Source organism: Perognathus longimembris, chromosome 18 (genome assembly GCF_023159225.1).
Source record: "Perognathus longimembris pacificus isolate PPM17 chromosome 18, ASM2315922v1, whole genome shotgun sequence".
Lineage (NCBI taxonomy): Eukaryota > Metazoa > Chordata > Mammalia > Rodentia > Heteromyidae > Perognathus > Perognathus longimembris.
Window position 1 is genome coordinate 35,089,415 of NC_063178.1, and position 72,089 is coordinate 35,161,503.

Consider the following 72,089-nt stretch of genomic DNA (forward strand, 5'->3'; position numbering starts at 1 on the left):
CTTAACCCACAAGACTTCTCAAGGAAGTTCCAGATGGCTTCTCAACGAAACCCCAGGATGTATGTGTGACCTCTTGTCCTGGCCTCAGATTCAGGAAGTAGTGCTGCATTCAGCCTTCTACTGAGTCTCCCCCAATCAAAGTAATTCCTGTCCACATTGGTCTTTGGGAAACAGATGGGTGAGGGAGGCCTGGGGAACGTTGTGGCGAAGAAACAGTTCTGAGCATTCATCCCCTGAGGGCAAAGGCACTCATCTCTGGGGAAATTTCCCAGGGGCAAAGGCCCAGTGCTATGCAGATGTTGGGGCCTCCAGATGTAATGACCTCAGGGCTGAGAAAATCCATGGAGGCATGGTCAACAGAGATGGGGTTTCATTTGTCCATCTGGTAACTACCTTGTCCTGAGCTAAGCTTAAAACTGAGAGCATCAAGGACCTCACAGTACGGTGAGATTTATAAAGGCAAAGAAAACCACACACAGGTGGCAGCTTTGCAACTGCCAGACATCAAGATCCTGGAGCCATTAGGGGTGTGGTGCTCTATGCCTGCTGGTCATCAATGGTGATGTGCTTAGTAAAAGAAACTAGTGGCTTTAACTGAATGCACAGTAGTAATAGGAACTTGAGAATTTTGACTGAAGAGTCACGATCATAAACACTGACAGGTCTGTCTTTGAAATGAGAGCTTATGCAGAAGTCTGCAGAATCAAATACTTTAAAGGTTGACTTGAGAACCTGAGTGACTAAATATAAGTTTTAGTGTTAAAATTATAATAGCTTCTAAACTCTGGTGAGGACTCCATGCTAGTGGGCTGCATCCCCACCTGTTAGACTAATTTTTTTGTAGTTTGACATTTAAAAATATAGGGAGCCCTTGGTCCCCTCTGTACCTAGGTAGCAACCATGGTAATGGACAGTAAAAAATGATCATAGTAATAGACTATAGAAATAACCATAATAGTAGTAGAAATGCCATGGTAACTGTTGGGTTGTTTTACTTATGATTGCGTACTAGATTGTTTTAGCCCACTTATGCTTGCTTAGTGGTAATTGGAAAACATGGCAGCATTTGTAAAAATAAAGTTGGTACTATGTCAGCCTAATCACAAAATTCTGCTTCTGTAAATAGCTTGCTTAACCCATTTGTTACTTGCTCTACTCTCTGCATTAATCCCTTCCATCAGTGCTTCGTGACCACCTGTTGTCAGTTCGTGATATGGAGGCCAGTTCCCATTATCAAAGCCATAAAAGGTTAACTGATAGGGTAGATAGCCAGTAGAAATAGCACAAGACTTGCTTGCTAAATGCCATCCAATCGAGTATCTTTCAAGTTGGAAATACCCTGTCCCTGTTGTAATCACAATAAAAACCCTGCCTATCTGAGGGTTGGAGGCTGTGATTACACAGGGCTTATAAATGCAAAACACAAAGTTACAACAATGAGGTGTTCAAGCAAGCAAGATTAGGACACAGGTACAAATCTGATAGGGCTTGAGGCATTTTAGGGGTGGTTAGAGTTGAGCATTCCCAGCAGTTAGAGTTCTTGACCGACTGGGCCCTAGTAGGATTGTCCTGGGTCTGCTCACAGGGCCTGCTTATCTCAGGTTCATGTGGTAAAGTGGGGTTCACGTAGTAAAGTGGGGTTCACATGGTAAAGTAGGACCTGACTTCAAAGTCTGGCACTTCACTGTCAGTTCGCAGGGAGTGAATCTGCTCTGCCTCTCCCCCCTGTTTGTTAAATCATGGGTCTCTGTGGTTCACTCAGCTTCTAGGTAAGACTTGGGTGTCCTCTGTAGATGGGGACCGTGAACAGCCTAGGGAACTGTAGATCCTCTCCTCTGCTTTGGGGCAGCTGCCTCTAATGCCTGGCTTTGAATAGGCTGTGGACTCAGCAGGACGGGATGCCTCTGGCCTGGTTTACCTGGATGAGAGTCTCTTGCATGGGGGAGGTTCTTCCCTCCTGGGTGAGGCGGCCTCCTGGGTAGAGCTGGCTATGGGATTTAGCTGGGAATTGGGTTTCCTCTGTGTTGGGACCGTTGATCTGTCTCAGGAACTGTTTGTTCTCCCCTCTGGTTGTTCTGTGCCACCAGTAGCTGCTCGCCACTTTCACTTTTAATTTAGACATTCCGGTGGGTAGGGCAGGGCACCTCTGTCTGAGCCACAGCCCAGGATGTCCCACCCGCCTGGGAAGGGGTCCTTCTCCTGGGTGGAGCTGGCTCTCACTGATTGGTCCTTCTTGCCCTTTTCAAAGATGGCCACTTTGTCCTCACTTTCCCCAGGCCTGCTTTAGTTCCAGACTGGTCTGACCCTATGCCAGTGTCAAAGATGGCGCTTTGCACTGGCTGTGGGGGAAGGGCTACCTTCCAGAAGCTGCTCTGTGGGCATGAGTGAGAATGTCTTTCATGGGGTACTCATGCTTTCTCTGCGATTTCAGCCCGTCCCTGCTCAGCCTGCGATCCACATCTGTCTGCCACCTTCTGGAGGATTTCTCTTTGGTCACCACTGTGTGCTGTACGTGCACGGAATGTGGGGTGCTGTGCTGGTGCCAGCATTGGCATGGCAGTGGGATGCCACCTGGAACTCAAATCTGTGCTTTCAGGCCAGCAAAGTCAATTTTTCCTTCCAGGCCAGAATCCCTGTACTGTTAGAACTTACTTTGTCTGTCTTTCTCTGGGGTGGGAAAACTTTGATGTTGGAGGGAGCTCAGCTAGGGCTCTGCTGCTCCTCCGCCATCTTCCTAAGTCTTGGCCAAATATAAATATTGTAAGTCTTTCAACTCTTTACTGCTTAATAGCAAGTTAAGAACTTCAGTATTGTATTATGCAGCCATTTAGAAGAATGAAGCTATGTCATTGCAGAAAATGGTTAGAACTCAGGATGCTTTTGTTAAGGGAAGTAAGCCAGTCACTGAGCATTGAGACAGTCACTGTTTAGAAGAACAATGTTCCAGAAGCAATGGGGCAAACTTGTTTTAGGATGATTCCAGCTATCTTTGATGAAACTTAGGAATTTCAACTCTCTATAGTTTTTGAATATATCAGGGGTCCAACTAGTTAGGTGAGAACTGAAGGTACAGGTGTATCTGGAATCTGAGACCTTAGGGATGGTTGTAGAAGCACTATCTTTAAACTTTAAGCCTGCTCACAGCGTGAAGTGGGTAATATTATTGTTAGGTACAATTCTCACCAACTATGACAGAATGTACCTTTACCATGACAGTATCACAGAAGCTCCTCTAAACTCTGAAAGTTATTTAATGTTCCTAGAACATGTTCATTCTATTCTTAGAATTCATGGGTTTTAAAGGACCATGATTGATCCTTCCTTATTCTATGTGATCACATTATTGAAATAATGTCTCTATGCTGAAGAAAGTATTTGGAATGAGACTCATTTCCATAGAAGCACAGCATTCCCATGTGGAAGTGGAAGAGGGGCTTTCATTGGGCTCTCCTAACAAAACTAGATAAGTGTGATGTCTGAGTGGCAGATTGGGTGCCATTTTGCTTGTCTTTAATTCGTTTTCCCTGTGATATAGGAGTTGATTTGGGTGGTTAGTGATGATGGAATTCTACAGAGAAAAGCCTGTATTTCCAATAATCATTTTTATGTGGCAATGAGTTGTTTCCACAAATCTGATCTAGTGTTCACCAATCATTTTAGTGAATAACTTAAGTCTCTCTACTCTGGTGTTGAGAGATAGAGTTGGTAATATTTGAGCTCTATCTTTTTCCTTTGTATAAGTAGGATTTGTATGTCCAACCAGTGAGAATGCTGCCACTTGAAAACTGAAGAGTCCCTTTGAACTTTCAAATCTCTTCCTTAGAGAAGAACTGGGAACTATGAAGATTAACTAGTGATGGCCTCTCAGAGCCTTGGCTTGAAGCTTAGGATACTTGGATTAAGAAGGGAGTGGCAAATAAGTATTAGGAAGGAATAAATCATGGTTGTTGCTGTGTGGAAGCTCAATCTTTGAACGGCAGAGGGCTTTGCCCTCTTCTTCTTTTCTTTTGTCTTTCTCCTAATGGATCAATTATTCAAAATTAAAAGCCTACCCTTTGTTCTGAGTGTTTCTGTAGCACTGGTGGGGTCTTCCTTGATGAAAAACGAGGAGGAAAATGCACACCTGCACAGTTTTCCTGGGCATATTCTGAAGGACACATGGTAATGACTTTGAGGCTCACTGATCGCCAGGGCTGTGGCTCTGGCACAGGATGGACTGACCAAAGAGGAGATAAACAGAGCTGCCTTGGGACATGGGCTTGAACTGCATCATTTTTTCTTCACAACTCTGTGCTTTTGGTTACAGCCTGGGGTGCTGGATGCTGCCTGTCATCTGCTGAGTCACGGTAAATTTCTCTGGCTTGTGTCTGTGCATCTCCCAGACTTGTTGTGATTTTGGTGGTTAGAATCAGTGAACAGATGCTTTGTTAAACTGTATATAGTTGAAAATTGTCAAAGTAACAAAGGTGAGGAATACAATTTAAAGGGATCTGGGAACGGCATGGAAGAGCTTTGTCTCAACTCCACATTTCCTCCTAGACGAGGTCTCCATGATAAATTAAGAATCTTCAGCCCCAGAATAAATCATAAATATATTCAGTTTTTCCAACTAAAGTACCAATTTGTTAGAGTTTGTTTACACAAAATGGAAGCAATCAAACATTGTCTGAAGTACTTGAATGGGAAATTTTGCATTAGCAGATCCCTTGTAATGAACAACTTACATATCTTGTACACTGTCTAACAGTAAGATTAAAGTTGTTTCAAATGAAAAAACGTAACATTGATTGAATGGAAAGCATGCAAGATGTGTAAAACATGTAGAAGCTTTCCTATGTGTGTGACTTAACTCTGTTCTGTGTAATTCTCTGTCTGACAAGTCATGCAAATGGAAGGCAGCTGAAGAGAACCCTTTGAAAAGTAAACCAGGGAGTCTAGCCTGAATTTTATACATTCTGAGTCATTGACAAGTGCATGTGAAGCAATGCCAGCAATCCCAGAAGAGGAAGAAATGGTAAAAGAGTAGGGAGTGGGGACAAATGTGCGCATGGTCTTGCATTGTAAACTCTAGGTCATTTGTGATTGTGTCTCTGGTAACTCTGGAAGGAAGCACATAAAGTGGAGGTGTGAATTTCTATGTCAGGAAAGAGGACCTCAGATCAACACCATTGTCACCCCAGTTGTTTTCTGTTCTTTATCAGCTGAGATGTGCCTTGTGCTTGGAGCCTAGCTGCTTTAGGACATTTTCTGGAAAGATCTAAGATAGTAGCTTGGGCGGAGGTCAGAGGGAAGTGTCTGGGTTAGGACAACTGGCATGATGCCTTCCATAGCTGTGCTGAAAACAAGGGAGTCTAGGAAATGTGGGCAAGTACCCATCTATGCCCACATTCTCCAGAAAAATTCCAGTGCTTCTAGGATGAGCTTTGGTCAGGCAAAGCAAGGGATCTTTCCCCCTAGTTTATGGCTAACTAGACGCCATAGCTGAAGACGGAGGTCTGGCTCTTGGCACGACCTCCCCTTCTTCAACCCTGAGAGTTACTAATGAAGCCTCCCACAAGACAGGAGATCTTTAATGTTCAGGACTGAATCAGAAGAGTTAAATAGTACTCTGCTTACTGTAGAATCTCACCCTTTTCCAGGTCGTCTTAGATGCATAAGATAATATAAAAGGAGTGATTTCAAAGCTGTTCTGCTTCTTGTCCCATGAGCATTCAGGGATTCTTCTTTTGTTGTCCTCAATTAGTTTTCTACCATGATTTCTATTAGCAAAGCAAGGGGATCTTCTCTGAATTTCTCTGTCCTCTGGGCTGTTGAACATGTCCGAAGAAGTCACAGATTATTTTGTAACTAGCTGGGAGTTGTGTATGAGGATGGATTGAAATCTGTTCTCCCAGAATCTCAGAAAACTCACTGATGGCCATAGCATCTTGGAGGTGGACAGATAAGGTAAGGAATGCAGAATTCATAGAAGTGAAATCTATTTTCCCCAGAAGCTTCGCAGTTCCAACACTAAGAGGACAGTATGGGTTATTTCCATATGGGTAACCTCCCATCTGTGGGAAGACCCACGGGTCTCAAGTGCAAACAGCAGATTTTAAAATCACTCCCATCACCATCATAAGGACATGCTGGGCCACCCATGTTTCTGAAGGCTAAAGTGTGAACTAGAATGTTCCACTGAGTAGAAGCAGCCTCTTGTCTCACTATCTTCTGGAAATTCCTTTAGATATGCCCATATGGATGTTTTCTGCAGGGACCAAGGCTCAGGTACTCGTGCCCTTTTTGCTGTATGCATGTTTATCTAATTTGAGGAAGTAAAGAATGGTGAGACATAGGACAAAGAGCGAACCAATGCAACAAGATTTTTTTTTGGAAATGAACTTTACAACTTGTGGGGAAGGTACTCAGGGGCAAAGGAAAGTGGGAATAAATGAGGGGCATAACAGTGTTTGACGAGAAATATACTCATTACCTTCAGTAACTCTTATCCCTCTGTATATCATGTTTTCAATAAAATAAAATGTTAAAAAGAGATTTAAAAAAGAGAAGTCCAAGGAATGACTTTCTATATATGAGAAGAAAAATTTTAAGCCATCAAGAATAATCACCTAGTAGGAAATACTTTCAAATTCACGCCAAACTATAATTGCATTTCAAATGTATTATGATGTATTATCATCATAATTCTAAGTTTCTCTATCAAGAATTATCAAGAATCCTTATGCAAGAAATACAAGCACCAGAATTACAAACACAAGGATCCTGACTTGTTATCTTTGCTTTAAAAAAATACATCCATATTGCAAAATAGCATAGAAATCCAATTCATTCCAAGACAGAGTTTTTCCAACAGTTTGAACCAAGCCCTAAGTTGCCTGTACTCTTCCAACAGCCCCATTGTAGAAGGGTCTTCCTGGTCCATTGACATGAATAAAAACATCATTATCCACTTGACTTGGACTAAAGAGACTTCTCTGTCTACTGTTATTATAATTTAAAATATTGTATTTTCATTTGGCTTGTCAAATTTTGAAGTTCAGAATGCAACTTCCCCCAAATAGATCACTTTTGCACAAGTGTACTTTGAGTTGAATTGAAATAAAATCACGTTTTAGAGAAGCTGTCTGGGCTGGGAGAGTGAATTAATGGCAGAATTAGTGCCTATTAATCCCAAAGCCCTGTACTCTTCAACCCTGAAGAGAGGGAACAGCTGTAGGAGAGGGAGAACAGGAGGGGAAGGAAAGTGGTGAAGGCATAGAGAGAAAGAGGAGAGGAGGAGACAAACCAAAAGTCAGAGCAAGGAATTAGCTCAGGGGTAGAGCACTTTCAAAGAATTCCTGAGGTTCAGGGTTCAATTCCTCAGTTAGGGGTAAAGCTAGGTTAGGGCAAGTAGGACAGGGTAGAGGTAGAATGGAATAGGATGAAGTGGGATAGGGCAGAGTATGAAGGAGCCAGGGAGCCGTGAAAGTGGCCACTACTAGACTTCCCTGGGTCCTGGCCTCCTGTTTCAAGAAAAGTCATTGGGTTGTGGTGAGAATTGGCACAGACAATAGATAAAGACCTTTGTTTGTTCTGTATGTAGATGGTGATGACGACGATGATGATAGTGGTGATGATGATGTTGATGGTGATAATTGTGATATTGATGGTGATGATGAGGCCGGTACAGGTGGATATACGAATGCTATTGGTGATATTGTTATTCTACTGGAGATATTGGAGATGGTTATGATGGTGGATTGATACAGAGTGATCTAGGGATTCATAGCTGGTCCTATGTGTGTCAATACCCTGCTTTAGTGGGCCCAGATCCCCTCCTCTGCATTGCATATTGTTTCTTTAAAGGGTTCCTATGGAGCAAGAAGAAGGACAGTGCAATTTGCAGAGACAGAACCAAGGTCGCCAGGTGTTGGTGGACTCAGGAATTGGCAATCATAGGGGATATGACAGGACCTCATACTGGGGCCGAATGGACATGATTTCTATGTAACAGATGCTGATTTCTGTCATCTCAGTGAAGCTAAAACTGCAGGCAGAATAGAACCTCAGTCCAGGTGCCAGTCACCAAGGGGAGATAGGCTACAGGAGGTAGGATACAGTTAGGAATGAGGATATCTGTGCTTGATGTAGATCTTGCAGTGAGGAGGGGTTGAGATGGTGGCTGTGGGGGTCATTTTTCCTTGCAATGGAGGGATAGGATATGAGGAGAGATGATGATAACTATGTCACAGATTTATATTGGGAAAAGAGAGGTCAAGAGCAAATCAACACTAGGCAAAGTGACCCAAAGGTCAGGTGAAAAGGAAAGGAAGGAGCTATTTTCCCTTGCACACCTAACAGGCAGAAAGTGAATATTTCTTATAGAAATGAACTGTGGTCTGCATTTTGAAGGCACATTTGATCAAATCTCAAGCACTACAGCTTTAAGTACTGAGAATCCCCATCCCCATGTGAGGTGGAGTAGTGGAACAAGTTCTGTTGAATTTAATGAGATGACATTTGCTATTTGATGTTGAATTATCCTGAATACCTGTTACTCAGAATATAGTCTATGTGTTTTTGACCTTGGTCCTGGGTTACTTGTTTGTGTGTTTCTTTGTGCCAGTTCTGACACCTAGCCATTGTGCTCAATGCCAACACACTATGACATGAACCACAAGTCTACATTTGGCTCTTTTGCATGTTGACTAGGGATGGGAGGCTGAAGGACATTCCTGCCCTGACTGGTTTTGAATTGTGATCCTCATATCTCAGACTTTCAGTATTGCTAGTATTCTAGAGATGAAAAATACTCTCATTCTTTGGTGCTGAGAAACAAGATCCTCTTACTCGTGCTTTTCCAAACTGTTTACTTTTGATGAATTGATACAGTAAATTACAGGTAGTAAGTGATTCTTTCACACCTTAGAAGTTTGATTTCAAGCATTGATGAAAACATGATCAAGTTCCAGGTCTTTCCAGGCTGAACTGACTCCAGATTCCTTATAGTGTGTGCACGAGACACATGAACCCCAAAAGCACTCAAAAACTCCTAGGGCTCCAGAGCTATGGTTCAAATGAAAAGCTCAGGCCCAGACACTCTCTCTGGTCCACTCAAAATGAATGTGCATTATGTGTACCCTGGAGAATACACCTATGTCCTATCTTTCATTTCTGATGCTGAAAAGAGGTGCCAGACTACACGGGCAAATCAGAAAGTCCAAGAAGTTCCTCCTCTGTGACTACCCAAGAACCACCAGGCTCCAGATTACAGAATTGGTACTTCCGTTCAGGTCAGTAATCTGCACCAATTTGGATATTCTGCATTGTCTGCATTTCTGTCAATGACACTGCCAACCCAGACACGCTCTGCAAATCTCTCAGGGTCAATATCCTCTGGTCTTCATAGCTGTCCAGAGGAGCAGGATAGAGCCCTCGTCTCAAGTGGCGCATCCTAGCCATATGGCTCAGGAGAGATTGTTAGGGCTGACCTTAAAACCAGAGTAACTAAATATAAGTTTTAGTGTTAAAATTATAACAGCTTCTAAACCCTGGTGAGGACTCCATGATAGAGGGCTGCACCCTCACCCATGAGACTAGTTTCTTGTAGTTTGACATTTAAAAATATAGGGAGCCCTAGTTCCCCCTCTGTACCTGGGTAGAAACCATGGTAAGGCACAGTAAAAAAAATGATCATAGTCATAGACTACAGAAATAACCATGATAGTCGTAGAAATGCCATGGTAACTGTCGGGTTGGTTTACTTATGATTGAGTACTGGATTATTTTAGCCCCCTCAAGCTTGCTTTGTGGTAATGGGAAAACATGGTAGCAATTGTTAAAATAGAGTTGGTACTAGGTCAGGCTGACCACAAAATTCTGCTTCTGTAAATGGCTTGCTTAACCCATTTGTGACTTGCTCTAGCCACTGCATTAATCCCCTGCCTCAGTGCTACCTGACCACCTGTTGTCAGTTCCTGATATCAAGGCCAGTCCCTGTTATCAAAGCCAAAATAGATAGCAGAAACTGTAGATAGCCAATAGAAATAGGACAACACTTGCTTGCTAAAGGCCATCCAATCAAGTATCTGCCAAGTTGGAAATACTTTGCCCCTGTTGTAATCACAATAAAAACTCTGCCTATCTGAGGGTCAGGACCCTCAATCCAGGTCCTCTGTGTCAGTGATGGTTGAGAGTCCAGGCTTGAGCTTGCAATAAAGACTCTCATGCGTTCACATAGGAATTGGCTCCTTGGGGACAGGAAATCTAGGCATAACAGCACTGCAGGGCAGGCCAGGAGATGTGGTTTCCATAGAAACACATACACACGCAGACACAGACACACACACACACACACACACACACACACACACACAAACATACACACGAAGAGATAAGTTTAACCATCCCGATTTGATAGAGAGTGTCTCAGAAAGATGCTGCATGAATGGACGTACTCTAGTAGTGGCTTCTTTAGGAAGCTTAAGCTGAAATCCTGGCTCCTGTGTGGGTGGCGAGGCCATCTCTTCCCAGCCACATGCACAGTGTTTGAAAGAAGAACTAAGCATATTTGGTCCTCAGCACTGAGAATAAATCTGGCCAGGTGACAGGAAGTCATATGACAACCCCACAAAAGCAGGAAGTGCTGAGAATTCAAGTAGGAAGGGAGACAACTCCCGCCACAGGCCAGCTGCAGCACAGACAAGTATTTCTGAGGGGCAATGGGATTGATGATGGAGACCAACGGAAGGCTGATGGCAGAACTCAATCAATCCTTGTCTACCATGCTCCCTCAGATAAGTCTTTAGGCCCAAAAGCTGAAAGAAGCACTTCCCCAATACAAAAGGGCAAGTATTTGAAGTCCTGAGGGTTGAAGTCAATCACCATGGAGCCTTTGCTCAAACCTTTCCAGCTCCTGGCAACCCAGGGTCTGCATTATCTCCCCCCTGTTTTGTTTTTTAAATTGAGCAAGTGCCTATCAGCCTGGTCCTGGACTAAGGGCGGGTCATACAGCTCAGGAGGAATGGAAGAGAAAGAAACACGAAAACAATTAACAGGAAAATGCACAAGAAATACCAGAAGGAGTGCTGCCACACATTTCCTGGGTTAAATCCCTGTAGGTAACAGAGAACTGAGGCAGCTAAGTCTGTGGGATCCTCAACCTCTAGGGTGGAGTGGTCAATATCATATATCTGTCCCTGAAGCTGTATAATGTCAAAGCTCAAATTATCACTGGACCAGATTTCTTGAATATGATGCTGGATATTGGTCCAAATCACATTTTCATTATATTTCCATCCAAATATCTTTTTCATTATATTTTCATTATATTTCCATCCATATATCTTTTTTCCTCTGAAGAAAACAAGGCCATACTCTATCCCTGTATACCTTACCATATGTGTACGTTCTACTACACAAAAACATCCATGTATGCTGTGCATGGACATGCAAACTGGTGGGCTAGCAGAGAACTCGCTCCAATTTATAAGATTAGAATATGGGGCTGGGGATATGGCCTAGTGGCAAGAGTGCTTGCCTTGTATACATGAGGCCCTGGGTTCGATTCCCCAGCACTACATATACAGAAAAACGGCCAGAAGTGGTGCTGTGGCTCAAGTGGCAGAGTGCTAGCCTTGAGCAAAAAGAAGCCAGGGACAGTGCTCAGGCCCTGAGTTCAAAGCCCAGGACTGGCAAAAAAAAAAAAAAAAAAAGATTAGAATACGGCTTTTGAAATCCAGCACTCTCTCCCCTAAATGATCCCTGTAGCATTAGTAAACATTCTCATGGATGGTTCCTCCCACGTCACTGGACAGGCAAGGGGCGGTGGTCAGGCAAGTAGGCCCAGTGGACATCATTGGAAACTTGTGCTCAAGTTATCAAGGACAGCATAGCCACAAACATGGTTTTAGGTGTGAGGTTCTTTCACTATCTCCTGACCCTTGGAGGACAGGGTCTTTATTTGCCCCCAAGTTGGGAATGGAACCCTCTGGCTGCAGGTTTGAGGCACACACTCCTTTAAACCCATTTTTTGGAACAACTGATGGAGTGTCAACATGGTGGACGAGCTGGCCTGGTATCTACCTCAGTGCCTCCACATCCTGTAAAAACACAAGCATATTCTTGGCCCAATCATAAGAAGGGATCAGGACCATAACAGACTCCTGTCAAAGGATCTTTCCATCCCACCATTGCCGTCGGCATGGCAGCTTTCTCCCATCGGCGCTGCACAGCAGTGAAGCCATCTTTGGAGACATTTAAGAAATTTAAAACAAAAATAGATATAATGGTATGTGGTAAAGTCTTCCGAGTAGCTAATTCCCCCTTTTTTATTTTTGAATTTGATTTTTTAAATGGCATGGGCTTGCTCTACAATGCTTTCTCCTTGTGCATTGTAGGGGATGCCCGTGGTTAGTGTAATAATTTAGTTATGACCGCAATGTTTTGGATGCATAAGAAATATAGGCAGGACCATTATCAGTTTTAATTTGTTGAGGCAAATCCATAAAGGCAATAGCCATAAATAAATGTGCAGCAACATTTTTATAAGACTTTTTGCGTGACATGAGGCAAAGAGCAATCCAGGGTAAGTGTCCACAGCAACATGAACATAGGATAAGCCACCAAAAGAAGGGATATGGGTCAAATCTATTTGTCACAATTGTTTAGGCAGAAGACCCCATGGGTTAACCCTCACGGTGGGAATAGTATGAGTAAATGGATAATGGGCACACTAACAAACTATAGTATGAGCTTGCTCATGTGTTAATTTAAGCTGCTTAGGAAGGCTGGCTGTAATTTGATGAAATTTTTGATGGGTATCATGTGTAGCATTAACAGGAAATTGAATAAGAATGGCAATCCGAGTTAACTTATTTGCAAGGGTATTGTTATACGTTAAAGGCCCAGCAAAAGAGAATGAGCACATATTTAACAAATAAATATAGGAGTTGTGTGCTGCAACAGTTGTTGGAGGGAAGTAAAATGGTGCAGCAGCTCCTCATCTGAAGTGAGAACAATGGCATCCTGGATGTGCTGTAAAACAGAAACAACATATTGACTATGTGAGTACAAATTTATAGTAAAGGAATACTGTTGTAAAGCCCAAATGTTGGCCAACATCTCCGCCCTTTGTGTAGAAGTGCTATTATATTGAACCTGTGTGGTGGACGTATGATGAGGTCAGTAACCAAAGCCTTACTTTTAAAAATTGTTAGACTTATCAATAAACACATTGGGAACATTAGTAATAGCTTTGGGGGAAATAAAGGAGCAGGCATTAACATTGTGACCATCAGCAAACTGCAATAATTGTGATACAGGCAAGTGAAAAAGTACCTGCCTAGGAAAATTGGCCATGGCAATTTGCCATTCCAAGGAAGTTTGTAAAAATTCAGTCCTAGACATGGGCAGGCCTAAGGCATCAGGCTCATGCCCATTCAACTGAATACAGAGCCTGCCTTCCTTAGAAATAAGTGAGGAAATTAAAGCAATCAAAGGGATAATTACACTCATAGACTCTAAAGCCAAAAATATCCATTCAATGGGAGCATCCTGCCAAGAAACAGCAATAGGGAACTTACTAGAATTTAAAATACATAAAACAATAGGTTGGGAATAATTTGTGTGTACAAGTTGGGCCTCACTAATTGCACATTCAATAGCTTTCAATGCCTCAACCACTTTAGGAGAGGCTGGGTTAGAGTCGCCCTGTAAAATCTGGAAAAGAGGTTGTAAATGTTTGGAAGTAATTTTTAGTGAGGGGTGGATCCAATTAATATCCCCCAATAACTTTTTTTTTGCCAGTCCTGGGCCTTGGACTCAGGGCCTGAGCACTGTCGCTGGCTTCTTTTTGCTCAAGGCTAGCACTCTGCCACCTAATCCACAGCGCCACTTCTGGTTGTTTGCTATATATGTGGTGCTGGGGAATTGAACCCAGGGCTTCATGTATACGAGTCAAACACTCTTGCCACTAGGCCATATTCCCAGCCCCCAATAACTTTTGAAAATCATTAAGAGTTTGCAACTATTCAATACTTATTTTTAGCTTTGGGGGAGTGACTCCTGCTGGAGGTGTGATAACCTAAATATGAAAGAGAATGTTGTCTCTGAACTTTCTCAGGGGCCACAATCAAGTTATACAGACATAAGGACTAATGCATATCCTGGAAAATAAGATTAATTTGTTCCTCAGTGGATGCTCCAATTAGGATATCGTCCATGTAAAGAGTTATATAGGCAGAGGTATATATTTTTTTTACATATGGTCCATATGGCCTTGTCCACATTAGCTGGCATAATGGGCTGTTAGCCATTCTTGGGGCAACACTGTCTATTCATATCTGTCATAGGGATGAATCATAATAATGCTGGGAATAGAAAAGGAAATTTTTCTCCCATCCCCTGGATATATAGGTATGGTAAAAAAGCAATCTTTTAAATCCAATACCAATAGGGAAAAAGATAAGGGAATAGCTGTTGGTGAGGGGAAGCCTGGTTGTAAGGCACCCATAGGAAACACAGCCTTATTAACCTCTCTTAATTCCTGAAGAAGTCTCCATCGTTTAATTTTTTAAAATAACAAATGTAGGAGTATTCCAGAAACTAGTGGAAGGCTTAATAAGGCCTTGTAACAATTACTCATGAACAAGAACCTTGGCAGCTTCAAGGTTTTCCTTTGGTAATGGCCACTGATACACCCATACAGGAGTTGAGGTTTTCCAACATATAGGTTATGCATGTAAAGCTACTTTCATCAGTGGCCCTATAGAAAAGCCAAGACTTGTCTGTTTGGGTTTGCAACAGGCTGGTAAGGTTCCAACCATCCTTTCTCTTGTGCCCCTAGATCTGACATCCGATCTTTGATTAAGCATTTGTTGAGTAACAACTGGGCTTGGACTTGGACTGTGGATGTAAGCACCCACGACAGCACAACAGGGCCACACAGATTTACTGGGAGATCAGGCAGAACAAAGGTTTGAAAAGTGCCTGAATGCCCCTCCTTGGTTAGCCACTAAAGCATGGGAGAACTCTTTTGTGTAACTTTGGACATGCCTATAACATGCACATAGACAGGGCCAATCTCAGCAGAGAGGCCCATATAATCCTCTAAGGTCCCTGCTTCCTTTCAGGGCCTAATTGCTACCTGGCATGCAGAATTAGCATTTTCAAAGCTAGTTGTCAAACCAGGATTGTGCCAGGTTCTCCATCAGCTACAGTTGAGCCAAGAGCCTTAAGAAAGCAGGAAAACAAAGAGCCTTAAGAAAGCAGAAAAAAAAAGTCTTGAAAAGCCTCATCTGGCCCCTATCTGATCTTAGACAACTCCTTAGTCTTATCCCAGAAGATAAGTCTTATTCCCAGTCGTATCTTCAGGCTCTGATTGCACATTCATGAATTTTCCCATAGGCAATTTCTGGTAATTAATCTGTTGCGGAATATCAGAATATTCACCTGTACCCATCCACAAGTCATAGGATACGAGGATGTTGGTGCAGTAATTATATATTGCCACGTGCTCAGACCTTTCCATCCATTCTACCTTCCATAACAAATAATCTCCCCCACTGAGGCAGGCATGAGCAATTGTCTTCCAATCCCCTGGGCATAATGCCTGTCCAGCCAAATTATCAATCAGGGATAAAGTAAATGGATCAGTTGCCCCATATGGAGCAGTGGAAGTCTTAATTTCTTTCAATTCCTTAAGATTTAAAATACCATACTGCTGGTGGCCTTCATCTTGTAAGACAGGAAAAAGTTGAAAATTCCCAGTGTCCTGCTCTGTCCCCCTGATGGCCCCATGCTTTTTTGGATTCAAAAGACTTACACAGACTTTCTATACTTTACAAATACTCTCACACTTTGATGGATAGCCCTCTCCCTACTCCTCTGATAAACAGAGGAGGGTTCCTTTATTTTTCTACTCAGACAATGATTTTATAGAAAAAATTCCAGTCTGGTGATAGGGATCCAGACTCTCTGTGGTCATGTTCCAAACAGAAAATGTCAGAGGGGAAGAGCTTGTATTCTTCTAATTTTTATTGATTCTTTAATTCTTGTACCACCTTTTGCCATATGGAAAAGTCCATTGTTCCCTCCTGGGGGAACCAGGGGCAGAGATAGTCTATAACCTCAAAAGATTCCTCTAGCCCAGCCCCTTTGAACTAATCTTACAGCCTTTTTTTTGCCAGGACTGGGCCTTGGACTCAAGGCCTGAGCACTGTCCCTTCTTTTTACTCAAGGCTAGCCCTCTGCCACTTGAGCCACAGTGCCACATCTGGCCATTTCTATATACGGGGTGCTGGGTAATTGAACACAGGGCTTCATGTATACAAGGAAAGCACTCTTGCCACTAGGCCATATTCCCAACCTCTCTTACAGCCATTTTGCCTGAGAAAGGCCCTGAGGGCCATCAGAAAGAGCTACCTTGCTTTGCTCTGTTTCACCCCCACATTAAGTCCCTTCTTTTTTTCTTATTTTTTTCTTTTCTTATTCCCTTTCCACTACTGCATTTTGCAACCCTTTTACCTCTTACTTCTGTGCACAGGAAATCCTACCAATGATTTCCTTGGGTCCCTGTTCAGGTGCCAGTTGCCCTGGGCCAGCCACAGCATGAACAAGGATTTGGAGGAGCGAGGGGATTGGTGATGAAGGAGACTGAGAGAAGGCTGATGGCAAAACTCTTGTTTATTTCAGCAAAAGCATTAGTTATATACACCTTCTATGTCTGTCACAAGTTTGCATAATGTTGTCCTAGGACTCACTGCGGGGTGGACGAGAGGGCAAGTGTTGGGGATTCAGCTTGGCCTTAAAGGGGGAAGGGCGATTAGGGCTCCTGAGCTGCTGCCCTTCCTCCAGCCCTGGGGCAGTGTGGGAGGTGGCCACCCCCACCTTCTGGCTTCAACCAGAAGAGAACCAACCAGCCTCCGCCTCTCGGCTTGGCCACGTGTGTAATGGCGGAGACCCCAGAAACCCGGTGTTTGGGGGGATGTGGTCTCCGCCCATAGAGGAAGTTCTGTGACATCACCTGATGAACAGTCCATTATCCAATCGTTAATATCCAATAGCCCCTCTCCTTCGTGTGCCTCTGGGGGTATAACTGTTGGCCCCTCCCTCGAATAAATCAGAACATCCTTGAGAGTTCTCCGGGACACCCACTCGCCTGTGTCTTCCTTCGAGGGCATAAGGGTCTCACGACTATGCCCCACCTGAGGCTACCCATGAACTCCACTCCCACAGTTATTTCCCTACTGGCCAAGGGGATGTGAGAGGGCAGTAGAGGACCACACACGGAAGAGGCAGAGAAGCCCAGGACCCCCCACGTGGATGGGGGTAGAGCGAAGCCCAGCAGCAAGCATCCTTCCTAATTCTATTTCAATCAATCCTGTCTACCATGCTCCCTCAAGCCCCCAGGCCTGAAAGCTGAAAGAAGCACTTCCCCAATCACAGCCAGGACTGAAAGAGACTTCAATGCATTGATTTCATTTGACAGGTGTTTACTGGGAGCATGGGTAAACACACAGATAAAACCGCACAGATCTTCAATGGGAAACACAAATCCATCAAAAATTATAATACATATCGAGCCATCTTTTAGCACATGGTGTAATCCCAGACACTCAGGAGGCTGAGTTCTCAGGACCACAGTTTAAACCCCTGTGGGTAGAACTTCAAAAAATGTTATGGCCAATTAACTAGCAAGTGGTGTGGCTCAAGCAGTAGAGCACTAGAATTGAGCACAAATGACCAAGCAAGAGTGCGGGGGCGGGGGAGGGTGTAAATACTGATACCAAAAAGAAAGAAAATGAAGAATATAATAAACCAGTAACTGCACAGGAACTATATTAATGCAAGGTGCTTGGTAAATAAGAAGTTGAATTGGGCCAATCACAGATCTTTCTAGATCTGATATGTAAAAGTTTAGCTATTGCTATGGCATCTCTGGAAAAAGGATTGCAGAAAACATAACTGTAAATCAGGAGAGTCTTTTTTTTTGTCACAAGGAATGCTCCTGCCACTTTGCACAACCCATACATTCTCATGAAAGTTATTAAAATAATGAATTAAGGAGAAAAATAAACCAAGCACTGGGGGTTCACAGTTGTAATCACAGCTACTGAGGAGGCTGAGATCTAAGGATCATGGTTCAAAGCCAGCCTGGTGGGAAAGTCCATGAGACTTATCTCCAAAGAACCATGAAAAAAGCCAGAAGTGGTGCTGTGGTTCCATTGATAGAGTGCTAGCACTGAGGCCCTGAGTTTAAGCCCCAGAATGGCACCGTACCACACACATATACAGGACTTATCGATGTGGGCACGGAAGGCTTACATCTGTAGGCATAGCTATTCGGGTGGCTGGGATCTAAGAATTGTGTTCTAAGCCAGCCTTGGAAGTTCCAGTGAGACTCTTATCTCCAATTATTCCTCAAAAATCAGAAGTGGTACAATGGCTCAAAGTGATTGAGAGCTAGCCATCAGCAAAAAGAGCTTAGGCACAATTCCAGTTTCCAAAAGTCTCCCCCTCCCCACCCTTTTGTTGATTTATTCCCTTTTGTCATTTTTTTAAATTTCTGTACCATTTGCCGTAGCTATGCTTTTCCATTGGGGGAGGAGAAGGGGAAGTATAGGAAAGGTGCAACAGACACTAACCAGATTTATCTTTGATATTTACTACACACTATGTTGATTTGAAATTTACACTTTTTCTTTTTCTTTTTTTTTTTTTTGCCAGTCCTGGTGCTTGGACTCAGGGCCTGAGCACTGTCCTGGCTTCTTTTTGCTCAAGGCTAGCACTCTGCCACCTGAGCCACAGTGCCACTTATGGCCTTTTTGTATATATGTGGTGCTGAGGAATTGAACCTCGGGCTTCATGTATAGGAGGCAAGCACTCTTTCTACTAGGCCATATCCCCATCCTTAAATTTATACTTTTTGTGGAGGTGGTAGGGCCTCCACCACCTTGAGTTAGGGTCCCTGGAGACCTGGGGAGCCTCTGGGTCATCTCTGAAGATTCTCAGTCCTGCAATCTCAGCTAATCTAAGACTCTGAGGATCATGGTTCAAAGCCAGCCAGGAGTAGCTGGGAACATGACATAGTGTCAAGAGTGCTTTCTTCGTATACATGAAGCACTGTGTTCGATTCCCCAGCACCACATATATTCAAAAAGGCCAGAAGTGGCACTGTGGCTCAAGTGGCATAGTGCTAGCCTCGAGCAAAAAGAAGCCAGGGACAGTGCTCAGGCCCTGAGTCCAAGCGCGAGGACTGGCAAAAAAAAAAAAAAAAAAAAGAAAAAAGAAAAAGAAAAATAAAAACAGCCAGGAAAGTCCATGAGACTTCTCTCCAATTAATCTTACAGAAAGCCAGAAGTAGAGCTGTGGCTCAAGTATTTGAGCTCCAGCTTTGTAAAATCTCAGGGACAGAGCTCAGGCCCTGAGTTCAAGCCCCAATACCAACACACGTGGGGAAAAAAGAAGGGTCTGGTTGCTCTGACATGATTATTTTCTGGCTGGTTGTTGAAAGCACCTCATCTCAATGATCCAAAAATATTATGAGCTCACACAGGCAGAAATCTGGGAGTTATGCAACATGTGAAAAATGTATCCATCATTGAATCTCAATTCTTGATTAAATCTTCATTTCACATAGTCTTTTTATTTCTTTATCATAGGTAGGGCTTGCAATCAGGGCCTGGGTGCTGTCCCTGAGGTCTTTTGCTCAAAGCTAGTACTCTACCCCTTTGAGCCACATCACCACTTTCAGTTTTCTGTTGTTTAATTAGAGATAGAGTCTCATAGACTTTCCTGCCTGGGTTGGCTTTTATCCTTGGACTTTTGACCTCCTGAGTAGCCTGATTAAAAATATATTTTAAGCCACTGGCCAGTGGTTCATACTTGTTTTCATCCTAGCTACTCAGGGAGCTGAGATATGAAAATCACGGTTTGAACCCAGCCCAAGTATGAAACTCTGAGAATCTTTTCTCCCATAAACTACTAAAAAAAGCCAGAGGCGGCACTGTAGCTCAAAGTGCCTCAAGCAAAAGAAGCTGCTCAGGGACACAGTATAGGCCTAGAGTTCAAGTCCCAGGATTGGCCAAAACATTTTGAAAAAAAAAAATCTTCCCATCAGAAGGTTTTGAAGGGAAGGGACAAAACAGAATAAGGATATTCCAATGTAGGAAATAATCTCTATTAAAGTACAAAATCATATTGTGTTTAGGATATCTGAAAAGTCCAGAGTATAAATTAACTTATACAGATGTCTCCCAGATGGTGGATCTGGTCTTTACTGACACTGATCATTCATGCCATGGAGAATAAGCCACTGGATACAACATTGCTGTGCAAAAATCATCTCCTAATCCCAGCGAGTACACAGGAAACTCTTTACAGGACAGTCAGTCTTCTTGCTCCTATGTGAAAGATACAGAGCAAATTGAATTGAACAAGACTCTCTATTTTTTTTAATTTACAAGCTGGGCACTGGTGGCTCCCCCTTGAAATCATAGCTACTCAGAAAGCTGAGAATGTATGATCATGGTTCAAAGCCAGCATAGGCAGGAAAGTCTATGAGACTCATATCTCCAATGAACCAGCACAAAGCCAGAAGTGTGGCTGTGGCTCAAGGGGCAGAACACCAGCCTTGTGTGAAAAAGCCTTGTGTGAAAAAGCAAAGAGAAGGTGCCCAGGTTCTGAACTGAAGCTACAGTACTGACCCCAATCTCTCTGCTGTTTTTTAGTGCCTCTGTCTTTCATACATAAATTCACAAATGGAAAGCAAAATAAAAACAGTTGAACAACAGCAGCAAAAAGACATTGTCTGGAACATTAGATTCATGGAGACGATAATTGTAAGACATTTTGAAGTAGACAGCACAATGATGGAGACCTCCATGCATTATTCAGGAAGGAGAGAGAACTTTATTCAGCCAAACAGCTGGCCTGCTGCTAAATACAGGCTCATGTTGCAGGCCCGGTGCTGCCTTACCTAGCACATGGGGTGGGAGTGTTTCTGGGTGGATTAGGGTATGTCCAGGCAGATTAGGGTGTGACTGAAGGGGGCGGGGTAACTGCCTCCAGGTGTGCCAGTAACCTGGGTAACTGGACTGAGATTTAAAACAGGACTTTACAGTAATGACACTGAAAAAAATATGACATTTTTTATAAATTTACTTTTACTATTTACATATTTTTAATTTAACTGGAATATTTCACCTGGGTGAGTACCTTTATCATCCTATTTATAGGGTAATAGTAAAAATAAATCAAGCCTGGCACTGATGGCTCTTGCCTGTAACCCCAGCTACTCAGGAGGCTGAGATCTGAGGATCAATGTTTGAAGCCAGGCAGGCAGGAATGTCTGTGAGGGAATTATCTCCAAGAAACTCCTCAGTAAATATTTTAGGATTCCTAGAATCCTGGCTCCTTAGGAAGTCTGAGAGCTGAAGAATACTGTTCAAACCCAAAGAGGGCTGAAAATCTGTGTGACTTTGGAGGATCTGGAAATTAGTGTTGTGCCTCAAGTGGTAGAGCACTAGCCTTGGGGGTAAAAGCCCATGTATAGATCCCAGGTGCCCCAAGTCCAATCCCAGTTCCGCTCAAATTAGAAAGGAAGGAAGGAATGGAAGAAGGCAGCCAGGAAGAAAGGAGAAAGAAAGTGATGAATTAAGAGAGGGAGCTACAGAAGGTGGGAGGAAGGAAGGAAGGAAGGAAGGAAGGAAGGAAGGAAGGAAGGAAGGAAGGGAGGGAGGGAGGGAGGGAGGGAGGGAGGGAGGGAGGGGAAGGAAGGAAGGAAGGAAGGGAAGGAAGGAAGGAAGGAAGGAAGGAAGGAAGGAAGGAAGGAAGGAAGGAAGGAAGGAAGGAAGGAAGGAAGGGAAAGAAATACAGAGACAGAATTTCCAGCATCTCTTCCCTCGAAATCCATAAAAATCTATAATCATAGCTACACTGAAAGTCTGAGAACTGAGGATCATAGGACGTTTATTAAAGTAGGTAGGTGAGAAAGGAGAACACCATGTGGTATTAAGGCAAGAGAGAAAAAGTTTATTACTGAACTGCTGGCCTGTGGCAAGGATGATGCAAGGCCAGAGGTAAGTTCAACTGCCCTGCCTGCCCTGCCTGCCCTGCCTTATATAAGGCAAGGGCAGGAGGGTGTGGCCAGGTGAGGGGAGGCATGGCCAGGTGAGGGGAGGCGTGGCCAGGTGAGGGGAGAAGGCTGCCTCTATGTATGCCAGGTTCATAGGTATTACGTTATTGGGTAGAGAATTCAGACTGGCGGGGCCATCAGCATGGAGCCCTCTCAGTCTGGACCTTACAGATCACAATTCAAAGCAAGTCTGGGCAGGAATGTCTGTGAGATTCTCATCTCTAGTGAAACACCAAAAAAGCCACAAGTGGAACTGTGGTTCAAGTAGTAGAGTGCTGGCATTGAGGAAAAAACCTCAATGATAGCTCCCAGGGCCAGAGTTCAATCCCCAGAACTGAGACAAGCAAACAAGAACAAGCCCATCACCAATGTCAAACATACATAAATGAAAATTTGGGAAAAAGGTATGAGGGAAAACTGCACCTCAAATTCCCAATCACATTGCCTGAAAGCAAGAGAACTCTTTCTCATTCTCCAACATAATTGGGGTGAGAATTCTCAGTAGTTAAAACGGTAGTGGTTGAGGGTGGATCAAATTTGCCTTCAAAAGGCAGACAACACCTCATTTGTCCTTCTATAAGGAGTATAGAAAATATTCCCTTTCTGCCCACCTAGGCACACCAAAACAAATACAAAACCAAAAGCAAGCAAGAAACACTCACACCAGGTTCTAGTGTCTCATGCCTGCAATTCTGTTCAAGAAGCTAAGATATGAGGATGACTGTTCAAACCCAAACTGGGCCAAAATATGTGAGACTTTGTAGGATTCAAAAATTACTGTTGTGACTCAAGTGGTAGAACACTATCCTTGACCAAAAAAAAAAAAAAAAAAAAAGAAAAAAAAAAGAAAAAAGAAAGAAAAGAAAAGCAGCTTCGGTACAAATCACAGGTGGCCCTGAGTTCAAGTTACAGTTCAGAACATAGTAAAAAATGAAGGAAGGAATCAGAAAGGCAGCCAGGAAGGAAAGTGAGGGATGGAACCAGAGTAGAAAGGAGCCACGAAGGAAGGAAGGAAAGGAAGAGGAAAAAATGCAAGGTCCAAATTTCCAGAATTTTTGTGGGTAACTTCTTTAGTGTTGTAAAGTTGGGCTACAAGCTCTTCTAGGATCCTTTGCAGGCTCAGGGTAGTGGAAAATCAGTGGGAATGTCTGAATGGATTAAGGTAGAAGACTCTAAAATCATTTTGTCTATTGTGTTTCACATTTCACAGAAGCTGGACTGTGTGTGTCAATCCTTTAAGCCTACCACTTTTTTTTTTGTTAAAACCACTAATTGAATTAATTTCAAGTGCACACCCAATGAAAATGTGATGAATATGACTCAGAAATCCCATCAGGATCTAGCTGCTCTCTGATTGGTTCATATTGGATAGTGAAGGTGAGATTGGTGTACAAAGATACCCAGGGATCAGAGAACAGTAGCAGAGTCCTGGAGCCTGCAGTCAGTGCCTAGCCCTGCTGGGATTCAGAGAGCCCTGCACACTTGACCCACATCTCATCCACTAAGATGAGCATCAGGACCCCACCCTTTGCTCCAGCGTCTTGCCATGCAGAGTCTGCTGAGTAACCAGGCTGTGCCCATCTCTGTTCTGGAGGATCTGCTGGTGCTACTGTTCCCTTCACTCTTTATAGAGGTCTATACTGGGTGCCACAGAAAGGGGCTGAAGTCCATGGTGCAGGCCTGGCCCTTCCCCTTCCTTCCCGCGGGGGACCTGGCACAGTCACCACACCAGGAAATGTTCAAGGCTGTCCTGGATGGTCTTGATCTGCTACTTGCTTTGAAGGTGCCCTCCACTTGGTGGAAACTACAAGTGCTTGTACTGCAGAAGGAGCACTGGTGATCTGGACACAGGGGTACCCCTCCATGGCCTGAATCTCTTATCCAAGGTTCCTGCCAGACAACTTAAGAATGAATATCTGTACAGGCATGACTGAAGAGCAGCCCTTGATTATAGCCATGGACCTGACCATCAAAGATGGCACCCAGGATGATCTCCAAACCTTCCTGCTCCAGAGAGAAGAAAGAACAAATCCAGCTGTACTCAAGGAGGCTGAGGGTTCAATCTGACTCCCTCTCTGAAATCCAGAAGGCTCTGCTGGTGGTGAGGCTGGACTGCATCCAGGAGCTGGTGGTGAGTCAAATCTGGCCTCTAGAAACCATGAAATATTTGCTTCATTCTGGGCCAGATGAAGAACCTTCACATCCTGAAGTTCTCCTGGGTATGTTGTTGTGCCAAGTCGCAAGACCACCACCAAGAAGACCACCGAGACTCAGACATTCCAAAATGCAAAAGCAAGGCAAGGCTTTATTTAAGCGAGCCGCAACTCGGGCCTCGTCCTACCCACCCACAGAGCGGAGGTTAGGAGGAATCCCTGAGCTGTGATTACACAGGGCTTATAAAGGCAAAGAACAAAGTTACAACAATCAGGTGTTCAAGCAAGCAAGATTAGGACACAGGTACAGATCTGATTGGCTCAAGGTTCGATTCTAAAATGGGGTTCACGTGGTAAAATGGGGTCTGACTTCAAAGTCTGGCACTTCATGTGAAGTCTTCTACACTTCCAGCCTCAAAAATACATCATATTCCTGAAAATTGGGGGTGCACCTTGGGCAGCTGCAGCATCTCCAAGAGCTATATTTTCATGAAACAATCTTACTTTATGGGCAGCTTCCCGCCATCTTCATAAGACTGATGCCTTTAAAGGCCTTGTCTCCGAATTCATGTGACCTGCAGGAAACTGATCTGAGATATTTGTTCAAATATCCTTGCACCAGGCAGCTCCAGAACCTGCATCTGAGGAGTTTGCCAATGGACGCCTTCAGTCCTAAGCCCCTGAGAGTATGGCTGGATCAAGTGGCTGGCACCCTGAAGACCCTAGCACTAGAGCCTTGTCACATCATTAATGATCAAACTCTGCCATCCTACCTCCTCTGAGCCAGCGCTCTCAGCTCAGCTTCTTTAGTTTCTTTGGAAACCACATCTCCATGGCTGCCCTGAGGAATTCCTAACTGACAGAGCCAGGCTGGGCCATTTGAAAAGGGGTATCTATCCTGCCTCTCTGGAGACCTATTGCCCTCAAGACAGGTGGGTAGAGAACATCAACCCTGAGAGATTTGTGCTGGTTCGTGCTGCATTGGTGCAGACATTAAGAGATATGGTGACAACCTCGAAGGTTCAGATCCGTACCAAGTTCCGTCATTGGCCGAACAAGTACCAATTCTATAGCCGGGGCCCAATGGTTCTTGGGTGCTCATAGAGGAGGGTCTTCCTAGCATTCCTCATCTACTTGTGTACACAGGTTCCTCTTTCCTGGAATCGCTTCTCAGCATCAGAAATTAGAAAGATCACAGAGCATTCTCCAGGGGAAAGAGAGCCAAAGTTCAGTAGAGGTGGACGAGACAGGAAGTATTTCTTGAGTTCCTCAGTTTAGTTCTAGCTCTGGAACCCAGGTGTTTCTGAATGATTTGGGGTACATGTATCCTGTGCATATACAGCAAGAAACTGGATTGAATTCACCCTGGAAAGAAATGGAACCTGATAATGTTTTACAAATAATTAGTTTAAACCCCACAAGTCATAGGGCACTCCCTCCCTATTTACAGTGTACTATATCATCAGTCAAAAATAAACACAGAGAAAACCGTGAGTAGAATGGTATTTCTCAGCACCACTGAATTTGAGTACTGGTCATGGAATCCTAGTTATTCTTTTAGTTATAGAATACTATCTACTCAGCAATCTTATCTGAGGATCACACTTCATAGCCAGCCTAGGCAGGAAACTCCTTGAGAATCTCACCTTTAGTGATCCTCCAAAATAGCCAGAGTAAAGCTGTGACTCAAGTGTAGAGTGCTGGCATGGAGCACAAAATCTCAGACTGCAACTAGCTGCCAGATCTACCACAAAAAAAATCAACCTGTGACCACAGTCAAACAGACATAGATCAAATTCTGGGGAAAAGGTATGCAAGAAAATTCAACATCAACTACCAAATGACACCCCATATAATCACTAGAACTCTTTCTACTTTTGCATCATACTTTGGGATGAGAATTCTAAGTAGTTAAAGCTCTAGCAGTTGAGATTTGATCAAACGTGTCTTCAAAATCCAGTCCACAGCTCAGTTGCACTTCCATAAGAAATATTCACTTCATGCCCACACAGGAACTCCAAAAAAGTCTACAGCAAAATAAAAAAGAAATACACACTCCAGGTTCCAGTGTCACATGCCTGTAATATGATTCGGGAGACTGAGTTCTGAAGTCACAGTTAGAAGCAAGCCAGGCAGGGATGTATGTGAGATAATTATGTCCAAGAAACTACTCAGAAAACATTCTAGGATTCCTAGCTCCTCAAGAACTCTGAGATATAAGACTCACTGTTCAAATCTAAATGGGGCCAAAAATATGATAGCATTTGTAGGATTCAGAAATTAGTTTTGTGATTCAAGTGGTAAAGCTTTGACAAAACGCAGCTTGGGTTCAGAGGCCAGGCAGTCCTGAGTTCAAGTCCAAGTTCAGTGCAATAGTTTAAAAAAGGGAGGAAGAGAGAAAGGGAGAACAGCAGTCAGGATGGAAAGAAAGAAGGAAATAAGGAAGGAAGGAAGGAAGGAAGGAAGGAAGGGAGAAAGGAAAGAAAATACAGAAATAGAATGCCCAGTAGTCTCTTTGGATGCAGTATAGCTGGGCTGTATGCTCTCCTTGGTTCCTTAGCAGGCCCAGGGCAATGGAGCCTCTCTGGGAATGCCCGCAGGAATTAAATATAAGGGTGGGTATTTTTTGGGGGGAGGAAGGCTTCAGTTTGATTTACATTTCAAACAGCAGCTGGGTTATCCTGACTTTAATTCTACCATTTTGTATTGGAAGCACAGTTTGAATTAACCCAGGGAGTAACACCCTGTCTAGATGTACTGGGTGTGGCTCACAAATCCCATTAGAAGCTGCTCCCTGATTGGTTGATGTCCAATGCTGAGGGCGGAGGCTTGTGATATAAAGATGCCCAGGATCATATAACAGTAGCAGAGTCCTGGAGCCTGCAGTCAATGCCTGGCCCTGGTGGGATTCAGAGAGCCCTGCACTGCTGCTCCCATCTCATCTACTAAGATGAACACCAGGACCCCACTCTCACTCCAGCGTCTTGCCATGCAGAGTCTGCTGAGCAACCAGGCCCTGACCATCTCTGCCCTGGAGGATCTGCCAGTGCTTCTCTGCCCTTCACTCTTTACGGAGGTCTGTACTGGGGGCCACAGAGAGGTGCTGTAGGCCATAGTGCAGGCCTGGCCCTTCCCCTGCCTTCTCCTGGGGGATCTGGCACAGTCACCAGACCTGGAAAACTTCAAGGCTATCCTGAATGGGCTCGATCTGCTACTTGCCAAGAAGGAGCGCCCCAGTCGATGTAAACTGCAAGTACTTGATCTGCGGAATGAGCACCCAGATATCTGGACATGGGGATACCCCTCCATGGCCCGAATCTCTTATACAGCATTCCTCACTGAGAATTTACCAGTGAATTGCTGTACAGGCATGACTGAAGAATAGCACTTGATCATTGCCATGGACCTGACCATGAAAGATGGCACCAAGGATGATCTCCAAGCCTTCCTGCTCCAGTGGTCCAGGGAGAGGAAAGGACTCATCCAGCTGTGCTCGAGGAAGCTGCAGATTCTGTCAGGTTCCTTCTCTATGATTCAGAAGATTCTGTTTGTGATGTGCCAGGACTCCATCCAAGAATTGGTACTCAATAGTTTCTGGTATCGTGGAACCATGAAAAACTTTGCTCCTTATCTGCATATGATGAAGAACCTTCACACCCTCAACTTCTCCAAGATGAGTTTCGACTTTTATACATCCAGCCCCAGGAATTGTTCCTATCCCTGCCAATTGGGGGCACATCTGTGGCAGATACAGCATCTCCAGGAGCTCCATATACACGATGTCTTCTTTTATAAACAACTGCCAGCCATCCTTGGGAGCCTGAAGCCTTTGAAGGCCTTGTCTCTGAGTTCCTGTTCCCTGAAGCAAGCAGATGTGAGGTTTCTGTCTGTGTCCCTGCACCAGGCAGCTCAAGCACCTGCGGCTGAGGAGTTTATGCATGGACCGCTTCAGTCATGAGTTCCTGAGTGCCCTGCTGGAGCATGTAGCTGGCACCCTGTGTGCCTTGGCCCTGGAAGAGTGCGACATCACTGATGCCCAGCTCTCCAACATCCTGCCGGCCCTCAGCCAGTGCTCTCAACTAAGATTCTTCAGTTTCTATGGAAACTTTATCTCCATGGCCTCCCTGCAGAACCTCCTGAGCCACATGGTCAGTCTCAGCCATTTGAGACCAGGCCTTTATCATGCCTCTCTGGAGAGCTACCACCATCCAGGGAACATCCACCATGAGAGATTTGCCCAGGTTTGGGCTGGATTGGCACAGAGTTTGAGAGACATAGGGCCAAGCCAGAAGGTTCACATTTGTACCAGTTTCTGTCACCGCCAGAACAAATGCAAATTCTACAGCCTGGGCCTGGATGGTGGCTGGAAGGTCACAGAGGAAGGGCTTCCTGTCCTTTCAGATCTGCCTCTGTAGTCAGGCACTTCTATCCTGGAATCCTCTCTCTGCATTAGAAATTAGAGCTGTGAAACAAGAGCATTCTCTAGGTAGCACAAATACCATATTCAGTGTATGTAGGATAATGTAGGCATCTGATCCTGTGCCTTTCAGTTCAATCATAACTTGGGGACCCCAAGAGTTTCTGGGACCTTTTGGAGGTACATGTGTCCTGTGCACATATCATCAGGAAATTCCAGTGAATTCAGGCTGGAAAGAACTGGAACATGGTCTTCCTTTTCTGAAGAGTGCAAGCAAACTTCAAAGTCCTATGGCTGTCTTTCTCTGACTGTGTACAATTTTCTGTCTCCATCAGTCCTTGTATTCATTTAAGAAAGAAAGACAATACATAGAAAAAGGTCATTTCTCAGAACTCCAAAACTAGAGCATTTTTGGTGGCTACTCAGGAAGTTTGAGATGGGGGATCACAGTTTGAAGTCAACCAGGTTCAGAAAGTTCATGAGACTCTTTTCTGCCATGAACCACTGGAAAATCTGAAGTGGAGCTGTGGCACAAAATGATAGAGTACTAGCTTTGAGAAAAAGCAGCTTAGAGATAGTGATCAGTTCTGAGTTCATAACCAGGACCAACAACAACACATTAAAGAATAAATCATCCCTCAGCCTCAGTGTGGTTCTTCAGATTGGTAACTATTCAAGAGGCTGTAATCTGAGGATAAAAGTTCACAGCCAGCCTGAGCAAGAAAGAACCTCTGAGATGCTTATTTCCAATTAAACACCAAAAAATTGTAAGTGGAGTTTGTGGTTTACCAGGCCAAGCACCAGCCTTGAACGAAAAATGCTTATGGACAGACAGTGCTGAAGCCATGCACTGAGCACAAATATTCATAGAAAATGAAGCTAACAAGAGAAAAAGAGATAAACATACATGCAACACCCAGGGAACCAAAGGGAAGGCAAAGGGATCATCAAAATGGTGAGAAAAAGGGTGAAAGGCAAACCAACAGAACAGCAGTACTTATAAGATAATATGTTGTAAACCAACCTCCTCAGGGAGGAGGGTTTGGGGGAACAGTGAAGGTGGGAGAAAATGAGGAAGAGTAACAAGTTTGACAAGAAATGCACTCAATTCCATACATATGTAAATATAACCTCACCTTGAAAATAAAAATAAAATAAAAAGAAACCTATGCTTTGGAATAAAAATATTTATTTGAAAGAAAAAGATAAACAGAAAGAATGAAAGAAATAATCTCACCTTCAAGGGAACTGCAAACATTTATTGAATTAATAAATAAAGGTACTGAGTTAATGAATACACGTGTTCTGCTCTGTTGACATGGTTTACCTAGACCTCAACGCAAATCACTTCTTGAGACTGGAGCATAAATTGTTCATCTGTCAGTGCTCTTTCTCATCTTTAAAAAAATCAGAGGATAAACACAGGTGGAGGATTATGTCCGTTGGAAATTGTAAGGACCACCCTGGGAGGACTCCACGCACCCAGTACCTGTGTTACCTAAGTAACTAGCTCACCTGGAGGCAGTTACCTTCCTTTTCTCTGAGACCAAAGCTAATCCACCTGGCCATACCTCCTTCCCCTGCCCTAGAATATTATGGCCAATTAACTAGAAAAAAGCCAGAAGTAGTCATGTGGCCCACGCAGTAGTGCACTACCCTTGAACAGAAAAGGCTAAGCAAGTGTATGAGACTTCAAACACTGATACTAAAAGGAAATTATGAGTATAATAAACTAGTAAATGCATAGCATACATAAGGAACACAAAAGATCTCCCAAGCCTACAGCCTAATTCCACAGAAGGCCCAGTGACCTGAGCCTGCAGAGGACCCAAAAATGAGCAGCCAGCTCAATTTACAGCTACCACCAAAACATGTGGAAATTCTGTCTTCCTTTTCCTCCTGCCTTCCCTTCCTTCTTTCCTTTCTTAGTTTGTTCCTGCCTTCCTTTGTTCCTTCCTTCATCCCTTCTTTCCTTCCATTTTTTGTTTCTTCCTTGCTTGCTTCCTGACACCTTCTTTCCCCATGTCTATTCCTCCCTGCCTCCCTCTATTCATTCCTGACTGCCTTCCTTCCTTCCCCTCCCTTCCTTCCTTCCTTCCTTCCTTCCTTCCTTCCTTCCTTCCTTCCTTTTTTATTTTGTGCTTAACTGGGTCTTGAACTCAGGGTCTGGGGGCTGTACCTTAGCTACTTTTTGTCAAGGCTAGTGCATTACCACTTGAGCCACCACACTAATGACAAAATCCTAGAATATCTCACAGGCTTTTCGCCCCATTTGTGGTTGAATTGTGCACCCATTGGTATCAGACTTCTTCAGTAGCTAGGATTCTAGGAATACTATAATTTTTTGTAAGGAGTTTTATTGAGACAATACTGTTTTTACAGGGTTTAAGGACTCTCTCCAAGAGTCCTCCACTCAGAGACAGTCTAAAAAAAAAAGACTGGGGAAGCAAAAAGCGAACTGACATTCCAGGGATGCAGCACAGATTTGGGAGGTGAACTGCGACAGTAAAAAGTGGACTGAGCAAGGAGGGACACAGTTAAGACTTGGGTGCTGAGACTGTGACCTTGAGCAGTCCTCAAATTGGGGTTTATAAAGGTAAAAGAGTAGCATAGATGTAGGAGGTTGATGCAAGGGGTAGAGCAAGCAATAAACAACTTAAGCAAGTGTGGCACAGATGTAGGAGGTTGATGCAGGGTAGAGCAAGCAATAAGCAAGTTATGCAGGCCATATACAGAAGCAGAATTTTGGGCTCAGGTTAATGTAATAATCAAGATGGAGTTGTTGTGCCAAGTCGTGAGACCACCACCAAGAAGACCACCGAGACTCAGACATTCCGAAATACAATAGCAAGGCAAGACTTTATACAAGTGGGGCCACGGCCCAGGCCTTGTCCTACCCACTGACACAGCGGAGGTTAGGAGTCAGCCTTCAGCTGTGATTACACAGAGCTTATAAAGGCAAAAGACAACGTTACAGCAATCAGGTGTTTAGGCAAGCAAGATTACTGATACAAATCTCATTGGCTCAGGGCTCGAGGCATTCTAGGGGTAGACAGAGTTAAGCATTCCCAGTCATTAGAGTTCTCAACCAGCTGGGCCCTAATAAGTTTGTCCTGGGTTTGTTCACAGGGCCTGCTTATCTCAGGTTCACGTGGTAAAGTGGGGTTTGCGTGGTAAATTGGGGCCTGACTTCAAAGTCTGGCACGTCATTTACCCCCTTCTGATAGGTAACTCAAGAAACAATCGTGGTTCTCCTTGCTTAGTCTGATTCTGACTGAGAATCGATAGGAATAGATTGGTATTGTGCCCGCAATACCATAAAAACCCATAACAAATGCGACAGATAAACATAGTTTTACACTGAAGCCCCAATTCTGACCCTATTTATATAGCCAATTTGATTACATACCAACTTTACCATTTGTTACATACTCACGTTAGGGATTGTCTTTCTCACTTTTAACATGGCAAAACCTTTTAATCTAAAGGAAACATTTTTTTTCCTTTCTCTCTAAAGTCTCTCCTTATATAGTTTTATAATCTGTGTCTTATAAAATTTAACATATCCCCACTTACACCATCTTTTACTTCCTCACACCATCAGTGACTTACTGGAACATTCTGTGACAATTTACTTTTTCAATCCCTTTCTTATCCAGAGGAAACCCTTTCACTCTCCCTTTCTCCATCCCTTTCTTATCCAGAGGAAACCCTTTCTCTATCCCTCTCTCCAAGGCTTTCTATATTAACCTTCCTCTTTACATTTCCTGGGGCTTCTTTGCTGCTAGAGTTTTAAACTGTCTACATTTTTTGGTTTTTCTCAACTACATAAAGGCAATTTATTGTGACTCCACGCACAGGCTGCTCCTAAGAAGCCAGACCAGAGTCAACTATCATAAGCCAACTATTCTATATCTATATTTTATATTCTATATCTATATTTTATATCTATATTCTATATCTATATTCTATATCTATATTCTATACCTATACTCTATACCTATACTCTATATCTATATTCTATACCTATACTCTATATCTATATTCTATATCTATATTCTATATCATGAGCCAACTATTCTAGAGTAGATTTCTCCAGTTTCCAGTTCCTCCAAGTGCCTAAGGTTGGCCAGTGGCATCTGTAAGATCCACCCCCAGGAGGGAACCATGAAGATGCCCCCAGCTAGTTTAAATCTCTGTCCAGTTACCTTGGTATCCAGCACACCTGATGGCAGTTACCTCCCTCTCTTCTCTGAAGTCACACCCTAATCCGTCTGGACTCATTTTAATACTCTTGGACATACCTCCTCCCCAGGCATTGCCTAGAAGTGACTCTCCAGCCTGTCATACATGCTTTGAATTTAGCAGCAGGCCAGTCTGCTTGAAAATCTCTTACAATAAGTTTTAGCAGATCCAAAACACTTTCCAGCAGAAATCAGCTGCGTGTGATAAGAGTCTCATCTGAAGATGTAGATTCTTCCAGATGACTGTTGACTCTCCTTGATCCTCACTCAAATGCAATGGGCAGGGTCCATGGTGGTGTCAGGCACCAACATAGAAGGCTTGCCCTGTAACCATTTCTCACAGGTGCAGTCTATACTGTTACCTCTGATTTCCATGCCTCTAGTTTATCCTGCCTCATCTTCCCAAAAACAACTCTGGTCCCTTGGTCCTAAAATAGGGGGATGATGGGCAAAGATCATCCATCTTCTGTAACTTCTTCATGCTGACTCAGGGATGTTTTCCTTACCTAGCCAGGAACCTACAACCTTAGTCTACTTTACCAAGGGGCTGCAGGATCAGATGTCCATTAGGAGCTTTACTCCAAACTGGAAATTACATTCAACATTTTAACATTCAACTATACAGACTATTTTTTGGGCTACCTCAGTGTAGCCTTTTAACATTCTAGTTTGTAAAAGCTTTTGCCTGACTGGCTGGAGAACTGATCTCTGATGACTTAACAGATCTCAGTAAGGACACAATCTCAGGTCTCTTTCCTGAACAGATGTATCAGCTTAAAATTCTCACTGCCAGTCAGAGCTTTGAGTAGATGCAGGGGTTGGGATTTTAAATTATCCTCTCATTTGACAAACTTACCCTTACTACCCACTATCACAGATGACTGGCAAGTTCCTGCCCAGTAGACATGGGCATTAGAAAGGCATGTTTACGAACTATTCTTCTAGGACTTCCCAGCTTTGATTAACTTTTGAAAGGCCAAACAGGAGTGACTCTAGGATCTGACACCATCTCTGCCATCCAAGCAGCGGCTTACTGCCTCTGGATGCTCCATCACTTTTGTCCCAGGAGGAGTGACTTTTCACTGGACTTGGACTCAGGGCCTGAGCGCTGTCCCTCAGCTCTCCAGCTCAAGACTAGCACCCTACCACTTTCGAGCTCCACACAACTCCGTTCCCAGCACTCTGCTGGCTGATTAGAGACAAGTCTCTTACAGGGACCTTTCTCTGCCTGGGCTGGCTTCAAACCTCAGATTTCAGATCAATGAGTCTTACAAGGGGCCACTTTACTCCAATTAGAAGCAACAAGGTGGTCCACATAGAAGTAGTTTTTAAGCATGTTCTTACCTGGAACTTATTAAGGGTCAGTATTAGATCTCGACAAACTTGTAGTAATCACCTGTGCTTCTCTGTAGGCCTGCTGGAAACTTTTACAAAAAAACCTACAAAGAAACTGGAATGGCAATTAAACATTTTGGTAGCCATAATTCTCCTTTTCTCACTTTGCAATAATCATTTTGGACAATTTTCCATAGCCTTTTTACTAACCTCTGTTTTAACACTAACACAAAACTTTAGCTTTTGCTCTGGGCTGCTTGTTTCAAAAGAGTCTCTTTTTTCTTCAGTCCCAGTTACTGCATGGCATGGAGACCTTTGAACTCAAATGACAATTTTTCCTTAATGCAAGAATTACAATTACAGAATTAGAAATACTTATCCGTTCAGCTTTCCAATAAGTTAGTGAGAAACGTTGGCCCATTTTGCCATTTCTTCCTACATACACAGAGTTAATGAGAGTTTACTTCTATCCCCATTAGTTTAATATATATCCTTTAAAATCCAAATTACAAAAATAGCATAGTAATCGAATCACATCAAATAAACTTTCTAACCATATAGTACCTCTCAAGGGGCAGTTTTAGCAAATCATTCCTTTTTACTACAAGGTTTCCAAAGTTCACCTGAAAACAAAAGAGACAAAAGAGAGGCCTTCATTGGCCTGTCCTACTCTATAGGGATTAATGAGTTAACGCCAGCTTGCTCTTTGTTAAATCAAGTCTTAATTTATTAAGACACCCACTTGTTTTTTTACTGCTAATTAAAGAACCCTGAGAAATCCTTTTTTAACTCTAGTTTGTTCTTAAAACAATGCAATAATTTTTTAAAGCATTTGATAATGCCCAAACTTGATGACCATTTGAATTTAAACTTAAACTTAGTTCTGCATCATACTGCAGTCTTGAACATGTTCACACTCTGGTTCTGAGCTATCTCCTTAACCTCCCTCTAGTAAGCTAGGATCAAGTCTAGAGGGCTAGATGGAGGTTCCCATGATAGAACGTTACCCATAGCTCTGATCAGATGTTCAGTCCAAAAGGCTACAGAAAACAAAACAACTATAACAATATAAAAGGAGGAAAATAAAGGCAAGAACACGAACAAGAACAAGAAAAGGAAAAACTGGAGATTTCCCAAATTGGCCCACCCATCCTCCTGCAAGGGTGCAGAATTAGTGGACTCAAGTTGAAAGCGGGGCTCCAGAGGTCCCCCTTCAAGGACAAGAACAAGAAAAACTGGAGATCTCCCAAATTGACCCACACAACCACCTGCACGGGTGCAGAAGGAGAGGACTCAAGTTGAAAGCGGGGCTTCAGAGATCCCCCTTTAAGGACAAGAACAAGAACAAGAAGAAAAAAAAAACCTGGAGATCTCCCAAATTGGCCCACACAACCTTCCTGCAAGGGTGCAGAAGTAGTGGACTAAAATTGAAAGCGGGGCTCCAGAGGTCCCCTTTAAAGTGTGGGGAGTCTGGGGCATCCCCCAGTCTTCCCAGGATTGCTGAATAAGTGCATCTGCTTCGACAACCCCTTCAAAAAATAAGCAAAAGCAAAACAGACAAACAGATGCATTACAAGACAAATGAACAGCGCTGTTTTCTTACCTTCAGAGTCTGGGTTCTCGGGGGGTCTCTGGGGCTATCCTGGACGAGACCCCATATGTTGTGCCAAGTCGCAAGACCACCACCAAGAAGACCACCGAGACTCAGACATTCCAAAATGCAATAGCAAGGCAAGACTTTATTCAAGTGGGGCCGCGGCCCGGGCCTTGTCCTACCGACCGACACAGTGGAGGTTAGGAGGCAGCCTCCAGCTGCGATTACACAGAGCTTATAAAGGCAAAAGACAAAGTTACAGCAATCAGGTGTTTAGGCAAGCAAGATTACGGGTACAAATATGATTGGCTCAGGGCTTGAGGCATTCTAGGAGCAGATAGAGTTAAGCATTCCCAGTCATTAGAGTTCTTGATCAGCTGGGCCCTAATAAGCTTGTCCTGGGTTTGTTCACAGGGCCTGCTTATCTCAGGTTCACGTGGTAAAGTGGGGTTTGCGTGGTAAAGTGGGGCCTGACTTCAAAATCTGGCACTTCAGAGTAAGCTTTACTCTCCCCAACATTTCCTCCCATGTTACTCTAGTCAAGACCGAGTCAGCTCTGCTCCCTACAACACTGTCACATACATTCCTGCATGGCTAGCGTCTAAATGGTGTCCTCAGATCTCAGCCTCCTGAGTAGAATTACATGCATGACACATTGGAACCTGGCATGAATATTTCTTTCTTGCTTTTTGTTTTGGGTTTATAATTTTATTTTTGCTGTGCCTGGATGGGCACAAAGTAGATTCTCTTTAGAGAAGAACAAATGAAATGTGGTCTGCATTTTGAAGGCACATTTGGTCAAAACTCAACCACTGCAGCTTTAACTACTGAGAATTCTCATCACCCAGTTTGTTGGAGACGTAGAAAGATTTCCCTTAGCTTTTATGGACTTTCATTTGTTACTTATGTTGAATTTTCCCTCAAAATTTTCCCCCATTAATGTTGTGGCTCAAGTGGTAGAATACTAGCCTTGACAAACAGCATATCAGGTACAAAACCCAGGTCTGGAGTTCAAGTCACAGTTCAGCACAAAGTAAAAATATGAAGAAAGGAAATATGGAGGACGGTAGGCAAAAATGAAATGAGGCCGGATGGGATGGAGTGAAGGGGGAGAGATGGAGGAAAGGATCAAGGAAGAAAGGAAGGTAAAGAAAATTTTCTAGAGTCTTTGTAGATGCTATAAAGTTGGTCTAGGAGCTCTTCTTATGTCTTTTGCAGACTCAGGGCAGTGGAAAAACTGTAGGAATTCTGAAGGATTTAAAGTATAAGAGACGTAAGTCTTTATGTCTATTTTGTTTTACCTTTCAAAGAGAACTTCCCAGGTGTGGGCCAAGACTTTAATCCTGTAAAAAAAAAATTTGGTTAAAACAGTACTTGAATTGATCTCAAGTGCCACACCCAATCAAGTTGTGATGGTTGTGGTTCATAAATCCCATCAGAAGCTGCTCTCTGATTGGTTCATATCCATTGGTTAGGGTGGGATTGGATTATGAAGATGCCCAAGGATCAGAGAACAACAGCAAAATTCTGGAACCTGCAACCAGTGCCTAGCCCTGCTGGGATTCATAGAGCCCTGCACACCTGATCCACATCTCATCCACCAAAATGAGCAGCAGCATCACATATACAGAAAATGGCGAGAAGTGGCGCTGTGGCTCAAGTGGCAGAGTGGTAGCCTTGAGCAAAAAGAAGCCAAGGACAGCACCCAGGCCCATAGTTCAAACCACAAGACTGGCAAAAAAGCAGGGTGGGGGGAGGAGAGGCTGTAGCTTCTCATTATGAATCGTTTTTCTGTAATAATGTGTTCTCCTTGAACTATCTTCATGCCTTCAGAGGATTCTTTGTGAACCATAGGCAAGCAGACCCAATGGGCCACATCAGATTGAGGTTGTGAGAATCTGATATGCTTGCGTGTCCTGTGGCAACTCTAATTAGCTGGAACCACAGGGAATCTGAATCTGTGGGCTGTAATCGAATGGGGAAAGCCAATGGAGTCCAGTCCCGATGGCCAGGATTATGTTCCCACAACAAATATATTTCTATGTAAATGGAAAAATCCCAATACAATTCTGTCAGTGAGGGGAAGAGAGGACGGGTATTAGTGGGCTGTGTTTCAGTCCACTTTGTTTCCACTACTGCTTCCCTTCTTTACCTCATCAGCCATACATAGGGTGGGCAGAGTTCCCAAGAATAAAATACATTTAACCAATGGAACTCAACTCCTGGAAATGACTGGGAATACTCAGGTCTGGCGTCACATCCTAAAATTCAGAGCACAGCAGATTTTAGGAAAGAATACCAATGCAAGAAAGTGGCCTATGGGGCTGGGGATATAGCCTAGTGGCAAGAGTGCCTGCCTTGGATACATGAGGCCCTAGGTTCGGTTCCCCAGCACCACATATACAGAAAACGGCCAGAAGCGGCACTGTGGCTCAAGTGGCAGAGTGCTAGCCTTGAGCGGGAAGAAGCCAGGGACAGTGCTCAGGCCCTGAGTCCAAGGCCCAGGACTGGCCAAAAAAAAAAAAAAAAGAAAAAAGAAAGTGGCCTATGAACAATATTAGAGGCTGCATATGACAATGCCTCAGTCTTAATTCTGTTTCTCAAGGTCAGCTTTCTTGGCAATTTGTAAGATAAAGTTACAAACAAAAGGAAGAAAAAAAATACCACATACACTTGTTGTCTCTTAGAAAATGTCACTCCAGGTCTGAGGAATTCTCAGAAACACTGTGTGTGGCTGAACAGTACTGCTAATTTTAGGGTGATGAATAGAAGAACCATGGGCACTATGACCTGACCCCATCAGAGCCCCATCCACTCTCATTTACCTGACAGCATCTGAGCCAAAATGAAGAACAGAGTGAGGATTAGACACAGTATGGTCCTGCCTGGGACCATATTTGAAGGGAGACTCTTGAAAACAGATGCAACATTTGTTTAGACGGACACAAGAGGCTCATTTATATTAGAGAGTAATGGGGTATGCTCTTGGTCAGTGGAGTGAATCAATAAAACATTATTACACACTCCATTTCCCAGGATCAAGAGGGGCTATCACAGATAATAACCTTGGCATCCATAAAGGGTTGTATTCTGGAGTGTCTGTCTGGTAATCTACTCCCATGAAGACTGGTCTAGGAATGGGAGAACTGCATGGTTCTGACACAGTCATTTAGGTGGAGGAGCTACTTCCTGTTATCTTTTCCAGCATCAGTTTTCTAGGAGAGAAAAAAAAGAACCACTGTGGATGTACATCTAGTGTTATTCTTATGTAAAAAAATAGTTTGCAGGTTGTAGGAGGCCCCTCAATGACTCAGCAGATGTGAATTCTGACCTTGCTCACTTTTTTCTTATTATTATAAATATTTCAGAAGAAATAAAAGAGGAACAGTCAGTGTGCCAAATTGGCTCTGAATTTCTGTGTGTGTGAGATACAATGTCACAGACAAAGTTACAATTACAGCCTCCTTTTACAACATGTAGCTAGGAAGTTAGAGTGACTTACCCAGTTGAGGACTTTGGAGAGATTACTGAAAATGTTCCTCTCAGTTTTCTTTACCCTTAAATGCAAGATATAACAATGGGCATCTGCCTTGCCTTGCTGTGCGCTTGAGTTGGTTAACTTGTAATAATATTCATAAGGTGAAAACTCAGTGGAGTTCCTGGATGCTGTCACTGCTATGACACCCACCATTCTCTATTCTTTTGTCCAACTTTTCTGTAAACGTTTCCAAGTTCACTAATTCATAGTGAGTGCCTCCTTCCTAAAACAGAGATTTGTGCTGATTTTTTTTGTGTTTTTCCCCCCTGTCGTTTGCAAACATTTCAACTTCAGAAGTTAATACATGTTTTCTTGGAAAATGGAGGAATTGAAATGAAGGATTTTGAGTCTTTACATATATTGTTTTGAAGCAGCTGGGATCAGGGCCAGCTTCGTAGGCCTGTGACAGACGTACACATTCACTCACCCATCCTCCAGTGAGCTCGAATCTCTTTAGTGAGTGTACTGGAATGCTTAATCATTTTATTTGGAGCATGAGCTTCATAGCTAGTGTTTGGTGACAGTGAACTTCACACAGATCATGGCGGTTGGTATTCTGCACCCTGGGTGTCTCAGAGAAGGAACTGCGGTGGCCAGTGGCAGGCTGCCTGCCAGGAGCACATGTCCCCTCAACTGCAGATTCAGTGCCTCATCTGTCCCAGACAAGCGAAGCTGCTTTCCTGCCCATCTTCCTGTCACAAGGGAGGGACAATGGCTTCCTCAGGCCTGGGCCTGGGCCTCGGGTCCAGCGGCTGGCTGGAAGAAGCAAGGGCACTGAATGGGCCACAGTGAATGTACACATGGGCATCCCTGAAGGGCACCACAGGGTCTTCAGTTGCCTCCCGAAGGTCTCTGTATCCTAGGGAGTGGGACAATGAGTAACAACAACAACAAAGACCAGGTCAAAAGGTAGAAGACAATTTCAGCCGGTCGATGGCAGCCTTTTCCTGTCACTTTGCATGTTTCTGAGATGACGGTTCATCTGCGGACATGCAAGGCCTGCCTGCTCACAAGGAGTCACAGGCCTCTTTCCAATGTTCCTGGGGCCACGTGGCCCCGGGTTGGGTCTTTATGTTGTTTACTTCTTTAGTCTTCTGCTCCCTGGCTCGGGACTCAAGTCGTCCCATCTCTGTACTCAGTGTAATACGACTTGGATAGGCGCATATCCGGTGAGTTAGAGCCAGCTTTGAGTTTACAGGAGAAGCTGTTTGGAAACAGGAACTAACGTGGAATTTCCTTTGACTTAACCTTTATGCTTTCCACCACACGACTTCCTTGGGATAGTAACTTAAAACTTACAGCAAATTAGAGTCGCCGTTCATAACAACAACAAAAACAAGATATTAAGAAAAATTAAGATGAGAGAATGTGTAAGGAAAGATGTCTCAAAATTGACATGTTTTAGGAATCTCTTTTTAAGTGAGAGTCGAGAGTACTCGTACTTTCATGTCTAATCTATAGAAGTATGAGAGCCATTTCTATTACTCTGTCTACTTATTTATAGGATTTTTATCGGTGATACAATTATATTAAATTTGACAGGAAATGTCCAGATATGCACTCTGGTTATCAAAATCACTTGAGAGAATGCATATGCAACTTTTCATGTGCACAGCCAGGTTCTACCTCGACACCTCACCTAGTCTCTTCCTTTTTTTCTTTCCTTTCTCTTTCAAATAATTCACTTAAGTTACAGAAATACTTTATTCATGTAATTATTAGTGTACGTAATATGCTGTCCTATATAATATGCCCTATTCTGAAGAAAATCTACAACGCTCAATTTCAAACCTTTTTTTTTTTTATATTTCAACAAATATCTATTGTACTGTGAAAGATCATAAAAGGATATTTATTTCTTTATTCAGGCAATATTGATGTCATCAGTGTGAAGGGAAGAACCAGGTTGATTATTTCAGATCACACGTGAAAACCTGGTTCGTAGGAAGAGCGGTTATTTGTGTGTTAGGACTTGCATTTATTTGTTTATGTGACTGCATTTGAACAGTTGCAGTGGGGGTATTCCCATCGATAGGAGGAGCAAGGAAGAGGAAAGCTCACTTCCCCGTTTCCTGTTTTCCAAGAGAAGCAGATCTCATGATTTGTCTCGTAAAGGAGGGATTCAAGTGGATAATGTGGACCCCCATACCTGATCTAGTGCAGATTAAGAACAGAACTCAGAGGGGCGAAGGGGTCAGTGACATCAGAGTGCTTTTTCTCCTTGGTTTTCCTTAGGGTTTTTAAGAATATGCAAGATCTACACGAATGCAATTGTTGAAGAACACACAATGTGCACTCCAAATCATACTAAATAGGCCCAAAGCGGAAAACTGTCTAGGATTGAATATCATGACAGGTGTCTCCGTTTGGGGCAGCACACAGCAAGGTCCAGAGGCTGTAACCATGAAGTGTGTGATTTGGGGAGGCATTTGTTACACGCCCACTGCTCACAAGGATCCAATGTTGTCATAGGGGAGGAATAGAAAGGAACAATGCCACGCGCCTCCAATCATACAAAATAATATATGGATCAAAATTAACACCAGGCAATGAAAACAAGAGGGTTTTTCTCTTTTTTGCTGTTTTTGTTTTCTTTGCTTTTTGTTCTGTTGGTTCATTTATCTGTCTTTAGGAGGGGAAGGAGGAGGCATAGAAATGGAGGGACAAAGGGTGGACAAATGCAGCAGTGGCCCTCACTGGACACTACGTTGAAAAGGAAGTGTACAGCTTGTGGGTGGGGATGGGAAGGAAAAACAGGGAGAGAGCAAGGGAAGGGGTGACATTGTCCAAAAAGAAATGCACTGTCTACCTGACTTACATTACGGTACCCTCTTTATAATAAGAATAAAACTTAAAAAAAATGATTGACTGCAATTCTGACTCCATGGGGCCACGAGGCTCTCAGCCTTCTCAGAAGGACTGCAGTGTTTGTAATTACAGGAACTACACACACACACACACACACACACACACACACACACACACACACACACGGCACCACCAGGAGCACAGTCGAGACAGCCCCAAACTATCACAGCTAGAGGTTTTGACTTAGTGTTCCTTGCAGAGTACATACACACCCAGACATGGGTCGGTACCCCATGCTGTTCCCCATGCACCTCTTTCTTCTTGGCAGATTTCCAGAGTCAGAAAATCAAATTGTTGGCTGGCGCCCACTGAGTATTCTGGGCTTTGCTGAAGTGCAGCATGACCATCGAGCCCTGTGGGTAGGGCGACTATGAGTGACTGCAAACACGCGGCCAGACCCAAGAAGTCCAACCACTTCACTTCTTTTCACGCTGGCACTTGCTGGTGATTACATATTTCAATACAAATAAATGACTTGTTCTGGCCAGTTTCAAGGGATTCTTGGTTTATTTTGTTTATTATTATTACTTTTTGTTTGATAATGGGGTAGTACTCTGGGCCTGAGCACTGTAGCTGAGGTCTTAGCTCAAGGTGAGTGCTCTACCACTTGAGCTACAACATCACTTCCGGTTTTCTGGTGGTTGATTGGAGAGAAATGTCTCTGCACTTTCCTGCCTCGGCTGGAATTGAACCACAATCCTCAGATCTAGAACTCCTGAGTAGCTAGGACTATAAGCCTGGCTTGGTTTATGCTTAAAAATAATTTTTGTCCCCAAGTCCCTCTGCTTCTTTTCTGCACACAGACGGTGTGAGTCTGAGGTGGAAGGGTATTGGCCTTCCTTTTCTGCCTTCAGGCTCCTGCTCCTGCATCTGACATCCGATTACAATGGAAACAGCCTCTGCTCACTTGACTGAGACCACCTGAAGACCTTGCCTGGCATGCTAGGTAGCAGCCCTGTGTGCTTCTGAGCTTGCAAGACTGCCCATACGTGGCCCGTTGTGCAGCAAACCCTCCAGGAGGTGGCCAGATGTTTTGGTATTCCATGCCATGCCCAGTGTGCTCAGTTGTGTTTGCATTTTCATTCCAACAAGAACAGCCTTAGCGGGAGGGGGAGTGACACCCCTTAGCGGAAGGCAGTTGGTACTCACAGGCCATCAGGGCCTGCTGTTGCCTCCCTGACTGCACATGTGTGCCAGGGGTGCTGGGAAGCCTCTGGGCGGTGCCGGAATGGTTTGGTGCTCGGTGACCTGGCCAGGTTCTAGGTGCCACCTGATGACCTGTGCCAGTGTTCCAAGTGGAGTTGACATAGCGAAAGGTAAGCGAAGTCCCTTACGGGTTGGCTCTCAGTACTCACTAGTTCTCTCAGGTCATTGGGAAAGCACAGGACCTCTGGAGCCACAGATCGCACCTCTGGCCATCCATCTGGGACCGCCTTGGGCCAAGGTCCGAGGCAAATACACTTTCCAGCTGCTGTCCTGCTCCATCCCACATCGTGGCTGAACCCCTGTGAGACAGCACCCCCACCGCGTCTGCCCTTGCCAGTCCTAGAAGTGGCCGGTGTCAGGATCCACCACCTCTCTCACCATCAACATCATCTGTCTTGCTGACAACAGAATGAAGATACAAGGTTAGCAGGTCAGGGGATATGGGCATCTCCTCCCTGCACACGTGTCCGCTCTCCTCTTGTCTGCCCTCTTGCCTGGGACTCTGGCCCAGATCCCGGCCTGCTCCTTCTTGCTACCGAACAGCCAAGGATTATACTGGGTATAGGCAGGAGCTGGCAATGTGGGTGCCATTGGCTCACAGGCATATGTTGAAGGCTCCTGCAGGATGCTATACACAGACACCAGGGAAAGGGTCATCTGACCCTTCCCTGCCTCGGCTAAGGACCCCTAGCACCCAGCAATGGTGTTCATAGGCATCATCATCACTGTCATGCGGATTGCCAACAGTAGTGGCTGCTTAGCATCCACAGACTCAAGTCTGGAGACCTTGGTGCAGTGGACAGTAATAAAGGGCAGCCTTCAGCCAAGTGATTGGTGTCCGGGAATTTCAAGCAAGCAAGTAAGTATACATGCACACACTTTCAACTCCATCTGTCCAACCTCATATCTGACACACTCATGTAACTGCACATGAACAGAGAATTCCTCACATGCAAGCCCACTCTCTATCTCTGTCTTTATCTCTCCCTCGCCGCAGCCTCCACATCCTCACTCAGAACACACTGTGACGGGACCTCCTGGATCCACATCCACATGCCTATTTACACATATGCAGACTTCCGCTTAGGAAGCACACCCATGTACATTGTCAGGAACACACACGCACTCATGCAGGCAAGCACGGAGACACACACGCACACACGAGCACACCCAGTACACAGTGGCTTGAAAGGTGCTAAGGTTTTTCCGTGGACTGGGTCCTACTTGCTCCAGTCAAGGGTGATGTTTTTGTGGTGGGCGTGGTCAGGGAGCACAGCCCTGTGTAGTGCCCAGCTCGTTGGCACTTGTGTCTCCCCCTGCTGCCCTCCTCAGTCTCCCATTCCCTGTACCATGCAGCTTGAGAGACCTGGGGAGCAAAGAACTCTTGGCTGAAAGCAATGAAGGGAGACATTTGAATGCAACTGGACCACGGGATTATGCCCCAGTATGCCGCAACCCGGGAAGGCATTCGTTACCATTCTGGTTTACACCCTGATGCAAGGCACTGTGAGCAGAGAGTGGCGCAGGCCTGTGCCAAATAATCCCTTGGCTCTTCTTCCTTCTCATTGGTACATGGTTGTGGGGGCGGCCTTCATGAGGCGAGCAACCTGGCCTTCCTAGCCACCACCCACCGTCGGCTGCCCAGTTCCTGAGGCTTGTCCCCTGCAATCATACCTCCTTCTCCAATAACTGCCTGAGATTCTCTCTTCTAGCCCTCCTTATCCCTGCCTTGCTGCTACTTCCACTCCTAGCACTAGCCTTCCTGCCTTCGGACTCCTTTCAACTCACGCATGCCGCTGCGCCTCTGCCTCTTTGCTTCTGCCTCTGTTTCCCAATTTCCCCCTCCTCCTCTTGAGGTTCACAGGCTGCACAGCTCCCCACACACCTCTTCACTTCCTCTGGGGAAATCAGAAATCCCTCACCCTGGCCTAGCCCTTCTTATCTTCTCCAAAACGCCCTCTGCTCTCACCCTCCACACTCCTGGGCTCCCTCTGTCCACTTGTGCACACTGATCTCCATTAATCTAAGCTCTTGTCTCCCTGCTCTGTCCCCAGGTCCCTGTGCTACTTTTCTGCACACAGGAGGTGTGTGTCTGAGGTGGGAGGGTAGCGGCCATCCTTTTCTGCCTTCTGGCTCCTGCTTCTGTGTCTGACATCCAATTTTTCTGGAAACAGCCTCTGCTTACTTGACAGAGACCACCCGAAGTCCTTGCCTGGCTTGCTAGGTAGCAGCCTGGTGTGCTTCTGAGCTTGTGACCTCACACACTATATCCTCACACACACTATATACACTCTGTAACTTAACATCACATCATCTAATATCTAAACCCTCTGTAACCTCAGGTTCTATTAGGATGTCACCTGCATTATGGATTCACATATGTCCCATTATTATCTCATATACATTATACCTCCTATACATTATGACTTCATAACATTATGATCTCTTCCATTAGGGCTACACAATATTTGACCTCAAACCAATTGGTATGTCACACCAGTGGTGAACTTACTCCAATAAAACTTCAACCCCATTGCTGCTATATCACACCCATTATAATTCCATTCCCAGTTGGAACCCAACTCCATTTGCACCTATGACCATTCTGATCTCATGCCTACTGTGATTTAGCCTCAATAAGGATTGTGTTCAGTTATGATGTCTCATTTATTGGGACCTTATCATCATTAATAACTCATGCCCAATAATAGTTTGACTTTAAACATTTCTTTGTACCTCACATTCATTTTGATATAGTACCCCCATTAGAAGCTCACACCATTGTGACCTCATGCCAACTGTGATCCTGAAACTTCCATTAGACTCTCATGTCCATCTACTTCCTAACCACAGTAACCTCACATTCGTCATTAGAACCTCTCCTCCATGAAAATCTTATGATATTTATAACCTCATATCCATTTTGACCTCACATAAAATTAGGCTCTCTCACCAGTTGTGACCTCACACTCATTGTGCCTTCAATTTCACTGTGACCTCACATTCAGTATTCATATTCATTGTACCCTCATTCCCCACTAGAAACCTACACCCATTTTCACTCATGCTCATTATGACCCCACACCAATTGTGACCTAACATTCTGTCCCTTCAATCTCAATGAGAAATAATCACATTCAATATTTATATAGTGATCTCACACCTCTATTAGGAGCCCATATCTACTGTGACATCATGCTCATTAGAATCTCATATTCACTGTTAACTCAGTCCACTGAGACCTGACATCTACTAAAACTTCATGCTCTTTAGCACTCATACCATTGTGTACTCACAAACATTAGGACCTCGTTTAGATACTGTGTTCTCACTAATTATGGTTTTACATCAATTAGGATTTTATGCCCATTGTGACCTTACATCTATTGTGACTCTACTAAATCCATGATCATTGTAAACTTATGCAATTTGTGAACTCACTCTCATTATGACTTCACAAAAATTAGAATATCACACCCATTGTGACCACACACCAATTGTGACTTCATATCTGTTAGGACCTCAAGCTCATTGAGAACTAACACTTGCTACTACCTTTGCCAATTATGACCTCAGAAATATTGTCACCTCACATATATTATGACCCAACAGTCATTGTAGCTAACACATATTAGGACTTCACACCCCTTATTAATAGCTCAGGCCCATTTTTACCTCACACTGTTTAGAACCTCATACCCATTGTAATCTCACAACCTTTGTGATATCACACCCCCATCAGCATTTTTTCCTTACTTTGTACAGGACCTCACATTCAATGAACTCTGAAGATAATGTGATGTCACAACTCATACACATTCTCAATTAACAACACAGGCCCATTATAAACTAAAACAAATTAGGGACTCACACTCGATGTGATCTCATATATCCACTGTGACTTCATACATATTACCCATTTGGACCTCATTTGCTCAGTGATTTAAGCATATCAAGAACATAGAGTGCCCTTTGTGTCCTTACCCCCAACCATGATCTCATACCCTGTAACACTTTAGGACCATAGACCCATTGTCTCAACACTCATTTGGGATCTTATGAACATCTTGAGTGACACTCATTGTGGTCTTACATTTTCTAGTAGGAACTCACATTAATTGGTACGTCAAATCCATTCACACCTCACACCTCATCAGCATCGCATGCCAATCAGGACCACATGCACATTGTGAGCACCTACTCATTAGGATCTCATGGTTGGTGTGAACTTCTACCCATTGTGATATCACACTTTGAAGACCTTTAACCTCATACCCATTGAGAAATCACATCCAGTATAAACTTAAGCCCATTATATTGTCAACCACACTGCACTGTCACAATTAGGACTACACACTGTAATCTCACACTAATTAGAACTCCACACTGATTATGATGTCACATTCATTTGTGAATTCATGACCATTCACATCTCACACCCATTAGGTTCTTCCATATACTGTCAAGACAACCTATTAGGAACTCATGCCCCATTATGACTCTATATTCACTGTGAATTCATGTACATTAGGACCCACACTCACTATGACATCACACCTTTTAAAACTTATTAGGACCTCACGTTTCTTGTACCTCACATACAAAATAGGAGTTTGCACTCTTTGTGAACTCACATCCATTATGACAAGAATCATTAGGTCTTCATACACTTTTGACCGCACCAATTAGAAATTCACACTTACTGTATCCTCATAGGTTTTGTGACCTCACAACTGTCTGGATCTCTGCCTATTCAAATCTCACACCTATTTTCATGACCATTATATCCTCTTGCCAAAAATGTTCTGACACCATTAGAAATTTGCCCACTATGACATTCGCCACTCCCATTAAGGCCTCAAAGTCCACTGGGATCTCACATTCATTAGCACCTCACTCATTGTGACTTTACCCCCAATATGGGTTCATTCCTCTGTGACTCATGACCAATGTAACCTCCCCATTGTGACTTCTCACACCGTTTGAAAATTCACAGACATTAGACCCCATTGTCAATGCACCTTACACCATTAGGCCATAGTACCCATTGTGACCTCTCACTTATTGTGACTACTCCCCTCTAAGCTTATACTCCTATTAGAACATCAAACTCGTTTTGTACTCATGCTCATGTTGATCTCACACCCATTATAATCTGTGTCTTAACATTTACTAGAACCTCATATGCATTATGACTTCATACCTATTAAAACTTACAAGCATAATGATCTCACACCCCTAAATACAGTTGCTTTATACCCCTATTAGAAGCTCATGCCCATTGTGACCTCATACCCATTGATTCCTCACAGCCATTAGGACCTCAGAAACATGGGCACTGCACACACTGTGGCTCATACCCTTTGAGTTCTCAAAGTGTGTACCTCACAGCCATTGTGACTGTACACTCTCATTAGAACTTCACAGTTACTATACCTAAATTGACGTCATCATGACTGGGAAAAGTTTCTCATTGTGACATGTTCATCATACTCTAACACCAACCATGATTTCATAGCTCTGTTATGTACTCACACCCATTGTGACCTCGTCCTCATCATAACGTCATGCCCATTTGACATAATATCAACTGTGACTTCATATCAGATAGGACCTTGGCCTACTGTGAACTGAAACTCACTATGTCCTTACATTCACTGTCCCCTCATACCCATTAGACATGTATTCACTGTCACATGACAATGATTAGGACATCAGTGCATTGTGAACTCACACCCACTCTGACCTCACATCTGTCAGCATCTTCTAATGAGGTAGGGAAGCTGAGTCTAAGTCACTTCTTGCAGCCATCATAGTGCCTCTTGATGGGTGGAGAGAATTCTCCACTCAGGGAAGAAAAGCCTAGAGGTGAGAGGGGCAATTCATTGAATGCAGGTGCCCAGCTCTAGGTGAGCTAAGAGGCCTCTGCTTCAGAGAAGTGCAGATATCATAGCCTTAGGAAATCTTTGCATGTAGAAAATGCTGTGATTCTGCCTTACCTTAAAAAATGGCTTGAATAACTCACCTCTGTGTGGCCTCTATTTATACCCTATATGGAAGGTTAGGGCCTATCTTCCCTAGAAGGAAAAGTTTTGCTGGTACTTGAGCATGTCCATTTAAGATCTTGCATCATGTTTTCATGACGGGGAAGGTGAAGTCTCTCTCCTCATATGATGGGTGTACTTGATAGGTTACTACAACTGTCAGGCCAGAGCCTGAGACTGGAAGTTTCCTGTGATCCTGCCCCTTGATCTGACTCTATTTAAGCCCCCACCAACTCAGGGAACATTACACCATGCTACGTATCTCCATGCTTATTTCCTGTCTCCTGGCTCTTCTTCCTGTTCAATTCTCCACTGCAGCTGAATTAGTCTTTCTCTCCTCTCTGGCCTTCATGGCTCAGTTTCCAGACCATGTTAAGTGTATTTTCTGACCACTGGTCTTTGAGACAGGAGTCCACCACACAGTTGCCAGCCTTTTAATAAAGACTCCAAGATTTTATCTCTCAAAATGGGGCTTCTCTATTTTCTCACCTTACAATACTATTGTGACATCACAGCATTTAGGATCTCATATGCATTGTAAAGTCATGCTCAATGTGCATAAACATAGGTACCTCATGCCTATAACAACATCACATGTATTCCGACCTCACACCTTCCCTTTGGATTTGACACCCACTCTGACACCCCTTGTATGCCTATTAGGACTTCATGGCCATTTGGACATCATACCCATTGTAACTTCACTCTTCTCATTTAGACCTCAAACCTATTTTACCTCACAGCAATGGTGGTGCGGGGGGTGGCTGTGTGGCTCATACTCATTTGTATTTAGCACCCATTAAAAATTCATGCCACTGTTAAGATCTTATGCCCACTCTTAACTCACACCTACAAGGACCTCATATTGTCTAGAAACTTCACATTTTGACCTCCTACATATTAGACAATAATACGCATTGTGACCACAGACCTAATGTCACTTCATACCAATTAAATGTCATATCCATTGTGACCTCATGAAAACTGTGACTACATAGCTCCAATTAGGACTTTGTTGTGATCACTGTGACCTCACACATATTTTGTCCTCATATCCCATTAGGTCTTACACTCATTACGCTCATTACACTCATTAGGTACTCATGGTTGTTGTGAACTTCTACCCATTGTTATATCACAGTTTATTTTCTCTTATTTATTGTCCAAAGTGATGAACAGAGAGGTTCCAGTTTCAAAGGTTAGGCATTGGATATATTTCTTGAACTCTTTGTTACCTCTACCCTTATTTTCCTTTCCTCCCTCCCCCTTTCCATATCCCCCCATGAGTTGTTAAGTGGATTTACACCAAATAGTTTGCAAGTATTTCTTTTGTAGTCGTTTGTCTTTTTATACTGTTTCTCTCGATTTGGGGATTCCCTTTCACTTTCCTAATTCTAATGTCAGTATATGTGGTCTCCAATGTATTCAGATAAGATACAGTGATAGTACAGGTACAACCACAGGAAGGGTATATAAGAGGATCATCAACAATAGAAGCTACGGTTTCGCATGGCATGTTGAAAGTAAATACAACAGTGATATAACAGTTGTTTCCATAACATGGAGTTCATTTCACTTAGCATCACCTTATAGCTATATAGCTATAAGATATAGCTATTGGGTATAGCTATTGGGCTCTTGTGTTCCCCTGCTGTGAGTAGCCTAAACCTGTACTAATTATTCCCTATAAGGGAGACCATAGAGTCCATGTTTCATTGGGTCTGGCTCACTTCACATTGTATAATTTTTTCCAGGTTCTTCCATTTCTTAACGAATGGGGCAATGTTATTCTTTCTGATACAGGCATAAAATTCCATTGTGTATATGTACCACATTTTCCTGATCCATTCTTCAAGTGAGGGGCATCTGGGTTGGTTCCCTATTCTACCTATGACAAATTGTGCTGCGATGAACATTGTTGTGTTGGTGGATTTAGTGTGTTCTTGTTTGTGGTCTTTTGGGTAGATGCCCCAAAGTGGGGTTGCTGGGTCATAGGGTAGCTCTATGTTTAGCCTTCATAGGAATCTCGATACCGCTTTCCAGATTGGCTGAACCAGTTTACATTCCCACCAACAATGAAGTAGGGTTCCCTTTTGGCCACATCCCCTCCAATACTTGTTATTGTTAGTTTTATTCATATAGGACATTCTTACTGGGGTGAGATGGAATCTCAGTGTTGTTTTGATTAGCATTTCATTTACAGCCCATGTCGTACAGCACTTTTTCATATGTCTCTTGGCCATTCTCATTTCCTCACCAGAGAAGTCTCTTTTTAAGTCTTTAGCCCACTTATTGAGGGGGCTACTGGTTCTTTGTGGTTTTGTTTGGAGGAATGTAATTTTTTTCGGTTCTGTATATACTTCAGATATGAGGCCTTTGTCCATTGTATGGCCAGTGAAGTTCTTTTCCCAATTTGTGGGCTTTCTGTTTATCTTCCAAGCTATGTCCTTGCCCTGCAGAAACTCTGCAGTTTGATGCAGTTCCATTTGTCCAGCCTTTTTTGATTTGTAGCATTTCTGGGTCTTTGTTAAGGAAGTTCCCTCCTGTGCCAAGGAGCCCAAGTCTTTCTCCTACTCCTTCTTTAAGTGTATTCAGGGTATCTGTTTTAATTTCGAGGTCTTTGTTCCATTTGGAATTGATTTTGGTGCAGGGTGATATATAAGGGTCTAGTTTTAGTTTGTTGCATGTGTTGAAACAGTTTTGCCAGTACCATATGATAAAGAGGCTAGCTTTCTTCCAGATTATTTTTAGCTCCTTTAACAAAGATTAAGTAGGCATAGTCCAGTAGGTTCATTTCTGGATCTTCAAATCTGTTCCATTGGTCTTCAGGCCTGTTCTGGTGCCAATACTAAGCTGTTTTTATTACTACAGCTTTATAATACAGCTACAAGTTTGGTATCGTAATTCCTTTGCTCTGTTCTTCGTGCTTGGGATTGTTTTTGCTATTCTAGGTCTTTTATTGTTCCATATGTATTTCTAGATTGCTTCCTCTATTTCCTTAAAATATGGTGAGGAACTCTTAATGGGTATTGCAATGAATTTGCAGATGGCGTTTGGCAATATTGCCATTTTGATTATATTAGTCCTCCCAATCCAGGAGCATGGGAGGTTTATCCATTTCCTTAGTTCTGCCATAATTTTGTTTTTCATGTTTTTAAAGTTCTCATCATAGAGGTCTTTCACTTCTTTGCTTAAGGTTATTCCTAGTTATTTTATGTTTTTTGAGGCTATTGTAAAAGGAGTTGCTTTCCTGATTTCAGCCTCTGCGTTCAGGTCATTATCATATAGAAAGGCCATTGATTTTTGAGGGTTTATTTTATGTCCTGTAACTTTACCAAAGTTTTGGATCAGCTCTAGTAGCTCGGGAGTAGAGTGTATGGGGTTCTATAGGTATAGGATTATGTCATCTGCGAAGAGAGAAAGTTTAACTTCATCTTTTCCTATTTGGATCCCCTTTATATTTTCTTCTTGCCTAATTGCTCTGGCTAGGAATTCTAGTACTATGTTGAAGAGAAGAGTAGTGAGTAGACATCCCTGTTTTGCTCCTGATTTTACTGGGAATCGCTTTAATTTTTCACCATTTAGAATATGCTTGCTGTTGGTTTGTCATAAACTGCCTTGATTATATTCAGGAATGTTCCCTCGAATCCCAGTTTTTCCCGGGCTTTTAGCATAAATGGGTGCTGGATTTTATCGAACACCTTTTGCACATGCAGAGATAAAACCATGTGGTTCTTTACCTTGCTCTGGTTGATGTGAAATATTACATTAATTCACTTGCCTATATTGAACCAACTTTGCATTCCTGGGATGAATCCATTTTGACCGTGTTGTACGATATTTTTGATGACCTGTTGAAATCAATTGGCCAGAATTTTGTTGATAATTTTTGCATCTATGTTCATCAGGGAAATCGGTCTATAGTTCTCTATTCGTGATGTGTCCCTGGCTGGTTTGGGGATGAGGGTTATACTGGCGTCAAAGAATGTGTCTGGTAGTAAACTTTCTCTTTCAATTTCATTGACGAGTTTGAGAAATATTGGTGTGAGTTCTGTTTTGTAGGCCTTGTAGAATTCTGCTCTGAATCCTTGTGGACCTGGGCTTTTATTGGATGGGAGATCACTTATTGCCGTTTCTATTTCAATGCTGGATATGGGTCTGTTTAAAAGCATTAATACTTCATGGTTGAGTTTGGGGATATCAATTTTTTCTAGGAAATCACCTATTTCTTCTGGGTTCTTGGATTTGTTGGCATAAAGGTTTGCAAAATAGTTACTTATTATGTTGAGTATTTTTGTTGTTTCTGTGGTGATATTACCTGTTTCATCTTTGATCTTGTTTTTTTTTTTGGGTGTGCTGCCTTCGTTTTTTGATCAGGTTTGCTACGGGTCTGTCTATCTGATGAATTTTTTCAAAGAACCAACTCTTTGTTTTGTTGATTCTTTCGATTTTTTTTGTCTCGAGTTCATTTAATTCTGATTTGATTTTAATTATTTGCTTCCGTCTATTGACTTGGGGTTTGGTTTGTTGTTCACTTTCAAGGAAATTATGGTGATTCCTTAAACTATTGAGTTGCTCTTTCTCCAGTGTGTTGGTGTACACACTCAGAGATACAAATTTCCTTCTGAGTACTGCCTTTGCTGTGTCCCAAAGGAGCTGGTAATTTGGGTACTTATCTTGGTTGAATTCCATTAACATTTGAATTTCTGTTCTTTATTCAATGACCCACTGATGGTTCACCAGTGTGTTGTTTAGTATCCATGAATTGTAGGATTTTCTGTGGTGGCTGTTTGAGTTGAGCTCTAATTTGATTCCATTGTGGTCTGAGAGAATGCAGGGAATGTTTTTGATACTTCTGAATTTGTACAGATTTTCTTTGTGCCCTAAGATGTAATCTATTTTGGAGAATGTTCCATGTGCTGTTGAAAAGAATGGGCATTCACTTGTTGCTGGGTGGAATATTCTGTAGGTGTCAGTTAAGTCTAGTTGGTCTATGCAGTTGTTTAGTTCTGTGGTTTCTTTGTTCAGTTTTTGGCATGTTGGTCTGTCCAGAGGTGATAGTGGAGTGTTAAGGTCTGTAACTATCAATGTGTTTGGGTCTAGGAATGTTTTCAGAGTCAGTAGTGTTTCTTTTATGAAGCTGGGTGCTCCTGTATTTGGTGTGTGGATATTTAGGTTGGTTATATCCTCCTGTAGGAGAGATCCCTTTACTAGTATGTAGTAACATTCTTTGTCTCTTCTTAACATTTTTGATTTGAAGTCAATTATATCTGATACTACTATTGCAACCCAGCCTTCTCATGGGGGCCATTTTCTTAGAAGAATTTTTTCCATCCCTTGACTTTTAGAAGGTGTTTAGTTTTGCTGGATAGATTTGGCTCTTGGAGGCAGCAGAAAAGGTGTATTTTGATTTTTGATCCAACTTATGAGCCTATGTCGTTTGAAGAATTAAGTCCATTAATATTGAGAGTTCAGATTGAGAGATGATCGGTTGTTTCTTTTATTACAGCTATCTTGTTAAATTCTGTGTCTTCCCATTTCTTGATCTAATATTCTGCTTTTCTATTTAGGGTTCATTTCTCTTTCTGTATTGTGTTCTTGAATATTTTCCCTGTATAGTACATCTTTGAGGATTTTCTGTAAAGCTGGTTTGGTGGAGATATATTGTTTCAGTTTTTCCTTACTGTGGAAGACTTTTATTTGACCTTCGGCTATGAGTGAGAGTTTAGTTTGGTACAGTATTTTTGGTTGGTATTTATTTTTATTTAGTGTTTGGTATACCTCATTCTAGACTGTCCTTGCTTTCATGGTCTCTGCTGAGAAGTCTGGGGTTGTGGAGCACACCGGCCCAGATTCCTTGCATTATTAAGAGGCAGTTCTAGCTGGCCCCATGTCTTTTCCCAGCCCTGAGGCTTCGTGGATAGCCCTTCCCACCTTCCGGGTCCAGAACCAAAACACGGCTCTAACCAGCCCCACCTCCTGCCTCATACCGCATGTGCTCCAAGATGGCTGCAGATAATGTACCCAGAGGTGGTCCTGTGGGCTGTGATGTAGATGTAGGCCGCACCTTAGGGAGGTCCCTCAGAGCTCCACCCTGATGGACAGCTCAGGCATCAAATCCCAGTCCCTACGTAGGTGCATGTACCCCTCCCCTTCCGCAATCCTCTGACCCATATAAAAGAACAGCTCATTGCCGCCATTAAATGAGTCTTAGCTCTGACTGGCTCCAAGGCTGTCTGTGTGTCCTCCTTCCAGAGGGGGGGCTGGGTGCCAGTCTGTCAGCCCTCTTTTCCTCTTGCTGGCCTGTCCGGTTGGGGCATGTTTTCCATCTCTCGTGTAGGCCAGGAGAGGCTGGGAGGCTATAAACCCCCAACATGGGGTAATTCTGAATGCTTTTCCTTTATATGTGTTTGTTTTCTTCTCCCTAACAGCTTTAAGGATTCTTTCCTTTTACTCTATTGATCCTGTTTTGATCACAATGTGTTGTGGGATGTCCTATTCTGGTCTGGTCGGTTTGGGGTTCTAAACACTTCTTGTATCTGTATAGGCCTATCCTTCTGGATATTTGGGTTGTTCTCGATTAATATTCTGTGAAATAGGTTACCTATTCCATTACCTTCTTTGTCTAGGTTTTCCTCAAGACATATTAGCCCTTAATTGGGATTCCTGATTGTGTCTTGGAGTTCCTGGAGTTATCTCTGTTGTTGATTGGATTGGGTTTGTATTGATTTTTGATGTTTCTTCATAGATTCTAGGGAATCTTCAGCTCCTGAGATTCGATCCACTGCGTCAGCTACTTGGGACTGTAGGCTAGCTACTTGACTTTGAATCTCTTTTGCTTCTGACTGGTCTTTTCTGATGATTTCCTTGTCCTTGCAATAATTATCTCTTAGGTCCTGCATTGATTTCTTTACTTCTTTAAATTGGTTTTAAGTGCTTTCTCTCAAATCTTTCACTTGACTTTTGAAGTCCATTTATCTTTCTATTTGTGGTGGCCATGAAATTTTCTATTAATTTTTGCTTATCTTCCTCACGCTCTAGAATATTTGACTGAAGAGATTAAATCTTTTTATTTATCACTTTTATCAGTAGAATTAGTGGAGCATTTTGAGGGTTCTCTTCTGTCTTTGATTGTCTGCTATGCTTCCTGCTTGTTTTGAGTGGGAGATGAGACTCCATTGTTTGCCCTCTCTCTTGTGTTTATTCTGCCCATTTGGATTGGGAAGGCCAATCTACAAGCACTTGTGAGTACCATTTAAGAACCAAAGCAGACGTTACCAATCACTGTTGTGTAAAACTTAGAAGTTCACAACTATATAGAGATATCTTGTATACCTCTCTATAAAATTAAGTTTAGTGTTCCTAAAGAATACAATTTTGATATAACAACCAATCCTGAAGACTATATTCAGTAGTTACTTACTTACTGTTCCAACTCCATGAGCAATTTTTGTTCTTATATTTTGCTCTTTTTGAACTGGCTGGCTTTCTCTTTGAAACCTTTGATTCACTCAGATTGAGCAGGGATTCCTTCTATCCAATAACCATGGGTCAATGTAATCTGGAGTTCCTAGAAGTAAATCAGGAGGGTAATAGAGAGGCAGTAAAGAGAATAAAGTAAAATTTATGGGGAGGGGGTTGATAATTTTGGTTTAGTTTCAGATACGTGGAAATGTGGAGAAGAGTAAAATTAGTAGAAAGAACAAGGGTAAAATGATAGCCAATGGAGAGTTAGCAGAAAAGAGTGAAGGTGTTATTCATAGGAAAGTACAAGTTAGTACAAGTAACATTGAAATACATGGCTCCTATAGAAATATTAAAAGGTCCATACATAAAGGCATAAGGAGGTGCTACACAACTCATAATATTTTTTAAAGAAGAAGAAGTGGGGCAGGAGATATTATTTAGGGCAGCCACTAACATCCAGACATAATGTTGAGGGTGTCTATTCATCCACCACAGACCTGGGTTGTACTTGTTGGTGAGATTCGCTCCGGACCAGTCCATCAGCTGAGAATTAGTTCCTGAAATATTGGTTATATATATGTCTACACTTTATGGGATGCAGTTCTCCCGTGGATTCTACAATTTGAGAAGAATTGATGCAGCGATGTATCATCAAGGCCGATGTAGAATTAGCATGTACAGGGAACCCAGTAGGCAATGAAGTCATTTGTATATTATATACTTGACTATTATAAGGAATCCAAATTCTATGATTTATGGATTGCGCACAATGGGTGGATCTGGCATGTAAGCCCAGTGGGTCAGCGCTAGTACCATTCTGATGAGCTTCCACAATCCGAACACAACGCTCAGGTAGCCAGCGAGCATCATTTTCATCCTGTGAAAAAACACAGACATGTCCTCGACCCCATGTCATTATTGGATTGGGCCTGTGCCAAGCACTTGTTAAAGGATCTTGCCACTTAACTTGGGCAAAAGCTCTTTGCTCTCTGTTTTCCCAGAACTGCTATGCTGCGGAAAGGCCATTACAGTCCAAATTTTAAAAATTTAGTACGAATAAAGCATGAGAAAGAATATTAACAGGAGACAAGGGGTATAATTCCCCTCTTTTAATATAGAAATTAGGTGTTTTAACAAACCGTTGGCCCGTTCAACAATTCCTTGACCTTGAGGATTATAGGGAATTCCTGTAGAGTGAACAATTTGGTAAGATTTGCAAAAAGTTTGAAAAGCTCGTCTAAGATATCCTAGACCATTATCAGTTTAAATATGTTTAGGAAGTCCCATAGTAGCAAAGCAGCATAAGGCATTGGAGATACAATGTTTGCTAGCTTCCCCAATAAGAGGAGTAGGCATAATAAAATTAGAGTAAGTGTTTATGGTAACATGGACAAAGCGGAGCCGTCCAAAAGAGGGAATGTGGGTAACATCCATTTGCTACACATGGTTGGCCACTACGCCTCGAGTGTTAATGCCATTTGAGAGCAAAGGTAAGAAGGTAGCACAGTTGGGACAAGTTTTTACAATTTGACGAGCCACCTCACAAGTGATATGAAAAATGCTGACATAAGGCACGACTGTTTTGATGGTGTACAGCATGTGATTGCTTTGGTGAGTCAATTTGAGTGAGAAAAATTTCAGTAGCCTCAACTCTAATAGCATTGCCCTCACTTAATGGTAAGAAGATGCAAAGTGAAATAATTTGTTGGAGGGACAATGATGAAATTGTGCCCATTAAATTGGACCAAGCAATGGCCCAGGAGTCACAATGACTATAAAGCCATTCTTGCTGTTGTACAGTATAGGGGATATAAATAACCTGTGTATCTCGTCCAAGATACAAGAATCCACATGGCACATATGGATTAAGGTGGCTACCAATTCATAATAGGGAGTTAACACTTTTGAAGGAATAGCAAACAAGGAAAGCCATAAAAGGGGTCCCTTCTGCCAGCAGACTGCTGTCGGAGAATGAGGTGTAGTTAAAATATATGCTTCCCAAGGGGCTGAGTAATCAATATAATTTACATGTTGGGAAGAAATGTCAGAATTTACTATGCTTAAGGCTTTAGATGCTTCAGTTGTCATTTGTCTTGGAGATGTAGGGTCAGGGTCCCCCTAGAATAGATCAAATAAGGGTTGTAATTCAGTTGTGGATAATTTAAGATAAGGGTGAAGCCAATAAATATCTCCCAGAAATTTTTTGAAAATCATGCAAAGTACACAAATGAGAAGTCTTAATCTGCAATTTCTGACTAGTAAATTAATAAGGACCTCAAATATGAACCTTACCTTACTGGCAGGTGAAAGATAAAACAAAGGAATAACAATTAACATTTCAGCTTCAGTGGATCTGAAGTGGCTGTGTCTTCCATCCCAAATTAGCAGGCCATCAGGAGAGATGGGTTGCATCTGCATCACACCTCCTGCTGGTTGCCTGTAAATTTCTACACGGACTGGTTAAAGGCATTTTTAAACAGATTTTCCATGTGCCATTAAATCAAATCATATTAAGGCTTATGCCTTTAACCATCTTTCCAGTCACAAAGTCCACACAGATTGAAGGCCAACAAAGTCTGCTCTCTGTATCAGCCAGGAAAGTTTGTGAGTCATGGAGGGAGAAGACAACAATGCTACCCAATGCAACCCTGTGGTCGCCAAACACAACTCTGATGCTTTTAATCTTGGAATAACTCTCGGTTGCAACTCTGTCATGATAGGCCTGCTATAAACCCAACTCTTATCTTGGGGCAGACAGAGCCAGGGTAGTAGCCTTTGACAGCCCGGGCCTGTCAAAATCATCACAGGACTCTTAGATTGCCTGAGAAAACCAGGCAATTTGGGAGCCTACTGTGGAGGCAGCTTCCTGTAGCCACAGACTGCCATGGTCCACTCAGCTAGCACACATGTCAACCTGCATCCTTTAAAGCAAAATGTTAATTTTCAGTCAGGAAAATTTAGGTTAATATTCACATTTGTGCAGTTGTGCCAAAATGACTCTGTTCCCTTGATCTTAAAAGAGTTTATGAGAGCATAGGAAAAAAAAGAAAAAATATGGAGAAGCAAAATCTTAGTCTATAACAAAGAATTGTCAGGATTAGATGTACATTTGACTAGAACCATTTGGAGTTTTTTTTTTTTTTTTTTAAGACACATTTGCTTGCACCCAAACATGATCCGTTTGGGTTTAAACCTGTTTTTTGTTTTGTTTTTAAATTTTACCAACAGATAGACATAGATACACAGACATACACATACAGACAGTGTGCACAAGCTGTGGGGTGCGCTTAGAATTGTTCTTTAATTGGCCATGTAAGATTTCTGGAATTCCAGTGGCAAATGATATTATTTTGCCTATTTTCTACAACCACGTGGTTAGATAGTAAACAAAAAAAAACCTTTTCAGCAAACCAAAATTTTCACAGATTAACCGAGAAGCCACATTTTGAGAAATCAGTTCAACTCCCATGGGGAGCTTATGAACGGAAGACAGCAAGCTCACAGCAAGACACCTTCATCTTCCAGCATTTGAATTGCAAGGAACCTTTGAAATGCAAGGCCACAGGTCTCCACATCCCTGCCCAGCCTCCAGGAATTTGGCATGCCTGTCATCTGGGGGATTGGCGGGTTTCCACCCCAACTAATCCTATTGTCGACCATGTGCTCAATGCTAGAGAAAACTTACGATTTAGCTAAACAAGCAGATTTAACTGAGTCTCCAAACTTAACATCAATAACAAGAATAGAAAACCTTTCTTTGAGTCTTTGAAAGCAGATGTTAAACAAATATTGGTACCTTTGGAAGCTAGCACCAACCCATCCTATGTTACAGGCAGGGAGGCAGAGTTTAGAGAGAGGCAGAAAAGGAGACAGAGAGAACTTCATCTGCCTGAGCGCTCATAGAAGTTAGGTAAGTCTTGCAAAATATTCCAAATATGTAAGATTGGGCTCCCTGCCGAGCCAGTCGGCAGTGAATGGGAATCCTGACTGAGGGCGGTGAGGATTAAGGAAAAGGAAAAGTACAAGACAAGAGAAAAAAGACAAAAGGCAAAGATGGGGTACGGGAGGTCTGCATCTTGAGATTGAAACTCAAGACTGCAGCCAACTTTATTCTTAACTTCCAGCTTATATACAGTTTTGGAACCAGGGAATAGCAAAGGGTTGTTAAAATTCAAAAACACAAAGAGGCTTTGAAGTTTACAACATTTGACTACAGTAAACACAGGACAAGGTTGATTAACATAGGAATCTACTCGAGCGGACATAGCAAAGCAATTCCGGATAGTGGCTGTGAACAAATGTCCTTGCATCTAGCATATCCTGGTGGTAACAGCCCAGCCAGAGTTGAGAATGAATTTAGCTGCAACTTTGGCTCCCGACATTTTGGCGACATCGGCACAGCCAGAGGTCAGGATGAGCTTAGCTGCTAGCTTGGCTACCTACAATTCCCCCGTCTTTTTATTAAAAGAAGCAAACCCGCCTGTCTTAGGTGGGGTGGTTACCCCAGCCTGCCTTACCCGTGTCAGGGAACAAATTCAGAGCAGTGCTGAAGCCCCGTGTCTTGGGTCAGTCAAGCTGGTACTGCCTCATACCCTTCTCTGGATGTGGTTCCTCTCAGGGGAAAGTTCATTTACTTGGAGCTTGATCTTATGCAGCTGGATGGTTAAACTCATGAAACAGTTTTGCAATTTGCGTACAATGCAAGGAAGGCATAGGAAAGCCATCAGCAAAAGTATCCCTGGGCCGAGCAATGTCATTAGCAGCCCCTTAACGTTAGTTAAGGAAGGGACATACTGTTGAAGTTCAAACAGTTCTTTTGCTGTTTCTGCCACTTCAGAGTCCAAAGGCGGAGCTTGTTCTAGTCCGGCTATTTGTCTATGGAATTGAAAGTGATCTAAGGACAAGTTATTATGGTGCCAAATACCATTTAGATGTGCTACAACTTGTTCCCAAGGATAGCTTGACCCATTATACTTATGGAGGGTACACAAATAAAGTCAAACCCAGCATGACAGCGCACCTGTTGCAAAGTTTGTAAGGCACGAATTTGTTCTCCCAGTGACAACACAGATTCGTACAATGGTTCTAATTTTTGTTCTACCTTATCATCAATCCTGCCTGGAAAGTGCAGGGCTTGCGTGGTATTATGAGTAAGCTGATTAACATAGTGTGCTGTCTGCACACTTTGTGTTAAAGCCACAATAGCCACTGCAGCAGAGGCAGCTAAGGAAATAAAGGCTACAATGCTTGCTATTATTAGCCCTACAAATCGTCTAGGGCACATAGCTCTTTTCAATATTTAACACTTGAATACCTGTTTCTTCATACCAAGCTTCAGATAAGTCTACAGGAAGCATAACAAATGTTGGTTGCTTAATAATAATTACAGAATCAGTAAGAACACTATATAAGCATTTTGGAAAAGAACAGTTAGTGCAAGTAACATTGAAATACATGGTTCCTATAGAAATATTAAAAGGTCCATACATAATAGCATAAGGGGGTGTTAAACAACTCATAATATTTTTTAAAGAAGTAGAAGTGGGCAAGGAGATATTATTCAGCGCAGCCACTAACATCCAGACATGACGTTGAGGGTGTCCATTCATCCACCACAGACCTGGGTTGTACTTGTTGGTGAGATTCGCTCCAGACCAGTCCATCAGCTGAGAATTAGTTCCTGAAATATTGGTTATAAAAGGATGATCATGTCTACACTTTATGGGGTGCAGTTCTCCCGTGGATTCTACAATTTGAGAGGAGTTGATGCAGCGAGGTATCATGAAGGACGAGGTAGAATCGTCATGTACAGGAAACCCAGTAGGAAATGAAGTCATTCGTATATTATATACTTGACAATTATCAGGAATCCAAATTCTATGATTTATGGATTGCATTACAGTACAGCCTGGAATATAACTGTTGGAGTCAGTTGTAAAGCATAAAGGGGTTCCAATGCCAGAAGCTGCAAAATCTCCCATCTTAACGTGTTGGACAAAAGCGTCTGGAGCTGTACCATACGCTGATCTGTTGACATGGACGAACACCTCACCTCCCTCCCAGGTCGCAGGGTGCACAATCGGTGGATCTGGCACATAAGCCCAGTGGGTCAGCGCTTGTACCATTCTGATGTGTTTCCACAATCGTGACACAATGCTCAGGTAGCCAGTGGGCATCATTTTCATCCTGTGAAAAACACAGACATGTCCTCGACCCCATGTCAATACCAGATCGGGCCCATGCCAAGCACTTGTTAAAGGATCTTTCCACTTAACTTGGGGAAAATCTCTTTGCTCTCTTTTTTCTCAGAACCGCTGTGCTGCGGAGTGGCCATTGCAGTCCAAATTAAAAAAATTTGGTACGAATAAAGTATGAGAAAGTATATTAACAGGAGAGAAGGGGTATAGTTCCCCCCCTTTTAATTTAGAAATTTGGTGTTTTAACAAACCTTTGGCCCGTTCGACAATTCCTTGACCTTGAGGATTATAGGGAATTCCTGTAGAGTGAACAATTTGGTAAGATTTGCAAAAAGTTTGAAAAGCTCATCCAACATATCCCGGACCATTATCAGTTTTAATTTGATTAGGAAGTCTCATAGTAGCAAGGCAGCATAAGGCATGGGAGATACAATATTTGCCAGCTTCCCCGTTAAGAGGCTAGCCATAATAAAATTAGAGTAAGAGTCTACTGTAACATGGACATAGTGGAGCCATCCAAAAGAGGGAATGTGGGTAACATCCATTTGCCAAACATGGTTGGCCACTACGCCTCGAGGGTTAATGCCATTGGAGGGCACAGGCAGGAAGGTAGCACAGTTGGGACAAGTTTTTAGAATTTGACGAGCTGCCTCATGAATAATATGAAATTGCTGATGTAAGGCAATACTGTTTTGATGGTGTACAGCATGTGATTTCTTTGCCAAGTCAATTTGAGTGAGAAAAATTTGGGTAGCCTCATCCGTAATACCATTGCCCTCACTTAATGGTAAGAAGAGGCAAAGTGAAGTAATTAGTTGGAGGGATAATGATGTGAAATTGTGTCCACAAAATTGGCCCAAGCAATTGTCCAGGAATCACAATGAATATAAAGCCATTCTTGCTGTTGTAAAGTATAGGGGACATCAATAACCTGTGGATCTCGTCCAAGATACTTACAAGATTCCACACGGCACATATGGACTAAGGTGGCTACCAATTCATAATAAGGAGTTAACACTTTTGAAGGAGTAGCAGGCAAGGAAAGCCATAAAAGGGGTCCCTTCTGCCAGAGGACCACTGTTGGGGAATGAGGTGTAGTTAAAATATAAGCTTCCCAAGGGGCTAAGTACTCAATATAATTTATATGTTGGGAAGAAATGGCAGAATTTACTATGCTCAAGGCTTCTGCTGCTTCAGTTGTCATTTCTCTGGGAGATGTAGGGTCAGGGTCCCCCTTTAATAGATCAAACAAGGGTTTTAATTCAGCTGTGGACAATTTAAGATGAGGGCAAAGCCAATTAATATCTCCCAGAAATTTTTGAAAATCATGCAAAGTATGCAAATGAGAAGTCTTAACCTGTAATTTTTGACTAGTAAAATAATAAGGACCCAAAATATGACCAAAAGGGATTTTTATTTTTTTCTGCCTGGGTTGGCTTTGAACTGTCCAAGGACTCTTAGCCATAAAAGCTCTTTTTATTTCCAAATAAGCAACAGGAGAACAAAAGGAGTAGAGTTTATCTGTAAGTTAAGAATTGAACAACAAGTAGTTGCCAGAGTTTTGCTGTAACACTTAAAAAACAGCAGACTGAATGGGATACATGTGCCATTAAATCAAGTCATATTATTTAACCTTACCTCACTGGCACGTGAAAGAGAAAACAAATGAATAACAATAAAAGTCTCAGCTTCAGTGGATCTGAAGTGGCTGTGTCTTCCATCCCAAATTAGCAGGCCAGCAGGAGAGATGGCTTGCATCTGGATGAGGCTGTATTAGAGTTCCCTGGATAGGCTGTCACATCTAGCTTGTTCCCTGTAAATTTCTACACAGACTGGTTAAGGGCATTTTAAAACAGATTTTAGAAGGCTTGGGCCTTTAACCATGTTTCTAGTCACAAAATCCACACAGATTGAAGGCCAACCAAGTCTGCTCTCTGTAGCAGCCAGGGCAGTTTCTGAGTCACAAACAACTCCCAGTTTGGGAGCCGACTGTGGAGGCAGCTTTCTGTAGCCACAGACTGCCACGGTCCACTCAGCTAGCACACATGTCAACCTGTATCCTATAAAGCAAAATGTTAATTTTGGGTCTGAAAAATTTAGGTTAATAGTCACACCTCTGCAGTTATTCCAAAATGACTTTGGTCCCTTGATCTTAAAGAGTTTATGAGAGCACAGAGAAAAAAGAAAAAAAAATGGAGAAGCAATATCTTAGTCTATACCAAAGAATTGTCAGGATTAGACGTACACTTGACTCTTAACATAGATAGACATAAAGAATAGCACACTGGTTGTACATTATTGTACTTATATCACGTGCTGTATATTAAAACCTTTTGGAGTTTTTCTTAGACATATTTGTTTGCACCCAAGCATATCAGTTTGGGCTTAAAACCCGTTTTTTGTTTTGTTTTTATGTTTCACCAACACATAGACATAGACAGACATACAAACACATACAGACAATGTGCACACGTTTTGGGGCACGCCTAGAATTGTTCTTTAATTGGCCATGTACGTTTTTCTGGAATTCCAGTGGCAAACGATATTATTTTGCCTCCATTCTAGAACCACGTGGTTAGATAGTAAACAAACAAACAAACAAAAAAACCTTTTCAGCAAACCAAAATTTTCAGATCATCCGAGAAGCCACATTTTGAGAAACCAGTTTAGCTCACAAGGGGAGCTTATGGGAGACAGGACATGAACACAGACAGTGGGCTCACAGTAAGACACCTTCATCTTCCAGCATTTGAATTGTAAGGCACCTTTGAAATGCAAGGTCACAGGACTCCATGTCCCTGCCCAGCCTCCAGGAATATGGCAAGCTTTTCACCTGGGGGATGGGAAGGCTTTCACTCCAACCAATCCTACTGTGTATCATGTGCTCAATGCTAGAGAAAGCTTACGATTTAGCCAAACAAGCAGAATTTAACTGAGCCTCCAAACTTAACATCAATAACAAGAATAGAAAACCTTTCTTTGAGTCCGTTAAAGCAGATGTTAAACAAATATTGACACCTATCCTATGTCACAGGCAGGAAGGCAGAGTTTAGTGGGAGGCAAAAAGAGACAGAGAGAACTTTATCTGCCTTAGCGCTCATAGAAGTTAGGTAAGTCCTGCAAAATATTCCAAATATATAAGATTGGGCTCAAACTTGAGCAGCTTTCCTGAAACAATTTAGACTGTCCCCCACTTGATGAGTGACCAGCGGAGCGGAACTAGAGATCAGTTGTCTCCAAACACCCACAATTGCTGATCGCCTTGACCTAGCCCAGTGGATTTATGTAAGCTCCAGGCTAATGGTCACTCACCCTGGTTGGGGTTTCAAATCTGTCGTGGTGGATGGAAATAAGCCGCTCAGTCAGGAGAAGTTATCTCGGTGGTGTTAGCAGCATTTCCCTAGCTTCAGGTCCCTCCCCCCTGCTAGCAGCCTGTACCTAGGAGAGCTGTAAGTTTGCCAGAACTGTCCATGGTGCTCACCAGTATCTCCCTATAAAGGAGTTTGATGTTCTGGATGAAGCTCTAACAATAGAGCTATACTGATTTCAACATATTCTAAACATGAGTCAATCTATCTTTAGTAGGCTCATTGCATAATTTCTCCTTGGTGTCTGAGCCATCTGAGTCTTCCTTATTGTTTAGCCTAGTGGGTTCAGGTCTTGTTAATTTTCTCAGCTCTTCTTGGGGGCAGTAGAATACACTCCCAGGGCTGGGCAACACTCATCAGGTCCCTGTTCAGTTTCTCCAATAGACTGATCGAATTTAATCTGTTCATGTGTAGGATCTAAGCAATCTCGGACCAGATACCAAAGCCACTGAGGTTTTCTCAGGGCCATTTGTATCATCATGTTCCCGACTCTCTCTCTCTCTCTCTCTCTCTCTCTCTCTCTCTCTCTCTCTCTCTCTCTCTCTCTCTCTCTTTGCTAAGTTTCTAAGTTATTGGTTCCTTCCTCCAGGAACTGGGGGCATGCTTCCTCAATAAAGTAAAAGAAACGTACTAAGTGACTTTGGCCAACTTTCACTGCCCGGGCATTAAGCATGCCTTTGGGGGCCTGCACGTATAGCATGCAGCCTATACTTTATCCCATAATTTCTTACCCCCGACAATACTCTCTCTCTCCCGCTCTCCTTCCCAAGTGATTGGACTTCCTTACCTGAGCGGGGGTCCTCTGCCATCATCCCAGGCTTTCAGGACCCTCTTCCAGGCGCCACACCTGCCGAGCCATTCGGCAGTGAATGGGAATCCTGACTGAGGGCAGCGAGGATTAAGGAAAAGGAAAAATACAAGACAAGAAAAAAAAAAGACAAGAGGCTGGGCTGGGGATATGGCCTAGTGGCAAGAGAGCTTGCCTCGTATACATGAGGCCCTGGGTTCGATTCCCCAGCACCACATATACAGAAAACGGCCAGAAGTGGTGCTGTGGCTCAAGTGGCAGAGTGCTAGCCTTGAGCAAAAAGGAATCCAGGGACAGTGCTCAGGCCCTGAGTCCAAGGCCCAGGACTGGCCAAAAAAAAAAAAAAAAAAAAAAAAAGACAAGAGGCAAAGATGGGGCACGGGAGGTCTGCATCTTGAGATTGAAACTCAAGACTGCAGCCAACTTTATTCTTTTTTTTTTTTTTTTTTTTTGGCCAGTCCTGGGCCTTGGACTCAGGGCCTGAGCACTGTCCCTGGCTTCTTCCCGCTCAAGGCTAGCACTCTGCCACTTGAGCCACAGCGCCGCTTCTGGCCATTTTCTGTATATGTGGTGCTGGGGAATCGAACCTAGGGCCTCGTGTATCCGAGGCAGGCACTCTTGCCACTAGGCTATATCCCCAGCCAACTTTATTCTTAACTTCCAGCTTATATGCAGTTTTGGAACCAGGGAATAGCATAGTGTTAAAATTCAAGAACACAAAGAGGCTTTGAAGTTTACAACATTTGATTACAGTAAACACAGGACAAGGTTGATTAACATAGGAATCTACTCCAGCGAACATAGCAAGGTGCGGACATAGCAAAGCAATTCTGGATAGTGGCTGTGAACAAATGTCCTTGCATCTAGCATATCCTGGTGGTAACAGCCCAGCCAGAGTTGAGAATGAATTTAGCTGCAAGTTTGGCTCCCAACATTCTGGTGACATCGGCACAGCCAGAGGTCAGGATGAGCTTAGCTGTTAGCTCGGCTCCCGACAGGGCTCAAGCTTGAGCAACTTTCCTGAAGCAATTTAGACTGTCCTCCACTTGATGAGCGACCAGCGGAGCTGAAGTAGAGATCAACTGACTCCAAACACCTACAATTGCTGATTCCCTTGACCTAGCCCAGTGGCTTTATGGAAAATCCAAGCTCCAGGCTAATGGTCACTCACCCTGTTTGGGGATTGGAAACCCTTGTCGTGGTGGATGGAAATAGAGCGCTTGGTCAGGAGAAGTTACCTCGGTGGTGTTAACATTACCCTAGCCTCAGGTCCCTCCCCTCTGTGAGCAGCCTGCACCTAGGAGAGCTGTAAGTCTGCCAGGACTGTCGGTTGGGGGCTCACCAGAATCTACCTTTAAAGGAGTATCTTGTTTTGGATGAAGTTGTGACAATAGAGCTATAACTGATTTAAACATATTCTCAACATGGGTCAATCTATCTTTAGTAGGCTCATTGTACATTTCTTTCTCAGTGTCTGAGCCATCTGAGTCTTCCTTAATATCTAGCCCACCGGGTTCAGATCTTATTAATTTTCTCAGCTCTTCCTGGGCAGCAGCATATGCTCCATGGGCTGGGTAACGCTCATCAGAACCCTCTTCAGTTTCTCTGATCGTCTCATTGAATTTAATTTGTTCATGTCTAGGATCTAAGTAATCTCGGACCAGATACCAAAGAATAATAGCATACACTGGGATTTTCTTAGGGTTATTTGTGTCATAATGTTCCTGAATCTTTCTTCCAATTTTCTGCCAAGTTTCTAAGTTATTGGTTCCTTCCTCCTCCGGGAACTGAGGGCATGCTTCCTCAATAAAGTGATAGAAACGTTCTAAGTGATTTTGGCCAACTTTCACTCCCCGGGCATGAAGCATGCCTTTGGGTGCCTGCATGTATAGCATGCAGCCTTTACTTTGTCCCATAATTTCTTACTCCCGACTATCTCTCTCTCTCCCGCTCTCCTTCCCAAGTGATCGGATGTCCTTACCTGAGCAGGGTCCTCTGCCCTCGTTCCAAGTGTACAGGTCCCTGTTCAGGCGCCACTCTGCCGGAGCCAACAGGCAGTGAAAAGGGAATCCTGAATGAGGGAGGCGAGGAGTAAAGAAAAGGAAAAATACAAGACAAGAGAAAAAAGACAAGAGGCAAAGATGGGGTAGGGAGATCTGCAACTTAAGATTGTAACTTAAGACTGCAGTCAAGTTTATTCTTAACTTCCAGTTTATATGCAGTTTAGGAACCAGAGAATAGCATAGGGTTGCTAACATTCAAGAACAAAACAGGCTTTGAAGTTCGCAAGATCTGATTACAGTAAATACAGGATGAGGTCGATTAACATAGGAATGGACTTCAGTGGACATAGCAAGGTGGACATAGCAAAGGACATAGCAAAGCAATTCCGGATAGTGGCTGTGAACAAATGCTAGCAAACAAATGTCCTTGCACCTAGCAGCACTGGGATCTTTTCTTGGTGACCTACTGGACTAACTTTGAACGACTATAAGGCATAATTTGTGTGGGGGTTTGGGAGGGAGCTGTGTTGGTGTGGTTTGGGTTTGGGTATTTTCATTATTCTGGTGTTTCTATTTACTTGTTTGTTTTTTAGTTTAGCTCATTTTGGTTAAAATTTATTGTGTCATCGCAAACCCATGTTATCACATGTAATATCACATAGAACATTATATAAATATGATAGAAAATATACACCGATGTTAATCCAGTCTCTATATATAACACAGACATGATGTTTAATACAGATATTATATATAATACAAATATGATATATAATACAATTATGATATGTGATATATTACTATATATATTTGCATATCATATTACATATTATAGGATATAGAATAACAAAGTTATAGAAATGACAGATGTGGCTTGTAATTCTGTAAGTGCAGTTATATTAATAATTACAGATATCATATAGACAGTTATATATAATCTACAATTGTATTAATAATGTATATAGTCATAAGTAGTTGTATTCATCACATATAGTTATATATAATTGTACTAATATGTATAATACAGTTATATATAAAAATAAATATAACTATATTAGTAATATACAATATGATATATAATAATATAATAACAATATACAACTATAATAATACATAAAATCTGCATTATATAATGATAGTATATAATTACAATAATAACATATAATTTATAGTTTTAATAACTATATTAATAAAATAGTTACATATAATTGTAATATATAATAGTTACGGATAAAAATAAGTATAATTATATTAACATATATAGTTATGTATAATTGTATTAATAGTGTATAGTTATATATAATTATATTAATAATATATAGCTATATTAATTACATGTAGTTATATATAATTGTACTAATATGTATAATACAGTTATGTATAAAGTAAATATAACTATATTAGTAGTATATAACATAATATATAATAATATTAATAACAATATACAACTATATTAATATTATATAACATATGCATCATATAATTATAGTATATAATTACAATAATAACATATAATTTATAGTTTTAATAGCTATGATATTAAAATATATAGTTACATATAATTGTATTAATAATATATAATACTTACATATAAAAACTAGTATAATCATATTAACAATATGTAGTTATATATAATTTTATTAATAATGTACAGTTATATATAATTATATTAATAATATATAGCTATATTAATCATATGTGTAATATATAATCATAGTATTTAAATATATATGTGTAATTACATTAACAATGACATATAATATATAGAATCATACATATGTTTGTATTCATAGTATATATGTTGATATATAATTGTATTAATAATAATCTATATAATAGTTATACAGAAAATACATATAATGGTTAATTTTATAATACTATATAATACAATTGTATAAATAATAATATGTAATTATAGTGAATAATAATATATAATATCTATAGTATATAGGGATCCTCCTCCCAACCCCAGCTTCCTGGCTGATCTTCACATGCCCTTGAGGAAGGTCCATGGAAGGCCCATTGGCCCTCCTTGATCTAATCTCTTCCTTCTCCTCCATCTCCATCTGCACCCATCAGGGCACCCACTTTGGGCCTGCTCTTCCTCCTCCTCCTCCTCCCTGCCTGTGGGAGGCACCAGACCACTCCACCTCCAGACCCAACATCCTGCTCATCCTGCCCAACGACCTGGACATCGCGGATCTCGGCTGCTATGGCAACTGCACCCTCAGGTGAACCCTGGGGCACCCAGGGGCTGGTGAGGGCGAAGGGGTTCGGGGTGGGGGTATGAGAGGAGATGGGCAACCCGACACAAAGAGGGAATGTAGAAGGGATTTCATAGGTGAGCTGGCACCCAAAAAGAAAGATGCGTGATGGATGGGTGGATGGAGGAATGGGTGGAGGGACAGGTATGGATGGGTGGATGAATGAATGGATAGATGGATGGGTGGGTGGATAGGTGGATGGGTGAATGGATGGGTGGGTGGATGAATGGATGGGTGGATGAATGGAAGGGTGGGTTGATGGATGGATGGAAGCATGGATGGGTGGGTCGGTTGAGGGGCGGATGGGTAGGTGGAAAGCTGGATGAATGGATGGGTGGTAGATGGATGGGTGGGTCGGTGGGTGGATGGATGGGTGGGTGGAAGGATGGATAGGTGGAAGGATGGATGGGTGGGTGAATGAATGGATAAATGGATGGATGGATGGGTAGAAGGATGGGTGCGTGGGTGG